This window comes from Miscanthus floridulus, chromosome 8, assembly GCF_019320115.1.
Source record: "Miscanthus floridulus cultivar M001 chromosome 8, ASM1932011v1, whole genome shotgun sequence".
In the NCBI taxonomy this organism is placed as follows: Eukaryota; Viridiplantae; Streptophyta; class Magnoliopsida; order Poales; family Poaceae; genus Miscanthus; species Miscanthus floridulus.
The window spans coordinates 100,436,461-100,508,549 of record NC_089587.1 but is presented as its reverse complement, the minus strand read 5'-3'; the positions used below and the strand labels follow the sequence as shown (position 1 = coordinate 100,508,549).

Sequence of the window (72,089 nt, the reverse complement as noted above, 5' to 3'; positions counted from 1 at the left end):
AAAATTGTATCGGTCTATGATTGGAAGCCTACTCTATATGACCGCATCAAGGCTGGATGTCATGTTTAGTGTATGCATGTGTCCAAGATTTCAAGCCTCACCAAGAGAGTCATTTGACGGTTACAAAGAGAATATTAAGGTACTTGAGGCATACACAAAATATTGATTTATGGTATCCTAAAGGAGCAAAGTTTGAGCTAGTTGGTTACTCCAACTTGGATTATGCGGGATGTAAGGTTAAAAGGAAAAGCACCTCGGGCACATGTCAATTGTTGGGAAAATCACTTATTTCATGATCATGAAAGAAGCAAAATAGTATTGTATTATCAACCGTCGAAGCTGAATACATATCCACCGGTAGTTGTTGTGCACAAATACTTTGGATGAAGGCCACCTTGAATGACTTTGGAATCAAGTTCAAGAAAGTGCCATTGCTATGTGACAATAAGAGTGTAATCAAGCTAACCAACAATCTAGTAAAACATGCAAGAACAAAGCACATTGATGTCCGCCACCATTTCATAAGAGATCACTAACAAAAAGGGGATATTTGCATGGAGAGTGTAGGCACTGAAGATCAACTTGCCGATATATTCACCAAGCCATTGGATGAGAAAAGGTTTTGCAAGCTAAGGAATGAGTTGAACATATTGGATTTCTCAAATATGTGTTGATGCACCCCCACTTATATGACATACCTCTCCTTCGAGCAATCCAAGGTAAAAGTTGATTGACATGTCATACATCCTTGCTAAGTGTAGGATCTACAGGAAGATAAAGAAGGCCTAGAGGGGGGTGAATAGGCCTATAAAAAATTCAACTCAAAGTTCTATGAGAACAGAGGGCAGCACTACCGGTCTTTTAGGGTGGCACTGCCGCTCTATGAAAATAAATCTAACACAGCTGAGATTTTATAGAGATGAACCTAACCCCACTAGCTGCTTAATCCTACAATAGAAAGACAAGATCTAGTTTGAAGACTGAATACCATAGAAACTCCACACAAGCATGGATCGAGCAACCAAACCCTAATAACAGCTAGCAATGAGCTAAACCAGCAAGTAAACAATATGAAGCACGTGAGACACAAGATTTATCCTGTGGTTTAGCTCACCACAAAGGTTTGCCTAAGTCCATGTTGTTGAGGAAGCCACAAAAGGCTTGCGCTTGCCACAAAGGCTTGCCTTACCCTCATTCTCAAATCAAGAGAGCGAACTCTTGAGGTGAGAGGTGATTTTTTAGCTTTTGAATGAGGTTACAAACCTCCCAAGGCTGCCACACAGGTTGGCAAGCACAAGGGCGACGCCTAGCTGGCTAGGAGCAAGCTCCAAGAGTAACAAACCCTAGAACCACTGACCAAACATGAACCAAATGCTCTTAGACTTTGGGAAGCAGTGGATCTGCTCTTCAATCGAGTTTTGCTGCCTTTTCTCTCAAGTTTTGATGGTTGGAATCAATGATTTGCTTAAGGGATGGTGGAGCAACAATGGAGAAGAGAAGTGAGCTTTGGTTCTATCTTATTTCGAGCAGAATGACTTAGTGAAGAAGATGACCGTTGTGGGTCAGGCCTAAAGGGTATAAATACCCCTCGAGCCCAATGGTCAGTTAAGGGCGGCACTGCCGCTCTTAACAGGGTGGCACTGCCGCTCTTAACAGGGTGGCACTGCCACCCCAGCCAAAACAGGTAAGATGATATGAAATTTGGCTGGCTGTTTTAACTAGGTGAGAGGATGTAAATCTGTAAATTTGAGCATCTTGTTCAACAGTTGACCAACTGTCCTAAAATTCCTCTTAATAGTATGGCTTTCCCTAAACTCAATTTCAAAACATAAAAGAGTCTAAACTTCCTTTGAGCTAGGTCTAGCCACCTTTTGTAATTAGGACACCTGCAACCTGTACATCATCCTCATTTTTCGATTCCCTGCTTGTCATCTCGATAAATCTCATTAGTCCTCTAATTTGGTGGTCATTAATGCCAAAACCCATAATAGGGCTTGATTGCACTTACAATCTCCCCCTTTTTGGTAATTGATGACAACCCAATTAGAGCTTACAAATGATATGAAATCTAAACTGAGATTTTTGAACCATGGGTGTAGGAGCCTCCCCCTAAATATGTGAATAGAGATTTGAATTCTCAATTTGGCATGAAAGGCCATGATTCACATTTTAGGTGTGATAGGAACCTCCCCCTACATCCATGCCTACTGTGGGGTGCTGAACAAAGTGTCACAGGAATAAGAGTGATGCATATGATAGGTCATATCAGTTCAAGCACACAAGACTCTAGCCGATACAGCATAGGGCGGCACTACCGGCCATAGAGGGCGGCACTGCCGTCCTGACTATTAGTCAGGTAGCAATCAGATTCCTACAGCAGATCATATGAATATAAAACAATCTAAACTTAGAATATGACAAGCTAAAACAGTAACCATGAATACATGTCCATATCTGAAGCAAATTAAGTCACAAAGTAGCATATTTCATAAAATAGAGTTTTGAGCGACTCTCAAACTCACAACTTAACAACTACTCTCAATGGATCTGGACATAAGGCGCAGCTGCAGATAACTCATGGCATCAAAAATCTATTGACCCCTCTAATTTTCTCCCCCTTTGGCATCAAGTACCAAAAAGAAAAGAAAAAGAAGAAAAGTCACTCGTCACTGTTGGAGTCAACGCGGGCATGTTCGGTGATGTGGGTGTGTGAAGTGAAGCGTGCTGATCATCACGGAGGTGCTGCCCCAGCTGAAGTAGAAGGCCCTGGCTGATCTATCGAAGGATGCGGTCTCCTGGAATATGTGTGAAACAAAGCTGCCTGAACCTATGGATCGGCCTCTGTAGGGTGAATCTCTGCACCAAGGTCCTGCTGCCTTGAGTGCTCCTTAAAATGCTACCCCTGTAGATACCCATAGTACTGACTGAATGGCTCATAAAAGTGCCCATACTATTGATCATCTAGCTATTCATCATGATGCTCATGTGGCTGATCCTGCTCCTCGTCAGAAGAAGAAAGGCGAGGCAAGTTAGGAAACTGATGAGGACATCGCCACGCTGGACACACCGACGCCATGGTCTTCCCCAAGTTCCAATTCGTTTCCAACTCAGCTGCCACGTCGCCCTCGGATTCAGCAGACACGTCGTCACTGTTTCGGTCATAACTTCCTCATACGACATCGAAATGGGCCGTTCTTGGATGCGTTGGAAAGGGGACGACGATGCCGTCGTTTTGGATCTAGTCCCAGCTCCACGCCATGGTCTTCCCCAAGTTTCAATTCGTTCCCAACTCAGCTGCCACGTCGCCCTCGGATTCAGCAGACACGTCGTCACTGTTTCGGTCATAACTTCCTCATACGACATCGAAACGGGCCATTCTTGGATGCGTTGAAAAGGGGACGACGACGCCGTCATTTTGGATCTGGTCCCAGCTCTAGAAGGTCCGTGGATCATTCTGTGTGACCACGGCAAGGTGCTGCGTCACCTATTTGGGCCAACTTGGCCATGTATCGTGTCGGGCCTTAAGCCCAAGTTGTGGGCACCCAACCCCTGGCCGTCCCCAACCCTAGGTCGAGTCTTAGACTATAAACACAGCCGCCGCCGCTGCTACACAATTGGGTTTTGTTTAGAGTTTAGTTTTCCATCGAGGAACTGAATCGTTCATTGTAACTATGGTGACAAATCCTTTTACAGTGATCCAGGGCCCCGTTCTTGATCTCCTCCACTGTGTCGATTAGTCCTTTGGAATCGAGTTCTTGAATCCTTTATTGATATTCGCGTCATTCATATTTGCAATTTCAGATTGCGTGTTTTACCTTCTTGCTGGTGCTCTTCGATTCGCTTGCAGGAAAAGCCTTCTTGGCGAGGTCAATCAAGTTGTGCTTGGTTGATAACCAATGGAGCAGTGGTGTAACGGTTGCAGGATTCAAATCGTGTCTGATTTGAAGCCGGATCGCCAACGTCGAGATCTCCACAAATCGAACTTACCGGCTACCTCTCGAAAGATCGGGCCTATACTCATCAATTGGTATCAGATATTTCAGGTTTACCGCGAGGTATAATCTCGTTTGCCTTAGATTCATATTTGTTCATTACCTAGAGTCCACAAAAAGCCCAAAAATATTTCAATTTCCACTGTCCTATCGCCCTTTGTGCCTTTACAATTTCGTTTCAGATTCGTGTTGTTGAGTTTGTGTCCGTGGTCAAGTCTTGTTGCTGGTTTAGGATTGTGTTCGTAGTCATAGTTCAATCGCCCGTTGCTGTGATTTTGTTTTCCGCTGCTATCCCATCCACCATTCCCAAACAAGTCGAAGCCACCACATTACTCGACTTGTCCCGCTAGCCGCCTTGTGTAACTTCTCGCCGCCGCGCAAACCCTAGATAGGTTGCCAGCCGCTCTTATTTTGCCTGCATCACAGCCCTCCTTACATCATCAGGCGAATACCTACTACTGTGATCGGTGTTAGAGTTTAGGGATGCTTTGCCCTAACTGCCACCGCCGTGTTGTGCCTCTCGGAAAACACACCTTGAGATACCTTCGGTAAAACAGGCATAACTTTTCGCTCGTTTATCAGAAAAATTTGAAATTTTTTCAGTAGCTTCTTGACACCATTTGGACCCGACCCAAACTGGGCTTTGCCCTGTTTGGTTTCATCAGAATTACCAAAAAAATTCGGGAAAATATAAAAAAAATTGTCAAAGTTTTTGCACGCTTTTTAGAGAACGTGCTGAATTTCTGTAGACCACATCCCACCTCAGTTGTAGGTGCCAATTTTTGTGGTTGCATCTTTTGTGATCCTTGTTCGGAAAAAAGTATAAAAAAATAGTGAAAAAAAAGTTTGTTTCCTACTAGTGCCTTTTGGTAAAATCCGGGAAAAATTCAGGAAAAAGAAGAAATCCAGGCTATTTGCTTGTTCTGTGAGTTCTTTCGATCGTCCTTTGTTTTCACCTTGTTGCGCTACGTCTCGACACGTCTTAGCCAGCACCTGTGATTTATACTTTGGATCCAGATTGAACAATCGCTACTCTGCACTCGTTAATTGCTAATCCTTGCTGTCATATTGTGTGCCTACCCATAGCTCCACATATTCTTCTGTCAGCACAGGTTCATCTTACAACTGTTACCCACGCTCAACAATAGATTGCTTCGCCACTTTGATTTTGCTCCTGTTTGGCGTTGGTAAGAATACAGGCAAGACGGTGGTAAGCCGCTTGTGATTTTGCATTCCACTTTCACCACCATCACCACCACTTGTTTCCTTTTAGTTGATAGGGATAATACTTTGGTGTTGTCTTTTTCTATCTTCTAACCATGGCAGGAACTCCGACGGACTTCAATGAGTGCGTGTCCAAGGGCGAGCTTGCAATGTTCATGACTGAACAACGCAATCTTATGACCGAGCTGACGCGCAATGTGAACAATCTGGTCACCCGCATTGAACAGCTTGAGCAACGCCCTCCACCTTATCATGCTGATGATGAAGATGCGGATGCTTTTGGTGATGAAGATGCGTATGCTGACAGTGGTGCCCGTCGCCGCCTCAACTTCAATCGTCGCGGTATGGCAGGTAATAATCATGGTAATAATGATCCTTTTGCTAAAATTAAATTTAGTCTACCTCCTTTTGCTGGTAATGTTGATCTAGAGGCATATTTAGATTGGGAGCTTGCTGTTCAACAAAAATTTGATTCTCATAATGTTCCTGCTGAGCATAGAGTTAGACTTGCTACTAGTGAGTTTACTAATTTTGCTTTGTTCTGGTGGAGTGATCTTTGCAATGCCAATAATGCTACTGCTGTGCCTCAAACTTGGAATGTTTTAAAGCAACGTATGACATCTCATTTTGTTCCTCCTTATTACCAACGTGATTTATGTTTGAAACTAAAAACTTTAAAATAAGGTGATAAAGGAGTAGAAGCATACTATCAAGAATTGCTTATTGGTTTAGCACGTTGTGGTATACATGAAGATGATCATGATGCTAGTGCTAGATTTTTTTGGTGGTTTAAACCATGATATACAGAACATACTTGATTACAAAGAATGGCGCAATTTTTCCCAATTGTATCATCTTGCTATTAAGACCAAACGAGAAGTACAGGGACGCAAACAACACCAGCCTTTCAGGTCTAACAATGGGAGGAATTTTCAGCAGCATTCTGAACCGGAGACGCCCAAGCTTCCTGTTGCACCACAGCCATCTACACCTCCATTTTCTTTTGGGGTAAGTAAATTGTCTAATGTGCAGTTTCCACAGCTGAAGAAAGGTGGCACTCCGGGTGCTTCTACTAGCTCCTCCTCGTCCAGCTCTAAAATCATTTGCCATCGATGCAAAGGCATGGGACATGTCATGAAGGAATGCCCCAGTCGTCGCGCTTTCATTGCTACCGAGGATGGATATGTAAGTGCTAGTGATGTTGAAGATGATTTAGCCCTTGCTGCTAACATTGATGCAGATCCCACCGAGGGCGATCAAGATAAGGAGGCCATCACCATTGACTCCATGGCTGTTGCCGCGGACTACCCTAGCCTTCTTGTGTAGCATGTGTTGAGTACACGTGTGGGTCATGAAGAAGAGATGAAGATCCAATGCCACAATTTGTTCCACATGTATCTCATTGTGCAGGGTTGTCGTGTTCTCACTATCATTGATAGCGGGAGTTGCAACAACTTGGTGAGTTCAGATTTAGTTGACAAGCTTGGCTTGACCACACGACAACATTCGTATCCATATAAACTTCAATGGTTCAATAATAGTGGTAAGACTAAGGTAACTAAATCAGCACGCATTAGCTTTTTCACAGGCTCTTATCATGATACTGCTGATTTTGATGTTGTCCCTATGCAAGCTTGTTCCATTTTGTTAGGTCACCCATGGGAATTTGATAATGATGCTTTACACCATGGTAGAACTAATACATACACTATCATACATAAGGACAAGAAAATTACATTGCTGCCTTTATCTCCTATGGATATTATTAAACATGCTAATGAGATCAAAAATAAACCTCCAACAGACATTGCTAAAAATAATGGGATTAAGTTAAAAGGAGGTGCTTTTCTTGCTACAACTCCTACTACTGCTGAGTTATGTGATAATCCTGATGCATCATGTTATACTATGTTTTGTCAACCTTTTATGTCTGGTGCATTGCCTGCTGTCACTAACCTTTTGCAGGAGTTCGCTGATGATGGGATGGAGTCGAGGACGACTCCAATTCTACAAGGAGGGGATGATGAGGACATCGCCAAGATGGAGTCGAGGACGACTCCAATTCGAGAAGGGGAGGATGATGAGGACATCGCCATGCTGGACACACCGACGCCATGGTCTTTCCCAAGTTCCAATTCGTTCCCAACTCAGCTGCCATGTCGCCCTCGGATTTAGCAGACACGTCATCACTGTTTCGGTCATAACTTCCTCATACGACATTGAAATGGGCTGTTCTTGGATGTGTTGGAAAGGGGACGACGACGCCGTCATTTTGGATCTAGTCCCAGCTCCAGAAGGTCTGTGGATCATTCTGTGTGACCACGGCAAGGTGCTGCATCACCTATTTGGGCCAACTTGGCCATGTATCGTGTTGGGCCTTAAGCCCAAGTTGTGGGCGCCCAACCCCTAGCCGTCCCCAACCCTAGGTCGAGTCTTAGACTATAAACACAGCCACCGCCACTGCTACACAATTGGGTTTTGTTTAGAGTTTAGTTTTCCATCGAGGAACTGAATCGTTCATTGTAACTGTGGTGACAAATCTTTTTACAGTGATCCAGGGCCCCCGTTCTTGATCTCCTCCACTGTGTCGATTAGTCCTTTGGAACTGAGTTCTTGAATCCTTTATTGATATTCGTGTCATTCATATTTGCAATTTCAGATTGCGTGTTTTACCTTCTTGCTGGTGCTCTTCGATTTGCTTGCAGGAAAAGCCTTCTTGGTGAGGTCAATCAAGTTGTGCTTGGTTGATAACCAACAGAGCAGTGGTGTAACGGTTGCAGGGTTCAAATCGTGTCTGATTTGAAGCCGGATCGCCAACGTCGAGATCTCCACAAATCGAACTTACCGGCTACCTCTCGAAAGATCAGGCCTATACTCATCAGAAACTGAGGTGGTGACTGCACTAGTGGAAGTGGTGGTAGCCCTGCCATCTCCCTAGCATGCCTCACAGCTTCCCTGTTTTCCATTCTATCCTCATAAACAGTCTGTGAAGCATATGCACAATGAGCAAAGATTGCCTTCATCCATGCACTCATCTTCCCCCACTTTGACTTCTTATTTGGTTCCCTAGCCTTGGACGGCTCAGGAATATCTCTATGTGCAGCTCTAGAAGAGTGAAAGCCTACTGCCCCACTATCTCCAAGTCCTCTAGAACCAGTGTGCTGAGTAGCTGAGCTAAGTCCCCCTAAGCCACCATGGGTCTTTTTGATCTTGTAAACAGTGTGCTCACAATCCTTAGGGAACCACATGCCAGTCACTCTCTCAATTATAAACATGAGGTAAGGAGCATAGGGCAAAGATCTCCTCCCATCATCCAAGGCATATGCTAGCTCAACCCAAATAAATCTTGGAACATTAAACTTTTCACAGCTGGGAAACCTAGACAACACATTAGTGATATAGCCATTCAAATCTGTTGCATTGTATTTGGGGTTAAGAGTGATCCTGAAAAGATTGTTCATGATGTAATAGAAGCTCTTGAGCTTGGTCCTTGACCAATCAGGAACTACAAGATTTTGATCCTCCCACATGAAGCTTACTTCCATTGGCTCAAGACGACGCTCATTATGAATCCTCTCATATCCCCTGTGGATGTGTCCAAAATCAAGAATACGACAGAAGGTGACAAAATCAATGTGATAATGTCGCCCATTAGTCATCCAATGAAGCTCATCCACTTTCCTATTCCAATAGTAAGTGGCATGGAACTGTGCAAGAATTTCCCTGTTCCAATCATACCTAAAACTCATGATATCTATCATCTCAAAGCGGTCATAGGTCTTGATGGCTATAGCAAACTGATGATCATCTCTGCTCCCCAAGTCACCAAAATCAATATACTGCATCTTGCTGATCTTGCTTTTTGACTTGGATAGGATGGCTATGGCATAAAAATCAGATTGGAAAGCATTCCAAAATCTATAATCAATGCCATTGGATCTGTTAGAGGAGTAAGGATCAATCTCTCTAGCTTCACCAGTCTTCTTCCAACTCATAGAATAATCAATGACCTTATGATTGTCACTATTTTGGGGAGGATTGAGGTTGAACACATCAGTGTTATCTCTCATGTAGCTGCTATCAAACTCTAAAATGTGTAGAGAAGAATCAGGCCACACACGAATGGTCATTCCCATCTTCTAAATTCTTTCTTCTTCAGCAAGGTCTTCATCAAGATTTCTGTCACTGGGAATATAGGTTGCCTGTCCCCTACCTCTCTTGACCTTTTGCTTAGTTGTCATCACCTTTCTTTTTGCTCGGTCCATCTATGCAATTAAATGAGACTTGATAAGAAACTGTAAAAGATGATGAGTTAGAGACAGCTGCAAGCAGGTTTTAACAAGAAAAAGAATTTTGAAAATGATACAAGAAGCTTTGCTAGATTTGAAATCAGCATGGTAGGGTGGCACTGCCGCCCTTAGTTGCTTCACTAGTTCATTTTCACCTTTCTCGTTTTGGCTAAATCCTACTTCCAATAGTGTCTATCCATCATCACAATTTCATAATCACAATCTAAACGAAAATATATGAAACCCTAGCCATGGATTTGAAAGATTGAATATGAAAAACTTTAGAAACAATTTTGATAAATGAATCCAATCCATTCTGAACTTCATTGATTTTATGAGATTGAGTATAGCAGTTAGAATCTGCTAGAGGTGCCATTAATGGTCCCATGGGTGGCATTGCCGCTCTCCCCAAAATCATCCAACCGATGAAATTCAAAATCAATCCGATTCAACCATCAAAAACCTTTCTAAACCCTTCATATTCCCCCTAGAAACAAGAATCCATGACTAAAAGTTTCACATTGCATAGATCGAATGGGGTTAAGGTTTCACCTTGCTTCCAAAATGTTGGAGTGGAGGGAGAAGAGGAGAAAGGGCTCAGCTAGGAGCTTCCTGCAGGGACCAGCAATGAGGAGCCTTGGCCGGCTGTAGGGGCGGCACTGCCGAGGTGGCAGGCCACAAGGAACGGCGGTGGCACATGCTTGAGAGAGAAGAAGAGAGGAGCACAGGCATCGGTGTCGGCTGGGTGAGAAGGGAAGAGTTGAGTCAGGGGCCAGAGAAAGAAATATATAGAACAAAATGGGCCCCGCAACCTAGCCAAAATTGGCAGAAAACGGCCCAGTTTTCCAAGAGCGGCACTGCCGGCCATTAAGAGCGGCACTGCCGCCCTGCCAATTTTGCAGGGATTACGCTAAAACTCTATGACCTTCTTTACCTCAGGTATGGATATATATTATCTAAATATCATGACCAGTAAGCAATCAATAATATAGACAATGGTCATGACACTTAGTTGACCTTTTGAAATGGTTTTGAAACACAATATAGTATCCTTTTAAATCATTTTCCTATGTTGCTAGGTTGTCAAATAGAGGTGTGCCATATTTCAAACCATGTTACAAGAATCAAGTATATTTAGCTCACTACGCAAAGCATAAAACCTTGACTCATCGAGAGGCTTAGTGAAGATATCGGCTAGTTGTTTTTCGGTGCTCACATGACAAATTTCGATATCTTCTTTGATTTCGTGGTCTCTCAAGAAGTGATGTCTGATGTCTATATGTTTGGTTCTTGAGTGGCTTATGGGATTGTTTGTAAGCTTTATGGCACTTTCATTGTCACACAAGAGTGGGATTTTGGTGAATTGACATCCAAAATCACAAAGGGTTTGCCTCATCCAAAGTAGTTGAGCACAACAAGCACCGGCTACAACATACTCGGCCTCGGCGGTGGAAAGGGCTACACAATTTTGCTTCTTTGAACTCCAAGACACTAGGGACCATCCAAGGAATTGACACATCCCTGAAGAGCTTTTTCTATCTATCTTGCAACCGACATAATCGGAATCCAAATAGCCAAGTAGATTGAACTTGGAGCCCTTGGGATACCACAAGCCAAGGTTAGGAGTGTGTACTAAATATCTCAAGATTCTTTTAATAGCCACTAAATGGCACTCTTTCGGGTTGGCTTAAAATCTAGCACACATGCACACACTAAGCATTATGTCCGGCCTAGATGCACATAAGTAAAGTAGAGAGCCGATCATGGATCGATATACCTTGATGTCCATGGCTTTCCCTTCTTCATTTAGATCAAGATGTCCATTGGTTGGCATGGGAGTTTTGATAGGCTTGGCATTCACCATGTCAAACTTTTTAAGCATATCATGGGTGTACTTGGTTTGGCTAATGAATGTCCCTTCCTTCATTTGCTTGATTTGAAATCCAAGGAAGAACTTCAGCTCACCCATCATGGACATCTCAAATCTCTTAGTCATGATCCTACTAAACTCATCACAATACATATGGTTAGTACTACCAAATATTATGTCATCGACATATATTTGGCACACAAATATATCATTTCCAACTTTGTGAGTAAAGAGTGTAGGGTCAGCTTTGCCTATTTCAAAGCCTTGTTTGAGCAAAAATTCCTTAAGGCATTTATACCATGCTCTTGGTGCTTGCTTAAGCCCATAGAGCGCCTTTTGGAGTTTATAGACATGATTTGGGAACTTGGGATCTTTAAATCCTAGTGGCTGCTCCACATATACCAACTCTTGTATTGGGCCATTGAGGAATGCACTCTTGACATCCATTTGGTACAGCTTGAAGTCATGATGGGCAGCAAAGGCTAGAAGCATTCGAATCGCTTCAAGTCTTGCCACCAGTGCATATGTTTCTTCAAAGTCTAAGCCCTTTACTTGAGTGAAGCCTTGGGCCACCAATCTTGCCTTGTTCCTTGTCACCATGCCATTTTCATCTTGCTTGTTGCGGAAGACCCACTTGGTACCAATGACATTGGTATTGGGCCTTTCCACCAAGTTCCACACTTGATTTCTCTCAAAGTTGTTGAGCTCTTCTTGCATGGCCATGACCCAATCTAGATCTCCAAGTGCTTGTTCTACCTTGAGAGGTTCCAAAGAGGAAACAAACGAGTAATATTGACAAAAATTTATTAAATGTGAATGAGTTGTTAGCTCCTTTCGAATGCTCCCAAGGATGTTGTCAATGGGGTGATCCCGTTGTATAGTGTGACCTAGCCTTGGATGCTCAACACCTCCTTGTTCTTCTTCTGGACCCTCAGCCTCTTCTTGTTCAAGGATAGGCTCTAGGTTGAGCCCTTGAAGTGGTGGAGTAGGAGTTGAAGGAGCTACTGCTGAGGTGGATGGGGTGGCACTGCCGCCCTGCTAATTTTCAGTAGGTGAGTGCTGCCCTTGTCGATGGAGTACGTCAATGGAAATTTGTGCAGCAACATCCTGTGGATCCTCATCATCAGTGGCTCGATCTTCTTATGGCCTAATGTCGCCTATAGCCATTTGCTTGATTGCTTCACATGGTGGATCCTCCTTTCGTACAACACTTGAATCAACTTGCTCCACTTGAGAGCCATTAGATTCATCAAATCACATCTATCGTGACTTCAACTCTACCCATGGTTTTGTTGAAGACACGATAGACATGCTCATTTGATCCATAACCAAGAAGAATGCCTTCATCAACTTTAGGTGCAAATTTAGAGGTTTTGGGTCTTTTGTTAAGTATAAAGCACTTGCACCCAAATACTCTAAAGTATGACACCTTTGGTTTGTTACCGGTTAGAAGCTCATATGAAGTCTTCTTGAGTTTCTTGTGTAAGTAGAGGCAGTTGATGGCATGTCAAGCGGTGTTGACGGCATCACTCCAAAAGAGGTCTGACATCTTGTACTCATCTACATTGTCCTTGCCATATCAAGAAGTGTACGGTTCTTCCACTCTACTACACTATTTTGTTGAGGGGTGTAAGGAGTTGAAAACTCATGCTTGATGCCCTCATCATCAAGAAACTCTTCAACTAGAGTGTTCTTGAATTTGGTCCCATTATCACTTCTTATCTTCTTGATAGGAAGACTGAACTCCCTTTGTGCCCTTCTCACAAATATCTTGACTTTCTCTTGCACCTAGGACTTATCATAAACAAAGAACACCCAAGTGAAATGGAAATAATCATCAACAATAACTAGACCATATTTGTTACCCCTAATGCTTAGGTAGGCGACCGGTCCAAAGAGATCCATGTGAATCAACTCCAACGGTTGTGTGGTGGTCATGATGCTCTTTGGTGGGTGAGGTACACCTACTTGCTTTCTGGCTTGGCAAGCACTACAAATCCTGTCTTTCTCAAATTGAATATTGGTTAGTCCAAGGATGTGGTTGTCTTTTAGGAGTTTGGCCAAGTTCCTCATCCCATCATGAGCTAGTCGGCGATGCCATAACCAACCCATGCTAGATTTTGCCACTAAACTAGTCTCAAGCTTAGCTTTACTTTTGTTGAAATCAACTAGGTAAAGCTTGTTTTTGAGGCGACCCGTAAAGACAATAGAGGAATCCTCCCTCTTAGAGACTTCCACACCCTTATCCTTGAAGAGACAATTATAGCCCATCTCACATAATTGAGAGACGGATAGCAGATTATACTTCAAGGAATCAACATGTAAGACATTTGTAATTGAATGATCAAGTGTAATAGCTACTTTATCAAGTCCAATCACACCCCCTTTTAATTGCCACCAAATATAATATTCTCATCTGAATTTGTAGTTGGGGAGTATGATGAGAACATACTCTTTTCTCTGGTCATATGATTTGTACAGCCGCTGTTAAGCACCCAACTTGACCCACCGGAGGAGTATGCCTGCAACACAAGTTTAGTTCCTAGTTTTAGGTCTCTAAACATTCTTGGGGCCTTGCATCTTAGTCACAAGAACTTTAGGAACCCAAATGAAAGCATTATAATAAATATTTCGACCATTGCCAACAAACTTGGCAAACACTTCCCCCTTGCTGTTGTGCTACAAAACAAAGTTAGAATTCAAACATTGTTGAGGTGCTTTTGCCTTTGGTTGATAAGCATATCTATTTAGAGTGGCCCAGATAGATTTCTTTGGTTTTTGGACAACCTGCTTAGGATGAAACACCTTCTTCTTGGGCTTGACATGAGCAGAGGAGGAGAAGGTGGTCTTCCCTTTTTTGGGGGGGGGGCACTGCCGTCCATAGGCTGCGGTGCTGCTCTGGGCTAGCCTTGTGCCACCATCCATGCAGACCTATCTATACCTTCCTGCCCTTTGCTCACGAACTGAACACACTCATATCCATTGATTACCTTTCTCCCATTGATTTTACCTCCATGAGTGTGCCCAAGCCCATCCTTGATGCGTGGATTTCTTCCACCTTTGTATTGCAGCCTTTTTGGTTTTTCAACTTTGCCACCAGTAGGTTTCTTACCTTCCATGCACCTTTTGCCTAACATAGCATTGAGCCTAGCAATCTCCTTTTTCATAACCTCCAAGTTTGTAAGGTTAGTGGAATAAACATTTAAGTCAAGATTATAGCATTTTCCACATCCTTGGCTAGTGGAGGGAATAGAAGTGTCATTTGTGTTAGAGGGGAGTGGGGTGCTCTCACATAGAAGATTATATTGCTTCTCAAGTTTGTTGTGCTTTTCAACTAAGACACAATACTTGTCATTGAGTGCAATATTTGTCTTCTTTGTGAGAGCATGTTCTCTTTGCTCTTCAGCCAAGGCCTTGTTCAAAGAGTTCACCTCACTTCTCTCTAACTCAAAAGCTTCCTTATAGCCAATATACATCTTTTTGGTTTCCTCAAGATATTCATCTCTATTGGATAGCTCGGCTTTGACACTTTCTAATTCCTCCATTAGATTTATGATGAAGAGCTTGGTCTTAGGATCCAACTTTTTAGTCAATTTAGCATATTTCTCAACATCACTAGTATCATCATCACTAGAATCACAAAGTTCACTACTAGAGATGTCACTAGGAGGTGGAGGAGATTTGGCTCTTCGTTTTACCTTCTCACCCTTTGCCATAAGACAAACATGAGTGGAGCGGTGGTCATCATCATCGGACATATTGTTGAAGAGCCATGGTGTAGAGGATGGCTTTTGAATGGCCACGGTTGCAACCTTCACATCCTCATCACTTGACTCCTTAGTTGAGTCCCACTCATGCCCGTTATGTGCCTCTCCCATTTGCTTGTATCTCTTTTTGTGTTCATGCTTGCCTTCATTGTTGTCCCTCTTGTATTTGTTTTCTTTCTTGTCATAGGGACACTTAGCAATGAAGTGCTCCGTGCTGCCACAATTGTAGCAAGTTCTCTTCTTCTTGTTTGAGAACCTTCTTTGCACTATTTTATACCCATTCTTTTTTAGCCCCTTGTGATAGCTCTTCATGAACAAAGCCATGTCATCAATCTTCATGTAATCAGCCCCATCATCTTCATCTTCACTTGAGGATGAACTTGGATCATCATTTTGTGGAGTTGGCTTGATTTCCTTGGGTTGACTTGTTGATGCTTGCTTGCTACCCTTTGCCTTGTTGGAGGTGCCTTGATTGCTTGATTTATTAGCCTTGAGAGCTACTTCCTTGATTTTCATGCCTTCTAGCTTGGCTTGCAACTCACCAAGTCTTCTCCTCTCATCGGCTTCTTCTCTTTGCATGTCAAATGTCAACAATCTTCCAAGCACATCATTAGGTGTGAAGTGCTCAAACTTCTTCTTATCTCTAATCAAGGTAACTACGGTCTCATTTCTTGGTGAGTAGGCTTACAACATAACCTTCACCACTTTGTGATCATCAAGCTCATCACATCCATAGCCTCTAATCTTGCCCACCAAGGTCATCAATCTATCAAACATCTCTTATGGCCCCTCTCCATCAACAATCACGAACCTATTGAGCTTAGCCATCAACAAATCAATTTTTGTTTTTCTCACTTTATCAACACCTTCATGTGCTAAATGCAAAGTGTCCCAAATCTATTTTGCAACATTGACATTCATCACTCGGTTGTACTCATCCAAGGCACTAAGAAGAATACTTGTGGCTTGGCCATTGAGATGGACAGTAGCTAGCTCCTCATTTGTTGGCACTTCGGGATCTTTCGGTGGCTGCAATCCATTCACCACAATCCCCTAAAGACCGAGGTGAAGACCTACAAGATAGGCACTCATCAAGTGCTTCCACTTGGCAAAGTTTGTCCCATCAAAATGAGGCAACTTGCCCGCGCGTACATTGATAAAGGACCTTTTGTTATGGTTAGACAAATAAGAATAATTAAAGGATACGGCGACATATTTGTTCTTGTTGTTGATGCTGCCCTTATTATCGCTATCCTTCTTCTTGTCCTTGCTCTTCACCTTCTTGCTATCTTTCAAAGCATGGTATGACACATCATCATCTCCATCATCTGAGCTACTAGAGAGCTCACTAGATGATGCATCATACTCATTCTTCTCTTGCTCTTGAGCTCTTGCTGCCCTTCTCTTGGCTCTTGCCTCTCTTGTGATTCTTCTAGCTTCTTTTCTTTTCTTCTTGTCTTTGAGCCGCTGCTCTTCCTTCTTCTTTTCTCTTATTGCGATCTTGGTGGCTTTTCTTTCTTTTCTTGCCTTTCTTCTTTCGGCATCGGTGGTCTTAGGTTCTTTGATGGTGGTATCACTTGCTGTCAACATGGATAGCTCGCTGTTGTTGCTGACATCCTCGACGTGCACACCACTTGCGTCTGCATCATGAACGGTCCTCGAACCTCCTCCTTCTTCCATACTTCACGCGATGAAGCGTATATGAAGCAACCTCTCTCTGATACCACTTATAGGATCTACAGGAAGATAAAGAAGGCTTAGAGGGGGGTGAATAGGCCTATAAAAAATTCAACTCAAAACTCTGTTAGAACAGAGGGTGGCACTACCGGTCTTTCAGGACAGCACTGTCGCTCTATGAAAATAAATCTAACATAGCTAAGATTTTACAGAGATGAACCTGACCCCACTAGCTGCTTAATCCTACAATAGAAAGATAAGATCCAGTTCGAAGACTGAATACCATAGAAACTCCACACAAGCGTGGATCAAGCAACCAAACCCTAATAATAGCTAGCAATGAGCTAAACTAGCAAGTAAACAATATGAAGCACGCAAGATACAAGATTTATCCTGTGGTTCAGCTCACCACAAAGGTTTGCCTAAGTCCACGTTGTTGAGGAAGCCACAAAAGGCTTGGGCTTGCCACAAAGGCTTGCCTTACCCTCGTTCTCCAATCAAGAGAGCGAACTCTTGAGGTGAGAGGTGATTTCTTAGCTTTTGAATGAGGTTACAAACCTCCCAAGGTTGCCACATGGGTTGGCAAGCACAAGGGCGACGCCTAGCCAGCTAGGAGCAAGCTCCAAGAGTAACAAACCCTAGAACCGCTGGTCAAACATGAACTAAATGCTCTTAGACTTTGGGAATCAGTGGATCTGCTCTCCAATCGAGTTTTGCTACCTTTTCTCTCAAGTTTTGATGGTTGGAATCAAGGATTTGCTTGAGGGATGGTGGAGCAACAATGGAGGAGAGAAGTGAGCTTTAGTTCTATCTTATTTTGAGCAGAATGACTTAGTGAAGAAGATGACCATTGTGGGCCAGGCCTGAAGGGTATAAATACCCCTTGAGCCCAACGGTCAGTTAAGGGCGGCACTGCCACTCTTAACAGGGTGGCACTGCCGCCCCAGCCAAAATAGGTAAGATGATATGAAATTTGGCTGGTTGTTTTGACTAGGTGATAGGATGTAAATCTATGAATTTGAGCATCTGGTTCAACAGTTGACCAACTGTCCTAAAATCCCTCTTAATAGTATGGCTTTCCCTAAACTCAATTTCAAAACATAGAAGAGTCTAAACTTCCTTTGAGCTAGGTCTAGCCACCTTTTGTAATTAGGACACCTGCAACCTGTACATCATTCTCATTTTTTGATTCCCTGCTTGTCATCTCGATAAATCTCATTAGTCCTCTAATTTGGTGGTCATCAATGCCAAAACCCACAATAGGGCTTGATTGCACTTACACTAAGGACATTTTTAGTGCATCTATACATTTTTCACATTTAATAGGCTCATTCATAAAAATCAAATGAATTTGATGTTTGTATGGTACCACTATTGCTTCTATACTTATTTTGATCTAGTGGTAGCATATGACATGTTTGTGGGCTTGTAAACCTAGTGTTTAATCTAGAAAATGAGCTCTAAGTGTTTAACTCAACATGGTACAAGATAACCCTTATTTGGAGGTGTGAAGAAGCTTGTCCTTAGATCAAACCAAGTTAAAAATCTTTGGCAAGTATTCTAGTTTGAACCAAATTTGGGAAAATAATCCTCACCCCATTGATTGACATTGATAATCTCAACCTATCTACTTTTTGAACCTTTGTGGTCATTGATGACAAAGGGGGAGAAATAGTGTACAAAGATAGTGAAAAGGCGACAAAGAAAAGGATCAATTAAAATTTTGAGCACACAAGTAGGGGGAGCAAGCTCATGAACTTGTATGGTGCATTTGAATGTGAATTTCATATGTTTGCTTGCATGGCACAAGTTTTAAATTTCAATATCCATGCTTGTGTGGTATATGCTAGTTGTAGGCTTGAATGATGAAATAAAAAATTAGCATGCATAGGTTATCTAGTGATTTCATTTTCAAGTGGTATAGAGCTAACCATAATGCTAAGGATGGTATATTGGTGTACTTCGATTGGTATCACGCTTCAAAGATCCATCTTTTATACCTTAGCATCATTTGGTAGACATTATCTTCTATATTTCCTATCTAAGCATATGTGCAAGCTTCAATCCAAACTCTTAGCACATATGTAGGGGGAGCAATTGCTACCATATGCAGTTCATGAAATCTTTCCATATCCTTTTACACTTGGTAAATATGCTTGGACAAGCAACATGGATTTAATTGAATTTGAATTCATATCTTTGTGAAAGGGTTGTCATCAATTACCAAAAAGGGAGGAGATTGAAAGCTCTAGTTTGGTTTTGATGAATTAATGAAACCCTAAGTGCTAACCTAGTTTATCAAGTGATCATGAGATAGGTAGCACATTCCAAGTGGTGAAGCAAATGAAGATCATGACATGTTGATGGTGATGTCATGGTGATGATCAAGTGCTTGCACTTGAAAAGAAGAAAGAGAAAAATAAAAGGCTCAAGGAAAATGTATAAATGGTAGGAGCTATTTTGTTTTGGTGATCAAGACACTTAGAGAGTGTGATCATACTTAGTTTCGATAGCTGTACTATTAAAAGGGGTGAAACTCGTATCGAAATACGGTTATCAAAGTGCCACTAGATGCTCTAACTCATTGCATATGCATTTAGGATCTAGTGGAGTGCTAACACCCTTGAAAATGTTTGTGAAAATATGCTAACACAAGTGCACAAGGTGATACACTTGGTGATTGGCACATTTGAGCAAGGGTTAGGAACTTCACCGGCAGAGTGTCTGCTCGTGGAGTGCGGATAGTCCAACAGTGCTACCGGTGCCCTATACAGAAAAGATGGAGGTCATCATAAGTGACTAAAGGCTAGTCTCGGAAGGACCAGCGCGTCTGGTTTGTAGAAGCAACGAAGACACTAGCATCGGTCTCTGACCGGATGCTAGGTCACTTTGTGACCTGACGCTGGAAGGTTGCGTCCGGTCCTACTGACGTGGCAGCACACAGAGGAGACACAGAGTGATTGGACGCTGGGTGAGTTTGGCTGAGCATGACCGAACACGTCCGGTCATGATTTCTTGCTTCGAGGTGCATACTGGAAATGATCGGACAATGAGGTCCAGCGTCCGGTCACATCGTAGCAGCGCATCTAGTCATCTCTTGACCATTGGGATCGGGCGCTCAGTATTCGAAGAGAGGGACACGTGGCGTGCATCGTACGACTGGACACTGGGGTCCTATGTTCGGTCAATATGACCAGAGCGTCTGGACATCCCATGTTGTGCCAAGTGAAGGGGTACAACGGCTCTATTTCATGGGGGCTTCTATTTAAGCCCCATGGCTAGCTCAAGCTCACTCTCTTGGCCATTTGCATTGACATAGCAACCTTGTGAGCTTAGCCAAAGCCCTTCCACTCATCTCCATCATTGATTCATTATCTTAGTGAGATTGGGAGAGAATCCAAGTGTATTGCTTGAGTGTTTGTATCTAGAGGCACTTGGTGTTCGTGTTTCGCTATGGGATTCACTTGTTACTCTTGGTGGTTGTTGCCACCTAGATGGCTTGGAGCAACAAGGATCGTCGAGCGGAGGGTGGTGATTGTCTCTGGCTCCGATCATGGTGATTGTGAGGGGTTCTTGACCTTTCCCTGACGGAGAGCTAAAAGGTACTCTAGTAAATTGTTCGTGGCTTGTGTGATCCTTATCTTGTGTTGGTTGTGCGGCACCCTACTGAGGGTTTGGCGTGTGATGCCAATTAGCGCGTGAACCTCCAAGTGAGTGAATCGCCCCAACAAGGACTAGCTTGCCAGCAAGTGAACCTCAGTAAAAAATCATTGTGTTATCATTTGATTTCGAGGTGATTGGTCTTCATTGGTATTTATTCTTGTGATTGATTGGCTCATTCCTTGACACAGTGGTATAACCATCTTGCTCACTCTCTACATTACCACAAACTAGTTATCAAGCTCTTTAGTGTAGCTAGTTGTGAGAGCTTGTTAGTTTGGTTAGTGTGGCTCTTTAGTTAGCCTTTGAGAGCACACTAACTTAGTGTAGTGACATAGTTATTATGTGGATAGAAACTACATAAACTAGAATTGTGGTAGGTGGCTTGCATTTTTAGTAGGCTAGCGCAACACTCGCTTCGCCTCATAATTATCTAACCGGTTTGTTAAGTGTTGTTATAGAAATTTTTAATAGGCTATTCACCCCCCTCTAGCCATTAGGACCTTTCAACCGTGTGCAAAGCCACCATTCTTTTCCTCTTCCTAATTAGTAGCTTGGGCTTTGCAGCGCAATTCCCTGCATCTATGGGTGGCATAGGTAGTCAGCTATGCACCCTGTTTTCCTCAAGCCTGTCCGATCACTACCAACCGGCAATTTGGTGTTTTGCTCCTCGCTGGCCGTGGGCACTACCGAATCAGTAGGTTGGGAGGTAAGGCTTGTAGGAGTGGTAGCAATTCGATTGCTCGTAACCCTGAGCTCACCTTGACTCCCTCCATTCGGTGCTCACGCTACTTTGGCCAGGGTGCTTGTCAACGGAGGGTGGACGCATCGGTGCCACACTCGGAGCGCCACCGCGCAGTGTGGGCGCACATGGCCAGACCGTTGTAGCGCTCCCCTACTTCAACCGTCAGTAGGGCGTACACCATGGTGAGCTACTGATGCTTCTTAGCCATCTCTACCTTCTGTGAGGGTGTAGGCTCGCCGAAATAGTCATGCTGTCACCGTGGATAGCCGCTCACCGCTGCAACCCGCGATAGTGCGCCTTCGAGTCCCTAAGCGCCACCCATCCTTGTGCATTTAGCTAAAGATAGTGGTTGGCCCCTTCCATCATAGTACGCCTAGGTTGCTCGGCGTAACCACCTTATGTCGTCGGCTGCTGCGCTGGCATGCGCGAGGATTCCAGGGATCTCCCTGTGGTAAAGGTGAAAACATCTGAGGGTTTGGTTGCAAGATTACTGATGATAGGAATAGTGCACATAAAAGTCAAGTTATTATCTAAAAGCATGGGGGCTTTTCTGCAAAGTAGCGGGCGCCCCCAGCCTTGGGTAGTGCTGGGCCACCGCGATGTGCACGCAGCCGCGCCACGCTGGGCTGCCAGGCCTGAGGGGGTTGCCGCCAACCTTTTTCTTTTTCTAATACATTTTTAATTTAGTTTCTAAGGTAAACTTGTAAATTCAGTAAAAAAATTTGTGTAGTTAACCAAAAATTGTGAAACCAATTTTGTTAGGTTTATAAAATCATGATCTATCTGCTAGTATATTTTGTTCACATAGTTTTGTAATATTTTTAGGAGTTATCTAATTAATTTGAGATGCTTAATATTGTAAGGTATAAACTTATAGGAATTTTTGTGATAAATTGGTGATAGTGTTGGCTCTGAAACTTTCACAGTAAATTTCTAACATTATGAGGCGCTCACTGTAATTTTTGTAGCTCCATAGTAATTAGTTTGCTAAGGTAGCTAAATGGACCCTTGTTCAAAAATATATGTTTAATCAATAAAATGTCAAAACACCTTGGGATTTTAGAACTAAAACATTTTTCCGAAGCAAAGCCTTACTTGACGACGTGGATACATAGACCAGTACGTCAGTCATTAAAGCTAGCTCGTTAGCTTGTGGAGTGTAATCATATATTTAAGAGTTGCGATTACCGTTGATTAATTGCGTGTCTGCGTTGCATCCACGTTTATCATAATAGGAACAATGATGGATCAGGGAGTCGACTGAAGTAGCGGAAAAGATGGTGCCTTGATGATCATGTCACTATGATGGAATGCTAACTTTTGGTTATATCTTACCCAGGCAAGCCCCAGTGCATAACCCATATTATTCTGCACTTTATATTTATGCCTGTGCATTAAGTTTTAAGGAGTTGAATGAAAACCCACTTGCATATATATATTCTTATCCTATGACTCCTAGTATGTCAGGATCATGTAAATTACTATGCTATAGGGCCCAGTAGAAGTCAAGTGATTACCTGTCACTCACGAGAGATAGGAAATATATTATTATTGTTATTATATTACTATCACCTGAAATATATATGAATGATAATTGGAGACCGGACGGAATGGTACTTAGATTTAGACTTGGTTAGGCATTCGAGCGAGGCTCGGATTGCACTTGTTCTGCCTGTGTTGATTGAGGACCGTCCGTTGTTGTGGATGGTAGTCAGATCATAAACTTATTATCCTGGGCACATACTTGCTTATGGGAGTGGAAAGGATCGTTACACTCTTGTCATGGGTTCCGACTCTTTCTAGACCGACTGATTGGATATGGGGAAAGATGGAGGTCTAAGCACCATACTAAGATCAGGTCTTAAGTGTGGGGGCTTAGAGTCTAAGTTTGGACGTGGACCTAGACCCCTTGATAGGAGTGGAGCAGGTTGGTCTTGTTTGTGCCTGGGGTACAAGCGAGGCATATGTTTTGGGGTACCCAGCTATGATACATTGGTTCATGAATCGCCGTTTTTGTGAGACGGTACGACTTGGCTATAGTCTAGCACCATAGTAAGAACTAGAATATGAAAGATGGTAAAATAGTTCTGATTGCTTACCACCTACTTGAAAGTAGCATATGTGCTTACATAGAATGGTTAATTAATGAACTAATGATGACTGCAATAAAATTGAATATAAGGACGCACGTTTAGTAATGCTTCCGCAGATACAATAACCCATAAGCCAAATAAGCCTTGCATATCCTTGGAGTCTTTTATTTTTTCTCCTATCGGGTAAGTCTTGCTGAGTACAATCGAGTACTTAGGATTTTATTCCCCCTATTGCAGGTGATCGGAGGATATTTAGAGCTGACTCTTATGTGTGGAAACCTCCTGATGGGCTCAGAGAGGATTCCTTTCACACTACGCCCGTAGTATTTATTTATAACCTTTACTAAAGGTTTTTATAAGAAAAGATATAAAATATGTTGGCATCACTTGTATATAAATGTCCACTACGTTAATGCTTCACCATGTCATTAAATTAATCTTTGCTTCCTCTATAACTGTAATAACATTGTTATATTCCGCTGTTATAATCAATTGAGATAATATTATGTTACTATAATAAAGTGATGTAAGAAGTGACTTAAGAATGTTGTAAGCTTTATTCTCTTATTTATGACCCTAATGAAAAATGTGGATTTTGGGTTCTCCCTTAGGGTGTGCTCGATGGAATTGCATAGTTTAGTGTCCTCTCTTGAGTACTTAGTGTCTAATGGAAGACAGGTACTCCTGGGAGGCATTAGATTAGGTGGTTCTGCCACAACGATGAATGCTTTCATATCCATGTTAATGCTTCATGGGCATTTTCCTTTCACAATCTTGTGTAAAAGTGGTGTCTAAACTTGATTGCAGACCATCATCATCCAGTTCTATAAACCTTGCTAGCTATTTTATTTTCACATGACATTGGTTGATTTATAAGCTTTGCAATGCACTTTATTTTTCTTATGTGCTATAAAGAGTTAATAGCCTTAGGATAAGCATGGTGTTTTGATCTTCATTAATAAGTCTTTATGGCATAGAGAAATTCAATAACCTAGTTGTAAACATGGCATTTAGAACTAGGTGCAAACATTGTCTTTGCTTATATGCCTTCCTCTCATATGCATATACACCTTGCACTCACGTGCACCCATTAGGTTTTTATCTTTCTTTTAACTAGGATTTGTTTCACTGAAATTTGGCTTATGCTGCTGCTTATGCTGATTTGTTGTGAGAGAAAAACAATTTGTTCCTTCGCTGAAAAGTATTGCTAAAGAACAGGGCATAGGCTAACTATGCCACAAGTTGAGAATCTTAGGATGTGTTGTTGGTTTGTTGGCGATTGTTTCTATTCCCAATTGTCACCCTAGGGTAGTATGTCGCTTGGTGGCTTCCTTAGCATCATGGACATAGGCAAGTCTTAGTGGCGAGCTAAACCACGAGATAAACACCCTGTCTCTTGTATTCTTGCTATTTGTGCTGCGCTCTACTTGTTTGTCGGTGATTTCAGGGTTTGCTCCCAATCTACTTGTGCATAAGCTTATGACCTCATTCAAGTGGTGAAATAGGTTCAACACGACTCCAGAAGCATTAGTAATTTACTCGATCTAAGTTTCATTTGGTAGCTTTTGAATTGTGCCTTCGAGGTGCTCTGATACACGACACCACCGTAGTTTTGCTCGACGCGTAAAAGTGCAGTAGTGCCGCACCTGTTACTGACCGCGGCGAAGGAGTTTTGTTTTAACAGGCCTAGTCACCCCGCATGCTAGATCCTTTTCAACAGTGAATCTAAAAATATCAGTATTGTGTTATGAACCATATATTTTTTGAACCGGTGGTCAAAGATACAAATATCTAATTTAGGACAAAGCTAATACGACATGTAAAAATAATTAGAGAAAATAGATATAGATAGGTATAGATATAGATAATATAGATGATGAAATGGGCTAATATTGGGGCCCATGAGCCTTGACTTGCTCACTTTTATTATTGCCGAGACGCCCACAGAAAGGGAGAAGATGGCGCATCCAGCATCCTGAATCCTTTTTTGGCGAAATAGCCATTTGGGCCCCTGAACTTTCGCGCAAGGCTCAAATTGGCCCCTGAACTATCAAAACATCCACTTTAGCCCTTAATCTTCTGATTTACAACTCAATCTCGTCCATTCTGCATGACTGCTAGACATGTGGACAGCTGCACATGGAAAATGTCTAACCTGTCCCTCCCTAATTCCTTTACCTAGCATGGATGGTCACGGCATTTTCCTATCTGTCTCTTTTCCTTCCTCTCGGCCTCGCCCTGTCTCTCTTTTCTCCATGGCGGCTACACAAGTAGGTTAGGGTTTTGGCTTGGGGAGGACAGTAATGGGCGCACCCTTTTCTTGGTGGAGGTGCACCCCTTCTCTTGGTGGACGCACGCCCATCGACCTTGGGCAGGCGGACTCTAGCTCATCTATAGCCACGAGGTAGGAAGAGGAGTGGAATTGCTGCAACAGGTGAGATGAAGTGGCACTTCACTAATTTTGCGATTGGATTTGATTTCCTTGTAGAATGTTTGAATTTGACCATATAGTTGATCTGTAGGGCTGCAAAACAATGTCTGAATTTGAGGTACTGGAAGTTTGATTTCATTTTAATGGGACTTTGTTCTTGATGGGTTAAAGATGTTGTATTGCAATGGGGATTATGGAGTGTCTCACATAGAGAAGGACAAGATATCTATCCCAGAACTTGAAGGACACCTGTTGGATCACACAACTTTTCCTAGATCTGTTAGAATGCATTGGTTGCCATATGGTGCTGAATTGAATAGTGGAATGAGGTTACTTGTAGATGACAAGTCATGTTTGGACATGATTAATGAGTTGGGAACTGCTAGAGCTATAGATATATACATTGACTCATTTGACATGGGTGGGAATGAAGAATCTAGAACATAGTATGAAGATGAGGAAGTATTTGCCCTATTTCGAGATGAAAATATCATGCCATTAGATCATGTAGAACCTGTTGCTGAGGATCAAACTATCAAAAATAGGGACAAATTTGTTCAGGGTGGTAACATGCTATTGTTGGAAGGTCCAACTCATGGTCAGGATGGTCTGAATGTAGAAGAAGAAGAAGAAGATTCAGAATCAGAGAGTGGCTGTGATGCTACAGGTTTCACAACTGATGAATATGATGAAGTTAGGGAGATAAGAGCCAACTATAAAGACTTTATGTCAGAAGTAAAGAAGAGAGAAGATATTCCAATGGACAACCCAATTGAGGTTGATGGCATACAAGGTGGAGATATTCCATTAGACAATAATAATCAGGTCTTAGAAGGTGGAGATGGTGTTGAATACTTTGATTCAAATGGTGATGCATCATATGATGAGGACAGTGATGGTGCCTTTACAAGAAGGAAGTGCAGGTTCCCAATATTTGACAGTTCTGTTGATACTCCACAGTTTGTAGTTGACATGTGCTTTAGAGGAAAGGATCAATTAAAGGATGCTATAGAGAGGTATGCACTAAAGATGAAGATAAATATCAGATATGTGAAGAATGAGCAGAAAAGGATTAGGGCTTTTTGTAGGTGGAAAGGTTGTCCTTGGCTTATATATGCTTCCCATAACTCAAGATCTGATTGGTTTCAGATTGTAACTTATAATCCCAACCATGCTTGTTGTCCTCAGCTTAAAAATAAAAGGTTATCTACAAGTAGGATATGTGAGAGTACTATCAAGGCTAATCCATCTTGGAAGGCTAGAGCAATGAAGGAGATAGTACAAGAGGACATAGGAGTGGATGTGTCAATCACAATGATTAAGAGAGCAAAGGCACGTGTAATGAAGAAAATAATGGATACTCAGACTGGTGAGTACTCCAAGTTGTTTGACTATGCTCTAGAGTTGCAGTGTAGTAATCCTGGAACTAGTGTGCATGTTGCCCTTGACCTAGAGGAAGAAGACCATGTGTTTCAGAGGTTTTACGTATGTTTTGATGCATGTAGAAGAGGATTCTTAGAAGGATGCAGGAGGATAATTGGGCTTGATGGTTGTTTCCTTAAGGGGCCATTGAAAGGTGAGTTGCTATCAGCTATTGCCAGGGATGCAAATAATCAGATTTATCCAATTGCATGGGCTGTCGTGGAATATGAGAATAAAGACTCATGGAATTGGTTTCTTGGGCATCTTCAGAAAGACATCAACATACCTGTTGGAGCAGCAAGCTAGGTGTTTATAATAGACCAACAGAAGGTAAATTTCTGTCTATCTATGTCAATTTTATGCAGGGGCTGTTTTAATCATTAAAACAAAAGGTTTAAATCATTTGTATCCATTTTATGTAGGGGCTGCTAAGCATAGTATCTACATTGTTTCCATTTGCTGAGCACAGGATGTGTGCACGCCACATCTATGCCAACTGGAGAAAGAAACATAGGCTGCAAGAGTACCAAAAGAGGTTTTGGAAGATTGCAAAGGCACCTAATGAGCAGTTGTTTAAGCATTACAAGAGTAAGCTTGCTGCAAAAAACCCTCGGGGATGGCAGGATTTGGAGAAAACAAATCCTATTCATTGGTCTCGAGCTTGGTTCAGACTTGGATCCAATTGTGAATCAGTTGACAACAACATGAGTGAATCATTCAATAGTTAGATTATAGAATCAAGGTTCAAGCCTATTATTACTATGTTGGAGGACATCAGGATCTAGGTGACTAGAAGAATCCAAGAAAATAGGAGTAATAGTGAGAGGTGGACAATGGCAGTGTGTCCTAACATTATCAGGAAATTCAACAAGATTAGGCATAGGACACAGTTTTATCATGTCTTGTGGAATGGTGAGGCTGGATTTAAAGTGTGAGACAAAAAAAATAGGTTCATAGTAGACCTGAGAAGCAAGACATGCTCATGTAGGTACTAGCAAATCTTTGGGATTCCATGCCAACATGCTTGTGCTGCCCTATTCAAAATGGCACAAGAGCCTAACAATTACATACATGAGTGCTTCTCACTTAAGACATACAAGAAGACATACCAACATGTACTGCAGCTAGTGGAACATGAGTCGGCTTGGCCTGTGTCTCCAAATCCCAAACCATTGCCTCCTAGAGTAAAAAAGATGCCAGGCCGACCAAAGAAAAATAGGAGAAAAGACCCTTCAGAGCCAGTGAAATCTGGAACTAATTCATCAAAAGTTGGCACTAAAATTAGATGTCGTCACTGTGGAATCTATAGTCACAACTCGAGGACATGCTCTGTGAAAATGGTGTTTACTGAATTTACTATTTTCCCTTGCTGCACTATATTCATTCCTTACTCATTTTACTAACTTGGTCCTTACTCATCTTATAACAGCAAGAACAAGCCGGGCCATATAATCCTCCTGCCACCAATGCAAGTCACTCAAGCCCATTGCAAATTGAACCTGCACAGTCGAAGCAAACTAAAGGAAAATCCATAGTGGCATCATCAAGTAAGAGAAGACTGTCCATGCCTGATGGTTCATCATTTATACAGGTTAGTAATAATTCCGACATGTCCATGCTACAACCTAAGTAAATTGTATATTTGCCTAAATTGGCTTTACTGTTTACAGTCTGGCCATAAGAGAAGACTGATATCTTTTGAAGAGAGTGCTCAAGCATCTGCAAAGTCAAGTGCTCAAGCATCGGCGAAGGCATCTGTTGGAGGGAGTGCTTCTGTTGTCATTGGAACCAATGCTGGGATTGTTGGCTCATTTGCAAAGGCAACAATCAATGTAAAAGGTGGACGTGCCTCTGCAAAAATCCATTCGACTTCACTTGGCCATGGATCAGCATTAGGCCAAAGCAGCTCGTCCCAGAAAAAAACAACAGAGCTGGTGAATTCAAAGAATAAGATGATGTAGCTTGCCAATGTAGTTTCAAAGCAGCAATGCTTTGTATCACTTAGTCATAATGTTGTGAACACTTGCATTTGTTATGTCAAAACCATGAGCATGAGACATGTAGTTTCAAAGCAGCAATGCTTTTGTATCACTTAGTCATAATGTCGTGAACACTTGCATTTGTTATATCAAAACCATGAGCATGAGACATGTTAAATTTGTTTTTGCATTCATTTCTCATTGCCTCAAACAGTGGTTACACAATGAGCCATATGCCACAAGCAATTACAATGCTAAAACAAATTAAGATTACAATGCACTCTCGTTGTTCTCTAATAGTACATTTCAGTTCACAAATTTCTTGTTTCGCTCTCTGTCGATCAGCATATATACCATCCCATTGTCCAGCTGAATGTTCGTACAGCTCCCACATGCTGTGCCTCATGGAAACTAGGTCCTGAATCACCCTTTTTGCTCTACCTTCAAAGTGTTCATCGATCCAATACTTGAAATCACAAGGCTGCTCAACTTGTGAGCACGCCAGGAACCTTCTTTCTGTGCCTGGACTAGACCAACAACAACACAAAATTGGGGAGAATCCATGCCGACATGTAAGCCCTGTCCTCACCAGCATGCCCTCTGAATGTTGTTCAAGCAGTGTTTCAAGCTACACCAAATCGACGAATTTTTATCAAAAATCAAATCAATCCCCGATTCAAATCAACCCTAGCCTAAACGCCAACAGCTCTGTACTCACCTCCACTGCGCGCGCAGCTTCATGAGCGCCAGAACTCGATGCTCCAGGAAATGGCGCTACTCCCCTTATTGGTGTCGACCTTCTCCCTCTCCCTCTCCCCTCCCTGGATCCATGCTCCATGGGGATACAGGCACAGCGGTCGCCACCTCCACAATGGAGCGAGCAGATGGGGGAGCGATGGAGCTAGCAGATGGGGGAGACGGGGGAGATGAATCGAATGAAGCAGACGAGGGAGAGGGAACTGGGGACCCGGTGGCCAGTGAGTCTTCCTCTCCGGCGGCGACCGCTGTCCTCCCCAAGCCAAAACCCTAACCTACCTGTGCAGCCGCCATGGAGAAAAGAGAGACAGGGCGAGGCCGAGAGGAAGGAAAACAGACGGACAGGAAAACGCCGTGACCGTCCACGCCAGATAAAGGAATTAGGGAGGGACAGGTTAGACATTTTCCATGTGCAGCTGTCCACGTGTCCAGCAATCATGCTGAATGGACGAGATTGAGTTGTAAATCAGAAGATTAAGGACTAAAGTGGACGTTTTGATAGTTCAGGGGCCAATTTGAGCCTTGCGCGAAAGTTTAGGGGCCCAAATGGCTATTTTGCCTTTTTTTAGATAAATCCAGCATCCTAATTCGCGAGTCGTGACGTGTTGGCTTTCCTCAATTCCTTCTTGGTCGCTCCTTCGCCCCTGTCCCTCGCTACAATCGATTTTGTCGTCGCCGCTACCTCGGTTGCTCCCCTCTTGCTTATCAGTAGGGATGAAAATGGATAGGATATGGACGGATATCACCGATATTACATTTGTTTTCATATTTCTGTCCGGATTCGAATTCGAATACGGATAGTGTCAACTATGTCGGATAGGATACGATTAGATATCGACATCATAAATATATGATTTGAGTATTCGGATATGGATACGGTATCGAATGTTGAATATCCAAACTTAGATACAGACAGATCTCAACCCCTCTAAACGGATTCGATTTCGAATAGGGTAAAAAAAAAAAATATCCGTACCGTTTTCATCCTCGTAGGGGAGCTGGGGAAAGTGCTCCCTCCAGCGTCGCCCAGCAGATCGATCGAAGCCACCAAACAAATCAGAAAGAGCAAGAGAGGCGCCCGAGTCCCTAGGGCGGAAAACCATGGACGGCGCCGCCAACTGGCGCCCCACGCAGGGCGCCGACCCTGCCGCCGTCGCTGCCGCCGGCGGCGTCGACCCTAACGCGGCTGCCCCCGCCGGAAGCGACTGGCGCACCCAGCTTCAGCCCGAGGCGCGCCACAGGATCGTCAATAAGATGTACGTCCTCTCCATCTTCCTTCCCTCCCTCCTCCCCCTAATGGGAATTGTCAAGCAACTGCAATCTTTTCCTTCCGCCGTGGCGGATCCATGTGGCTTCTTTTACGATTCGATCGATTCGATCCGTGTACACCTGCTTCCCTCTTTACTTTATTTAGATTAGATAGACAGTATCATGCTTGCTGGGTAGGGTTTGCTGATGCATCCATGCACTTAGACCTGCTGAACCATGCTTGCACTTGGACCTAACAATTCACACTTGGACCTAACAATTCGTCTACCTCTCTTGTTTGTTTACCCACGAATCACCTACTCGTTTGTTCGTGACATATGATCCATACAGTCGTGTTTGTTCGTGACATATGGATCTATACAGTCGCATTAATGCCATCCAATCCAATACATCATACTTTCTAAGATTATATATCTTTATTTAAACCAAATTTAATCATCAAAATTATCAGCAGAAACTACTTGACTACCTGTTTGCTTGCTATAAGATTAAAAAAAAAATCTTTATAAAGCCATCTTTGCACAATAAACACACATAGAAACATATGCAACTGCATATCGCAACATTTCAGTTTGAGTATGGGTGTAGAATGCGACAACTCATAATGTGATTTTTTTTTTCTTTCCAAACACTTCTCTATCCCCTAGTGGAGGGTAGGCATGGCGTAGCGGTAGGCTGCTGACTTTCTCCAATTTGTCAACCTCCTTGCAAAATAAGAAAGGGTAAAACCATATTCTTCCTAGACCCTCATCTTGTGTAGGACCTTTTAGCATTGGTTATGCGGTATGACCCGAGTCTTTTTCTGCCAACCAATTATTAACTCATGTATATGCCTGCCCATGGAATGTGTCCATTTTACCCTTGCCAGCACTTAAATTTTACCCTAGTTGCCACTTGAATGTGTCCATTTTTACCCTAGTTGTTCGTTCGGTTCAAAAATATGTATGTGCATTAGCGGTCCACAAATTCCATGCCCACTGTTTCCACTAGTGAACTATTATTTTTGTACATGTACTGGGGCTTCTGGTTTACTGGACTAATTAAATGGTAATCAAACACATTTATCAGTGTATCTCTCAATATATCACTTCTTGCATTATATATGTATAGAATGGAGACTCTGAAGAAGCACCTGCCAGTATCAATACCAGAAGGACTGACTGAGCTTCACAAAATTGCCGTGCGATTTGAAGAGAAAATCTATACTGCAGCCACCAACCAGGTACATTTAACCTAACTCTAGTACGCTCCCGTACAGAGTCAGAATGTTTAGTCATGGGGTGGGTCAATGATATGGACATTTGATCTATGACAATCTTAAAGGCTTTTAGGTAAATTTTAGATGCTTATAGATCTTTTTATCATGGTAAAATACATGATGGTGCAATGCTTGGATACTCTGCTAATCATATTTAGGAGGCGTGGTATCAAAATATCATGGGCCCATGCAACTTGCACATGTAAATTGTATTAATGCAAAAACCACAACGTAAATCCTTTTGTTTTGTATCACTCAGACTGATTATTTGCGGAAGATTTCTCTGAAAATGCTGTCCATGGAAAGCCAGACAAAGACCCAACAGAACCCTGGAAATGCTCAAGTGATTCCAAATCAGAACCCTCCTGGTCCAGGTACCATACACATCAAATGCAACATCACACCTTTTTTTGTGCTATCAATGTATTTGCTTCTCAAAAAAAAAAAAAAAGAATGCAGGCAAGATATTCAGGGCATAGTTAAGTTTTCCACATTAAGAGAGTTTACTTCTCACTGGTGGAATGCATGCTTTTTATTTTCACTTGCTTCCTAATATGTTCATATTTGCATCTTACGATTTTTTTGTCGCTTTATTGTTTTAAAGGGCAAATTTGTTATTGCTAAAGTTTATTGGCTATCATAATATAGTGCCTGTTTGGATGCCGTAGTTTTAGAAAAACTATGGTATGAAGTAACTGTAGTTTTATAAGATAAAAGTGTGCAAAACTGTCGTTTACAGAGGTTATCACTGCATCGTCCACTATGTATGTCGAGTTGTAGAATGTTATGAGGCCACGGGGCAGCTGAACTGGCTAAAGAATTTTATGCCCGGGTTAAAAGTGGTCGACGACATTCATAGACCACTCAAGTTGTACTGCTTCAATGAGCTAGCAGTATGTTATGCTCACAACAATAAATCACGTGGTGCTGCCAAACACGTTGACATAAAGTTTCATATTGTGAAAGACAAAGTCCGGGATCATTCTATTAGTCTCGAGCATATAAGTACAAAGAAAATGCTTGCAGATACGCTTACTAAAGGCTTACCGCCCAATGTGTTCATAGAACACTTAGCCGGCATGGGTTTACGGGAAAGCCTATGATCCCTGGACAATAAGGGGCCTAGCTGAGAATCTGTTTCAAAACAGAGAGGTGTATTGTAGCTGTTAATCCATTGGTACTAACTGTTGTGACGAGGCACGCTCTATGCGCTAATCTGTGATGGAATGGGACAAGAGATAAGTATTTTAAGTTTAAGACAAAAGGTGAGATCAAGGAGGAGAATGTTAGGTTGATCTCCGCCGAGTCGGCCCAACGGCCGACTCGGGCCTTAATCCCGTGCCCTGATTGGGGGCGCCCAGACCCACATATGACTGGTGGGTCCCCATCGCGCAGCGCTATATAAAGGAGGTGGGGGCCAGGGCTCGCGACACGAGGTTCACCGACGCCGCCACAACCCCACCTACAACCCTAATCTGATATAGAGAGGGTGCGCTGTGAGCGACGGGAAGCTTCACCGCCGCCCCTGCACCAACCCTGATGTCCACACCGCCGTTGGACGCCACTGCCACCCTTCACCGACACTTCGGGCCACCATGGCTTCCTGCCAAGCCCACCGATGATCGGTAACACCTCCCCTCTCTCATCCTTTCTTCTCTCTCTTTCTCCAGTACATGTTCTAGGTTGCTTTATCCCAAATGCAAGTAAAATCACCCGCTAGATCTACTCTAGTGATCCTAAGAGTCTAACACAAAACTCTCACGAAGAGAAAGATGAAAGTGAGTTCCTATAGAGAGAAATTGCGGGACTAGCAATTAATTAATTAATTTATACGCAAGTATTAGCAGTTTATACTGAACAGTGGGACCGCAGTCGCAGTGGAAGGGCAAGCTCGACTCAACAGCTGCGTCGTCGACGGTCGACACGTAGAGAGAGGTCCACTGCGGCAATCCAACGCCAACGCAGCGCGCACGAGTCAGAGGACAGGACAGTGGACAGGAGTCGTTGGGAGGTGCTGCCCGCAGTTGCCTTGCTGCTTCCTCTTCCTCGTCTCGCCTAGCACGAACAGATCCATCCAATACTCCAATCCAAGCACGCCGATCCAACCACGAAGCACGAAGCCATGGACGCCGGCGATGACTGGCGCGCCCAGCTCCAGCCCGCGGCGCGCGGCAGGATCGTGAACAAGATGTACGCCCACTCCCCTTTCTTCATGCCTCCTTCCTCCTTCCTCGCCACCCTCACACTTTAATTAGACGCATGTCTTGCATTCAGAGTACTGACTCTGAGGAGTATCAGTGCCAGAGGGGCTGGTTGAGCTTCAAAGAATTGCCGTGCGATTTGAAGACAAGGTGTATGCCGCAGCCACTAGCCAGGTACCTTAACCTAACTCTGCTCACTAACTCTGCTTCTACTTTCCGCTTAGCGCTCAGCACTGAGTGGGTGGGTGGGTGCGTCAATCATAGTTTCTACATTCTCGCACAAAAAAAAAAAGGAAAAAAATGCAAACCTAGAAAAAAACATGGAAAACAGCCATCTATGAACAATCTGCTACCAGGATTTTAGGCCAATTTTTACATGCCTGTAGCATTTCCTTTTCTCATCATGTTAGCATAAGTCGATAATATGCATGCTTACTGTGCTAATCACACTAGGGCATGCAGGAGGAAAATATTGACCCTGCACTTAAAAAAAAACTTATCAATGTGAAACTACAACTCCAATCCTTGTTTTTGTATCATTCAGAGTGATTACTTACGGAAGATTTCTCTCAAATTGCTGTCAATGGAGAGTTACGCAAATACACAACAGAACCCTGGTCCAGGTACCATACACAATAAATCCAATATTACACTTTGTGCTATCTATATATTTATTTTTATTTTTTCAATAAAAATAGACCGAAGGGCGGGCCTGGTGCAAGCGGTAGAGTCTTACCGCCTGTGACCGGAAGGTCCCGGGTTCGAGTCGCGGTCTCCTCGCATTGCACAGGCGAGGGTAAGGCTTGCCACTAACACCCTTCCCCAGACCCTGCACAGAGCGGGAGCTCTCTGCACTGGGTACGCCCTTTATAAAAAATAGACTATGAGTAAGATATTTGGGCCACTAGGGGAACGCGAGGGATGCATTTTTCTTTAAAATTTACATGTTATCTAGGTTGTTCCCACCTTTCATAATCTGAGCATCTAACTTCCTTCGATTTTAAAATGGGCTTGTGGGGGCAGTTTTTTTCCTAATCCTAAGAATGATGCCGTGAAATGGCAGTGTTCAGCCCATTCGCTTGGTTGAGGCAATGGGTACCATTCTCAGCCTTGGATGAGACATTGTCTTTTCACAGCTGCCGCCCAAAATTTTCCTCAACACAAGCCTTTGTTCAACTTGAAGCCCTAAATTCCAAATTAATCGATGTGTGAAATTTACAAACGAAATGCCTGTGCATGAAATTCAAGTCATGCTCTGTAGCAAACTAGATCAACTTAGGAGGAATCATAGGTATCCAGATTCTCCTTGATGATGACTCTAGATTAGGTGGGTTAGGTGTGCCTCCATATCATCAATGAACTTTGATAGGCTCAGTTCCTATGTCCAAGTCATGATCTCGTAGGTTTTCGGGAATCTGGATTGGGTGGACACTGAACTGATGAGAAAACATGAGGTTGCTGTGAATGTCCAGTAGAATGACAATTTTATGGACTCTGTGAACAGGTCACATCCGGCAGGGGTAAGTGATCGCCGTGATTCCACTGTCAAAGGGGCATTGGGTACAGGTTGGCTCCAGAGGCGGACCTAGAATTGCAAAGCATTGATGTCACTACCATTGGTGTCATGTCTATGTCAATCGTTGCCTCTTATGTGTACAATAACTTACCATTGATTTTATATAAGCCATTGCTGTCATATGACAACAATACTAACACTCTGAATTCGCCCACATCCCTAACGTCCTGCTCAGGATTCAAAGTAACTTCCTTGCATGCTTAATTATGAAACTCTAGTACTCTGTGTGCCTAATTAAGAAAAATCTTTAAGTTGTTTGTATCTAAATCTTTACCGTTTATTCATTGTCACTGTATCTCTATTGGGATTAATTTGCTGTTGCTAATTTCACAGACTCACAATTAAATGTTATTTGATGGTGTGTAAAGTGATGCACATGAACTGTAAATGGTTATACATAGCAATCAATTTTCATGGTGGATAATGGTGCCAGCAGGTAGTAGCAGCAAAGGGAAGAAGCAAAAGAAGTTGAGATGCCATTTCTGCAAAAAAGGTGGCCATTTTAAGAAGGATTGCTTGAAGAGAAAAATATGGTTTGAAAAAAAAGGTGTATACAATATTTTTCTGCATGCTTGGAAGTTAGAATCTACTCATTATAGGTCCTAGTAATACCTACCCGTTAGATTCTAGTGCTATTACTCATGTGTCAAATGTTATGCAGGAGTTGCTTATGATCCAACCCATTAGCGGACTAAAGCACATGAGAATAAAAATGAAGGCACTGTATTGAAGGGATCAGGACTCGCAGAGTAATCCATGTATATGTCTGTATGTCTGTGATTTGTACTTAAAGAGTGTATGTATGTTTTTCGAATGTAGCAGAAATCTTGTGTTTATGAGAAAGTTGGATGTACTAAGTTTTAAGGTTATGCATGTAGACGAGAGAATACATATACATATTATTGTGGTCCCAGTACTTTAATTGATCAGTTATGCCATTTCAACCTTCATGATGTTTTTTCTAAAGCCATGCTGAACAAGTTACGAAAATAAGTGTGATGCACACAATGATATGCATTCTTTTGGCACAAGAGACTAGGTAATGACATAACAAAATGAAGATTTTGTTGGCGGTCATATATGTGGACTCACATTAAGGGCAAATAAGACCTCACGAATATCGAAGCAACCATCTGCGAGGAGTTAATACAAGGTTCACATAAACTGTAAGGGCATGTACAGTCTACAGACAGCTGCCGTAAGTTTTTGGGATTTATAACACAGACATCTAAATAGACAACTGGTATGACCCACAGACAACTGTTGTCTATTTAGCTATCAATAAGTTATTTAATGCTTGAATATAATCATGATCAATTATAAATATTATTCTTATATAACATTGTGGTGCTAGTTGATACAAAATAGATTATTCATCATTACAAAATAGACTAAACAAAAAGTAAAATGATTATCATTACACCTTTTTTAAACCATCAAATATTTATATTTATATATATATAATGTGAAAGGTGTGTGTTCCCCTAGAAAGGAACCAGATTGCATAAATTAACAAACAAAAGATACGATTTCTGCAACATGCATCCCAGTAGAGCGAGGATCTTAGACAGTGCAAATTGCAAAGAATAAGATACGCTAGTGTATACTTCTAGGATTTTTTTAATCATTTTTTATTTAACGTTTTAATAATAATAGTTTCTAATTTTTTTTTTGTGAATCTAAGTCTTTTGGCTGTCGTGACCGAATAACGTTGTCACGCCACATACAATGGTGTGGCAACATCCGCCATGTTAGACGGCGTTTCCGACGTAGAAAACGCTGTCACGCCACTTCCGCTGGCGTGACAGTACTGTTCTGTCATGCCACCGGGAGTGGCGTGACAAGATAAAATCTTTAAAAAATCATAACTCTTTGATACGACATCGGATGAAGATGAAATTTATATGAAAATTGTAGCTCTCAATGAGATCTACAACTTTGTTTTTTTGTGTTTTTTCATTTGAGAATGTTAAGAAGCTAAAAAAATAATATAAAATTTCAGGAGCATAATAACCGCGTACTAGTACTTGTCGTATTAGAAAAATAATATCATTTTTGTATGTTGTCAAATGAAGATACTTTATGCATGAAAGTTGTAGCTCTCAATGAAATCTACAACTTTATAGTTTTGAGTTTTAATATCTAGAGTCATTATGATGCTCAAAAAAATAATATAAAATTTTAGGAGTATAATAACCACGCACTAGTACTTGTCGTATTAGAAAAATAATTTTTTTTTGTATGTTGTCAAATAAAGATACTTTTTGCACGAAAGTTGTAACCCTCAATAAAATCTATAACTTTATAGGTTTGGGTTTTAATATTTGGAGTTGTTAAGATGCTCAAAAAAATATTACAAAATTTCAGTAGCATAATAATCACGTACTAGTGCCTGTCGCATTAGAAAAATAATATCGTTTTTGTATCGTATCAAAAGAAGGTACATTTTATATCAAATTTAGAGCTCGTAACGAGGTCTACAACTTTCATTTAAAAAGTATTTTTATGTGACATCCAATAATAAATATATGATTTTTCTAAAAGATAAGCTTTGATACAAAATTAATATGTTGCTAAAACTTTATATTAATTATTAGAGTAGGTTAACGATCTCAACTATGAAAACTCAAAACTATAAAACTTGTATATCTCAATGAGGACTACAATTTTGATATAAAATGTATCTTCATTTGACACCATACAAAAATGATATTATTTTTTAAATGCGGCGAGCGCTGGTACGCGATTATTATGGTGCTGAAATTTTATATTGTTTTTTTGAGCATCTTAACATTCTCAAACGAAAAAAACTCAAAACTTGAAAGTTGTAGATCTCATCGAGGTCTACAATTTTCATATAAAATCATCTTCATCCGATGTCGTATCGAAGAGTTATGATTTTTCGAAAATTCAGTCTTGCCACGCCACTCTTGGTGGCACGACAAAACAATACTGTGATGCCACCGTGGCGTGACAAGACTTTTTCATGTCAGAAACGTCGTCGAACATGGCAGATGATGCCACGCCACATGCGTTGATGTGACAGCGTTGTTTGATCACGCCAGCATGAGGGTGCGACAAAGGGGTCAGATCTGATTTTTTTTGGAATGGGTGTTATTAAAATGTTGAATAAAAAATGATTAAAAAATAAAAATTCTCCATACTTCTATAGAGCGCCGGATGGCCAACCCAAGCACGCCGGAGCAGGGCGGCGCCGTCGGCCCTCGGGACCGACGGCCCGGCGACCCCCACGTGTGGTGGCCTGACAACACCCGCGGCTACCCGGCGGCGCTCGCGTGTGGCGGCCAGTGGCGCTCGAGACCGACGACCCAACGACTCCCTGCAAGCTCTAGTTTGGTTTTGGTTAATTGATAAAACCCTAAGTGCTAACCTAGTTTATCAAAGTGATTATGAGATAGGTAGCACTACTCCAAGTGATGAAGCAATGGCGAAGATCATGACGATGGTGATGGCATGGTGATGATCAAATGCTTGAACTTAAAAAGAAAAAAGAGAAAAACAAAAGGCTCAAGGCAAAGGTATAAATAGTAGGAGCCATTTTGTTTCGGTGATCAAGACATTGAGCGAGTGTGATCACATTTAGGTTAGATAGCCGTACTATTAAGAGGGGTAAAACTCATATTGAAATGCGGTTATCAAAGTGCCACTAGATGCTCTAACTCATTGCATATGCATTTAGGATTTAGTGGAGTGCTAACACCCTTGAAAATGTTTATGAAAATATGCCAACACATGTGCACAAGGTGATACACTTGGTGGTTGGCACATTTGAGCAAGGGTTAGAAACTTCACCGGTGCCCTAGATAGAAAAGACAGGGGTTCACAGAGTGATCGAACACTGGTGGTGTAGTGACCAGACGCTGGGTTCAGAGTTCGGTCAGTAGCAGCAGTGAGCACGTGTCTCGGTCTTGTGACCGGATGCTGGTGCGAAGAGTGACCAGACGCTGGCAGGGTGTGTCCGGTCAGTGCTGACGTATGTTGATGTGAGGCGCATAGAAAAAACGTTGAGTGACCGGACGCCGGGTGAGTCCAGTCAAGCATGACCGAACGCGTCTAGTCATGAAATTTCGCGTTTGGAACCTTACTGGAAATGACCAGACGCTGGGGTCCTGCGTCCGATCACTTTCTAACTAACGCGTCCGGTCATCACTTGACCGTTAAGATTGGGCGATCGACGTTTGAAGCCAATGACACATGGCAAGCATCGGGCGACCGGACGCTGGGGTCCTGTGTCCGGTCGAACTAACCGAAGCGTCCGGTCACCCTGAGTTGTGCCTAGTGAAGGGGTACAACGGTTTTATTTCATTAGGGCTTCTATTTAAGCCCCATGGCTGGCTCAAGCTCACCCTCTTGGCCATTTGCATTGACATAGCAACCTTGTGAGCTTAGCAAAAGCCCTCCCACTCATCTCCATCATTGTTTCATCATCATTGTGAGATTGGGAGAGAATCCAAGTGCATTGCTTGAGTGATTGCATCTAGTGGCACTTGGCATTCGTATTTTGCTATGGGATTCACTTGTTACTCTTGGTGGTTGCCGTCACTTAGATGGCTTGGAGCAGCGAGGATCGTTGAGCGGAGGTTGGTGATTGTCTTTGGCTTCGATCGTGGTGATTGTGAGGGGTCTTGTGCCTTCCCCGGCGGAGAGCCAAAAGGTAACTCTAGTAGATTGCTCGTGTTATTGGGTTACCTCACTTGTGGGTAGGTTCTTGTGGTGTTCAATTGTGTGGATGAGGTTCATGCAACACCTCTTAGCCGCCGAACCACCAAGTGTTGGTCGACACAACGGGGACTATTGTGCCGGCAAGCACATGAACCTCGGGAGAAAAATTGGTTGTCCCTTGCCCCTTGGTATTCTCCTAATGATTGATTTAGTATTTATCTTATGATTGATTCACTCCTCTACACTGTGGTATAATCACCCTACTCACTCATTTATATTCTTGCAAACTAGTTGTGGCAAGCTCTTTAGTGTAATTAGAATTGAGAGCTTGCTTTATTATTTTAAGTTCATCTAGTGGAGCTCTTTAGAGTAGCAAGATTGAGAGCTCTTAGTGAGTAGTACCATTGTAAGTTGTGTGCCTAGTAATCATTGCAACTAGAATTGTTGGATAGGTGGCTTGCAACCCTTGTAGAGCTAGAGCAAGTTTGCATTTCGCTATTTGTCATACTAATCAAATTGCTCTAGTTGATTTGTAGATTTTTAAATAGGCTATTCACCCCCCTCTAGCCATGTTAGTACCTTTCAAGTGGTATCAGAGCCGTGGTCACCGTTTGATTGAAGGCTTAACAACCTCGGTGTTAAATTATGGCTCAAGTTGTGTTCAACCATGTGGGGGGCAAACCACTGTTCTTTGATGGCACGTGCTATGATTATTGGAAGAGAAAGATGAGGATGTATCTTGGTTCAATCAATGATCAAGTATGGGAGGTGACTGAGAATGACTATGCTATCATTGTTCCCGATGACCCCACCAACCAAGACAAGACCAACAAGCAATACAACACAATGGCTCTCAACACCATATACAATGCCATTGATTTCAAGGTGTTTGAGCAAATCAAGGGTTGTGAAAGAGCAAATGAGGCGTGGAGGAGATTGGAGGAAACATATGAGGGCACACCGATGGTGAAGAGTGCTAAGTTGTATATTCTCAAGGATAAGTTGACAAGCTTTAAGATGAAGGAAGATGAGAGCATTCCATAAATGTTCCATCGGTTGCAAGTGATTGTAAATGACTTGAAGGCCTTGGGAGAGAAGATCAAGGATGATGATGTCTCTCATCGGTTCTTGATGTGCTTACCTCCAAGATTTGAGATGTTGAGATTGCTTATCATAAGAGGAGGATTGAAGGAGATTACCCCTAACAAGTACTAGGTGATGTCATGACCCAACAGACATACCGTGTGGAAAGGGAGGGGGACGACAAGAAGGAAGAAGAAGAAAAGAAGAAGAAGAGTATAGCATTCAAGGCTAGCTCATCATCATCCAAGAACAAGGGCAAGTCCAAGAAAGAATCAAGTGATGATGATGATCTTAGTAATATTGATGATGAAGATATGGCCCTCTTTGTACGCAAGATGAGAAAATTCATGAAGAAGAAGGACTATGGTGCAAGAAAGAGAAGAGATCACACCAAAAGCAAAGAATATGTGAGAAGATGCTACAATTGCAAGAGTCCCGATCATGTTGTAGCAAATTGTTCCTACAATAGTGACAATGATGAGGATGAGAAGAAGAAGCACAAGAAGGAAAAGAAAGAAAAGAAGGAGAAGAAGGAGAAGAGAATGACCTTCCAAAAGAAGAAGAAGGGTGGAGGCTATGTGGTCACTTGGGATAGTGATGGCTCTTCGGATAGCGATGACTCTAGTGATGATGGCAAGAAATCTATCAAGAAAGCACTAGCAAGCATCGCCATCAACAACAAGCCCTCCATCTTCGACACTCCTTCGACATGCCTCATGGCAAAACCTACTAAGGTAAAATATGATGTGAGTGATGATGATGAATGTGAAAATGATGCTTATAGGAGTGATGATGATGACGAGGAGTACTCCAAGGAGGAGCTCATGGACATGTGTGAGCAAGTGCATACTTGCTTTGAGATGAAGAGAAAGGAGTGCAAGGAATTAAACAAGAAAGTCAAATTTCTTGAGCAATCCCTTGATGAGCTCAATGCCACTCATGAGAGACTAATGGAAGCCCATGAGAAGCGTGGCAAAGCTCACTCTAAGCTTGAGAAAGCTCACTCCTCTCTCATCGAGCAAGTCAAAGAGGAAGCTAAGAAGGAGCAAGTGATTGTATCATGTGATGTGGGACTAACATGTGATCTTATTGATGAATCTTTTTATAAACCCATTATAGTTGCTCCCACTAACACTTCTTGTAGCACTACTACTTCTACTTCACCTTTGAGTGATGGTCTCACTTGTGATGCCTCATTAATGGTGGAAAATGAGACCCTCAAGAAGGAGGTGAATGAGCTCACTCGTGCCTTAGGCAATGCCTATGGTGGAGATGTCTGTTTGCTAAAGTGCTTGGGTAGCCAAAGGTTTTCTCTCAACAAAGAGGGATTAGGCTATACCCCCAAGAAAGGCAAGGCGACCTTTGTCACTTCCAAAGTTAACTTTGTGAAGGGCAATGGTCGATTTTGCAATAGATGCAAGCAAGTTGGGCATGTAGAGCAATATTGTAAGATTAACAAGAACAAGCTACCTATTATATCCTTAATTAAATTTGATTCTTGTTACATGCTTGTTAAGGGTGCCAATGGTGTGAAGGCTAAGTTCATTGGTACACCAATTGTAGGCCCAAAGAAGAAGGTCATTTGGGTACCAAAGACCTTGGTAACTAACCTTCAAGGACCCAAGCAAGTTTGGGTACCTAAAAAGAATTGATCTTCTTTTGTAGGTCAATTATAAAGCCAGAGGAAGGCATTGTGTGCTTGATAGTGGGTGCACACAACACATGACCAGTGATCCAAGAATGTTCAATTCAATCAATGAAAACAAGAGCAATGGGATTGATAGTATGACATTTGGTGATAATGGCAAAGGCAAGGTCAAAGGGCTTGGTAAGATTGCAATATCTAATGACTTGAGCATTTCCAATGTGCTACTAGTAGAGAGTTTAAACTTCAACCTTTTGTCGGTAGCTCAATTGTATGATCTTGGTTTCAAGTGCATATTTGGTGTGGATGATGTAGAGATTATAAGTGTAGATGGCTCTAACTTGATATTCAAAGGATTTAGATATGAAAATCTATACTTGGTTGATTTCAATGCTAGAGAAGCTCAACTGACAACATGTTTGATCACTAAGTCTAGCATGGGTTGGTTATAGCATAGAAGGCTTGGCCATGTTGGAATGAAACAATTGAACAAGTTGATTAAGCATGACTTAGTTAGAGGCTTGAAAGATGTCACATTTGAGAAGGATAAGCTATGTAGTGCATGTCAAGCCAGAAAACAAGTTGGTAACACATATCCTAAGAAGAGCATGATGAGCACATCTAAGGCATTTGAGTTAATGCACATGGACTTGTTTGGACCAACCACATACACAAGCATTGGTGGAAACAAATATGGATTTGTGATTGTGGATGATTTCACTAGATACACATGGGTATTCTTTCTTGTTGACAAGAGTGATGTGTTTGCAATATTCAAATCATTTGTCAAGGGCATTCACAATGAGTTTGAAACAACCATCAAGAAAGTTAGAAGTGACAATAGTAGTGAATTCAAGAACACTAGAATTGATGAGTTGTGTGATAAATTTGGAATTAGACATCAATTCTTGGCCAAGCACACTCCTCAATCAAATGGCTTAGTTAAAAGGAAGAATAGAACTTTGATTGACATGGCAAGATCAATATTGAGTGAGTACAATGTGAGTCATTCATTTTGGGCCGAAGCAATCAACATGGCTTGCTATTATAGCAACCGACTCTATTGTCACCCCATGATGGAGAAGACACCTTATGAGCTTTTGAATGGAAGAAAGCCCAACATAGCATACTTTTGGGTTTTTGGTTGTTAATGCTACATATTGAAGAAAGGCACTAGATTGAGCAAGTTTGAAAAGAAATGTGATGAAGGTTTCTTGCTTGGTTACTCCACTACTAGCAAGGCTTATAGAGTTTAGAATTTGGCTAGTGGTACTCGTGAGGAGGTTCATGATGTGGAGTTTGATGAAACAAATGGTTCCCAAGAGGAAGATTAGAATCTAGATGATGTAAGAGGCACTCAATTGGTCAATGCAATGAAGAACATGGACATTAGTGATATAAGGCCTAGAGAGGTGATTGATGTTGAAGATGACAAGAATCAAGTGTTCTCTAACTCAAATGTGCAAGCTAGAGGTTCTCATGATCAAGTTTAAGCAAGAACTAGTGATGACAAAGTGCAAGATCAACAACAAGTGGCTAGTTCATCATCTCAACCAAGTGATCTATCAAATGCAAGCAATCAAGTGCAAGTGCTTCAACCAACCAATGTTGTAAGAAATCATCCCTTGGACACTATCATTGGTGATATTTCAAGAGGTGTGCAAACTAAATCAAGATTGGCTTCATTTTGTGGGCATTTCTTATTTGTGTCATCCATTGAACCTAAGAAGATACATGAAGCTTTGAAGGATGTTGGTTGGGTCAATGCTATGCATGAAGAGCTAAACAACTTTATAAGAAACCAAGTATGGGAGTTAGTTGAGAGGCCTAAGGATCATAATGTGATTGGAACCAAGTGGGTCTTTCGGAACAAGCAAGATCAAGATGGGATAGTAATAAGGAACAAAGCAAGATTAATGGCTCAAGGTTACACTCAAGTTGAAGGTCTTGACTCTGGAGAAACATATGCCCCAGTTGCAAGATTGGAAGCAATTAGGATCTTGTTAGCCTCTGCTTGTGCCCACAACATCAAGTTGTACCAAATGGATGTGAAGAGTGCATTTCTCAATGGGTACATCAATGAGCTTGTGTATGTTGAGCAACCTCCCAGTTTTGAAGATGAGAAGAAACCCAACCATGTTTACAAGTTGAGAAATGTTTTGTATGGATTAAAACAAGCACCTAGAGCATGGTATGAGAGATTGAGAAATTTCCTACTCTCTAAGGGACTCAAGATAGGAAAGGTTGACACCACTCTCTTCACCAAGAAGCTTAAAAATGACTTGTTTGTAATGCAAATCTATGTTGATGATATCATTTTTGGGTCAACAAATCAAGATTTTTGTGAGGAGTTTGGCAAGATGATGGCAAGTGAGTTTGAGATGTCCATGATTGGAGAGCTTAGCTACTTCCTTGGTCTTCAAATCAAGCAAATGAAGAATGGCACATTTGTGAGTCAAGGCAAGTATATCAAGGACATGCTCAAGAAGTTTGGAATGGATGATAGTAAAGCTATTAGTACACCAATGGGGACAAGTGGAAGCTTGGATAGTGATGCAAGTGGCAACATGGTGGATCAAAAGATGTATCGGTCTATGATTGGAATCCTACTCTATGTGACCGCATCAAAGCTGGATGTGATGTTTAGTGTATGCATGTGTGCTAGATTCCAAGCCTCACCAAGAGAAAGTCATTTGAAAGCAATAAAGAGAATATTGAGGTACTTAAAGCATACATAAAATGTTGGATTGTGGTATCTCAAAGAAGCTAGATTTGAGTTGATTGGATATTCAGACTCTGATTATGCAGGATGCAAAGTTGAGAGAAAGAGCACATCGGGCACATGTCAACTATTAGGAAGATCACTTGTGTCTTGGTCATCAAAGAAGCAAAATAGTGTAGCACTTTCAACCATCAAAGTGGAGTACATTTCGGCCGGTAGTTGTTGTGCTCAATTACTTTAGATGAAGGCTACTTTGAGTGACTTTAGAATTAAATTCAAGCAAGTGCCATTGCTATGTGACAATGAGAGTGCCGTAAAGCTCACCAACAACCCGGTTCAACATTCAAGAACAAAGCATATTGATGCCCGCCATCATTTCATAAGAGATCACCAACAAAAAGGGGACATTTGCATTGAGAGTGTGGGCACCGAAGATCGACTTGCCGATATCTTCACCAAGCCACTTGATGAAAAGAGGTTTTGTAAGCTAAGGAATAAATTGAACATACTTGACTTCTCCAATATGTGTTGATGCACCCCCACTTATATGACATGACTCTCCTTCGAGCAATCCAAGGTAAAAGTTGATTGCCATGGCATACATCCTTGCTAAGGACATGTTTAGTGCATCTAGACATTTTTCACATTTGAATAGGCTCATTCATGAAAATCAAATGAATTTGATGCTTGTATGGTACCACTATTGCTTGTATGCTTGAAATGATCTAGTGGTAGCATATGACATGTTTGTGGACTTGTAAACCTAGTGTTTGATCTAGAAAATAAGCTATAAGTGTTTAACTCAACATGGTACAAGATAACCCTTATTTGGAGGTGTGAAGAAGCTTGTCCTTGGATCAAACCGAGTTAAATATCTTTTGTAAGTAATCTAGATTGAACCAAATTGGGAAAATGATCCTCATTTCACATGGTTTTACCTCAACCTATCTATAATTTGAGCTCACCTTTTGTGCTAATTGTTGACAAAGGGGTAGAGAAATTCACAAAGATAGTAAGATAGGAGAACCAAACAAATGAAATGGCATTGTAAGGGGAAAAATAAAAAATGCACACAAGTAGGGGGAGCAAGCTCATAAACTTGTATGTTGCATTTTGATGTGCATTTCATATATTTGCTTGCATAGCACAAGTTCTAAATTTCAATATCCATGCTTGTGTGGTGTATGCTAGTTATATGCTTGAATGGTGAAATGAAAAACTAGCATGCATAGGCTAAAGTAACTAGACTTATGTTCATTTTATGGAAACTAGACCTTTGCTTGTAATGTTGATCTCATAGGGTATTCTAGTTTTTGTGTATATATAGTTACTAATGGTGCTAAGGATGGTATATTGGTGCACTCCAATTGGTATCATGCTTCAAAGGTCCATCTCTTATATCTTAGCATCATACGGTAGAAATTGTCTCCTATATTTCCTATCTAAGCATATGTGCAAGCTACAATCCAAACTCTTAGCACATATGTAGGGGGAGCAATTGCTACCATTTGGGATTCATGAAACTTGTCCATATCCTTTACACATGGTAAATATGCTTGGGCAAGCAACAAGGATTCAATTAAGTTTCAACTCATGTCTTTGTGAAAGGGTTGTCATCAATTACCAAAAAGGGGGAGATTGAAAGCTCTAGTTTGGTTTTGGTCAATTGATGAAACCCTAAGTGCTAACCTAGTTTATCAAAGTAATTATGAGATAGGTAGCACTACTCCAAGTGATGAGGCAATGGCGAAGATCATGACGATGGTGATGGCATGGTGATGATCAAATGCTTGAACTTGGAAAAGAAGAAAGAGAAAAACAAAATGCTTAAGGCAAAGGTATAAATAGTAGGAGCCATTTTGTTTCTGTGATCAAGACACTTAGCGAGTGTGATCACATTTAGGTTAGATAGCCATTCTATTAAGAGGGGTGAAACTCATATTGAAATGCGGTTATCAAAGTGCCACTAGATACTCTAACTCCTTGCATATACATTTAGGATCTAGTGGAGTGCTAACACCCTTGAAAGTATTTGTGAAAATTTGCTAACACATGTTCACAAGGTGATACACTTGGTGGTTGGCATATTTGAGCAAGGGTTAGAAACTTTATCGGCGCCCTATATAGAAAAGACAGGGGTTCACAGAGTGACCGGATGCTAGTGGTGCAGTGACCGAACGCTAGGTTCAAAGTTCAGTCAGTGACAGCAGTAAGCACACTATCTCAGTCTTATAACTAGACACTGGCATGTAAACTGACCAGACGCTCATGGTCTGAGTCCAGTTAGTGCTGACGTACGCTGACATGAGGCGCACAGATGAAACGTTGAGTGACCAGACATCGGGTGAGTCCGGTCGTGAAATTTTGCGTTTGGAACCTTAATGGAAACAACCGGACGCTAGGGTCCTATGTTCGGTCACTTTCTAACTGACATGTTCAGTCATCACTTGACCATTGAGATCAGGTGATCGGTGTTTGAAGCTGATGACACGTGGCAAGCATCGGGTGACCGGACGCTGGGGTCCTACGTTCGGTCGAACTGACTGGAGCGTCCGGTCACCCCGTGTTGTGCCCAGTGAAGGGGTATAATGGCTCTATTTCATGGGGGCTTCTATTTAAGCCCCATGGCCGGCTCAAGCTCACCCTCTTGGCCATTTGCATTGAAATAGCAACCTTGTGAGCTTAGCAAAAGCCCTCCCACTCATCTCCATCATTGTTTCATCATCATTGTGAGATTGGGAGAGAATCCAAATGCATTGCTTGAGTGATTGCATCTAGTGGCACTTGGCATTCGTGTTTCACTGTGGGATTCACTTGTTACTCTTGGTGATTGCCGTCACCTAGTTGGCTTGGAGTAGTGAGGATCATTAAGCGGAGGATGGTGATTGTCTCCGGCTCTGATCGTGGTGATTGTGTGGGGTCTTGTGCCTTCCCTGGTGGAGAGTCGAAAGGTAACTCTAGTGGATTACTTGTGTCATTGAGTTACCTCACTAGTGGGTAGGTTCTTGTGGTGTCCAATTGTGTGGACGAGGTTCGTGCAACACCTCTTAGCCATTGAACCACCAAGTGTTGGTCGACACAACGGGGACTAGCGTGCTGGCAAGCACGTGAACCTCGGGAGAAAAATTGGTTGTCTCTTGCCCTTTGGTATTCTCCCAATGTTGTATTTAGTATTCATCTTGTGATTGGTTCACTCCTCTACACGGCGGTATAATCACCCTACTCACACATTTTATTCTTGCAAACTAGTTGTGACAAGCTCTTTAGTGTAATTAGAATTGAGAGCTTGCTTTGTTATTTTAAGTTCATCTAGTGGAGCTCTTTAGAGTAGCAAGATTGAGAGCACTTAGTGAGTAGTAACATTGCAAGTTGTGTCCCTAGTAATCATTGCAACTAGAATTGTTGGATAGGTGGCTTGCAACCCTTGTAGAGCTAGAGCAAGTTTGTGTTTCACTATTTGTCATACTAATCAAATTGCTCTAGTTGATTTGTAGATTTTTAAATAGGCTATTCACCCCCCTCTAGCCATATAAGGACCTTTCAATGTGTTCGGTCAGTGTTGACTAGACGCTGTCTAGCGTCCAATCACAACTTAAACACCGGAGATCAGAGAGAACTGACCGGAGCATCCGGTCAACATGACCAGAGCGTCCAGTCACCCCGCAGAGGCACATAATAGTTCATTTTTCAACCAAGGTTATAAATACTTCCTCCATTCGTGTGAGAGGGTACTTTTGCTCATTCCAACAGCTGAGAAACACCTTTGAGAGTGCCAAGAAGAGTAAGGTCCTAGTGAGGTGATTGAGATTTGAGAATCTCAAAGAGTGCCCTCATTAGTGAAAGCAAGAGTAGCAAAGTGTGCATCCACCCTTCTCATTAGGCTTGTTGTGGTCAAGTGAGAGTTTGTGCTTGTTACTCTTGATGATCGCCATCACCTAGATGGCTTGGTGGTGATTGGGAGCTTGGTGATCATCCGGCGGAGCTTATGGATGACTCAACTCAAGTTGTGAGCGGTTGTGGGTGATTCACCACGACGGAGTGTCAAAGAATCAACCCGTAGAGAGCACTTGATCCTTGCGCGGATCAAGGGGAGGCTACACCCTTGCATGGGTGCTCCAACAAGGACTAGTGGGGAGTGACGACTCTCCGATACCTCAGCAAAACATCATCGTGTTCCTCCTTCTCTCTTTACATTGAGCATTTACTTTGAGCAATTCAATTCTTATCATTTACTTTCATAGAATTGCCATGCTAGAGTAGGATTGGAACATATGTTGCTAAACTTTTGTGCGGTAGATCAATAGAAACACTTTCTAGGCACAAGGAGTTAATTGAGCTAACCGTAGGACTTAATTATTGCAAAGAAATTTAGAATTAGCCCAATTCACCCCCCTCTTGGGCATCTTGATCCTTTCAGATTGCAAACTAAAGATATAGATCTCTACATACTTACATAATGAAATGACATAGCTGTGCTCCTCCTATGTGGTACTCTTGCTTGTTAGGTAAAAATGAATATAATTAGTGCATCCTTTGAATTGGTAGGCAATGCACCATGGAACCTCTCTTCTTTCTCCTAGCCAACGCAGGAAAATTGTTCAAAAGCACTCAGACTCCACCTGCACAAAGCATCATAGTTAATAATATTCAACACACCATTCCTTTAGTTACGAAGCCCAAATTGACCTATATATAGAATCAAAACAACTATCTACCTAAACAAAGGCATGATGTAATTATAACAAAATACAGCATATGCACCTTTACTGCTCTGCTAATGACTCCATGAACAAGGGAACATAAGAAAGATAGTGAGGTCTACCGCTCATACATAATAGTTTCTAGGTACTTCTAGGATAGCCGATGGCCTGAGCAGGGAGGACATTAACTTTACTATGGTTTATGCCATATGCAAGTAGTGATTTGTCCTCCCCAACAAGGAAAATCAAATTCCATTCTAGATGAACTGCAATCACTCTGTAGGCCGCATCACAAACCTCAGTACCAATTTCAATATTCTTCTTTCCAAATAGCTCCAACGAGGTCACCTTATGCTTCAATGCCCATTTACTAGTACCATAGCCTTCAAACATCTAGATTGAAAGCTCATACCTATTCAAAGTATCAGTAGTACATAAACACAACTGACCCTAAGCTTCATGGATGGAGCTTGCATCACTAGTTGGCCTACGAATTTTCCTCCATGTCTTTCCCTCCATATCAACAACAACTATTTGAGTGAACTTCAGCATGTGCATAAAACCATTAACAAACACACCTTTCCATATGTGGATACTACAACGCCCTTGTCCCATTCAGATTCTTTAAAGATCCATGCTCTAGTTTTAGATGAGTAGATGTTGACACCTAAGGAGTCATCATCGTTGATCCCATATTCAAACACATGGAAGTGTGAGGAGACTGTCAGATTGAAGCTCAAGCAAGCTGAACCACAAGAATGGTTGCTACCCGGTAGTAGCAACCATTTCTTAGTCACCGAATTACAGACAACATAGCGAAACCCAGAGTACCAGAAGAGGATGAGGCCCTAGGAGCAATCTAAGATCATGACATCCTGAATGGGGTAGGGCAAGAAGGACAAGGAGGGGTATTCACCGTTGACGCTGGTGAAGTTGCGTTTGCATTTCCAGCTATGGTAGAAGAATCTGGTGAGAATTTGGGGTAGCTCCTTACGATACTTGGATCTCGAGATGAGGCTATTCCAGGAGTGACAAACACACTTGCAACTGCATAAGGAGCGGGCGGTGAGGTGGCTAAGGATGAGGACCAAGAAATGGTCTGTGAGGATGGCCACTTCATTCCTCTTGTTGGGGGCCTCCTCCATCTTGACGAGTATCTAGTGGAGCGGGGACAATGATGGAAGCGGCGGCGCTGTCACCTAAATCAAAGAAGGAGTGACTGCAGAGATGTGTTCGCGAGCTCGTTAATAATTAGATACTAGCTTCATTCGTACTTAGATGAGTGAAGAAGGGAATAAAAATCCAAGAACAATGCAAAAGGGAAGTGCAAAAGTATTACCATTGCCTTTGGATCTTGCGGCATTGAGCTCGAGCGGCGATGATGGTGATGAGTACCAGCCTGGTTATTGGTGGATCTATGTTGTCTACCTACCAGTGAGGCATACTGGTGTGGAGCACTAGCTTGTCGACGGTGACTGGTGGCTTGCACGCTGCTGAGTAGGGGTGGTCACGCAGTTCGGTACTGGGGAGCAGGGGTGGTGATGAGGAAGAGCAGCACTAAGGAGGAGAAAGATATGGTGGGGAGCGTCCTTTGTAAGCAACTATATTAGACGCGGGAATGCAAATTTTTGCAAAACTTTGTAACTACGCATGGAAGTGACACGTAGGACTCATGCGCGGACTTGGAAATTGACGAAAGCGGCGGTGAAGGCTACCGATGGTGATGATTGGGAGATGTTAGCACCTACTAACGATGGACATGTCATACGGTCTACGAACTCTAAGCCACACAAATGGAACGTTCAAGTCACAGCAAACATATATGAACTCAAAGTAATAACTACTAAATGTTATGAACATTTTTATTCAGAATGAAGAGGAATGTTACAATCGAACTACTCGTGGGGAGCGTTATGAATGATGTCCTCTACATCCACCGCAACCAAAATGCCATCTCCCACAGTGGAGAACTCATCGATCAGGTTCTTGCACTGCTGATAGCTCGCCTCTCCCAAGAACCCTGACTCCACCATGGTTAGGTCCTCACCAAGCCAAAACTAGGCAGCGGCCATGGCCAAAGCGGCCCCTACGCGAATGCAGTACATGGCCACCTCCATAACCCATGGTGGCACGGTGCGGAGGCGGTCTGCTAGGGTCATCCCCATAGGCGTAGGAGGTGAAAGCATGTGGACGGCGTTGCCTGCTGCGGTGTGGAGGTCCTGGTAGCGCCTGTTGCTCTTGGCTGCCATCCGAGAGGAGACACGGGCGTTGTCCAATGCTACCTAGCGAAGGTGGATTACCTCCACCACCTCGCCATGCGCAGCGATCAGCTGCTCCTAGACAGCTAAAAAGGAGAAGAAAACACTACAACTGAAGAAACGACATCGCACATAGTGAAAAAGCAAGATCATATCTTGACGAATGCCTTACCAGTGAGACACGCCTAGGTCTCGGTGAAGGCAAGCTCCATCGCGGATGTTTCCCGCTTCGCGATAGCAATGGAGAGGCACAGCTGGTTGGCCTCCCGGCTCTCCTCACAAAGGGTGAAGGTGGCCATGTCTAGCTGCTCCACCAACTCAGCGAAATCATCCCCCCGTCGTCGTCAAAGGAGATAGATGAAAGCGGGGATAGGCTCTCTGGTGGTGGCACCGTCGAGCTGCCCTCCCTATTCCATCATAGCATCGCACGAATGTGAGGACGAGCAGGGACAACCTCCGGTGACTCTTCCATTGGTCGCTTCATTGCCCGATCCGCCATTGGATGAGATCTACAAGATGGGGTATCAAGGCGGATGAAAGGTCCTCCTGGCTATAGGAGGGTGAATAGCCTATAAAAATTTCTACAACAACACTTAAGCCAAGTGGTTAGACAATTATGAAGTGAAGTGAGTGTTGCTCTAGCCTACTCAAAATGCAAGCCGCCTATCCACAATTATAGTTATCTATGATCTCTAAATCACACAAGAGGCCAAGTCACTACCACTAAGTTAGTGAGCTCTCAAAGACTAACTAAAGAGCCTCACTAACTGCTAGACAAGACACAAGCTAGCTCTCAAAACTAATTACACTAAAGAGCTTAGCTACACTAGGAATGTAAAAACAAGAGTGAGGTAGTGAAGTTATACCACCGTGGCAAGAGACAATCAATCAATCATAATGAATACCAATGAAATCCTCAGAGATAAGATGATAATGATTTCTCACCGAGATTCACTTGCTTGCTGGCAAGCTAGTCCCCGTTGTGGCGATTCACTCACTTGGAGGTTCACACGCTTATAGGCATCACACGCCTAACCCACAATCGGGTGCCACACAACCAACACAAGATGAGGATCACATAAGTCACGAGCAATCCACTAGAGTACATTTTGGCTCTCCACCGGGGAAAGGTCAAGAACCCCTCACAATCACCATGATCGGAGCCAAAGGCAAGCACCATCCTCCACCCGATGATCCTCGCTGCAACAAGCCATCTAGGTGGCAGCAACCACCAAGAGTAACAAGCGAATCCCACAGCGAAACACAATCACCAAGTGTGTCTAGATGCAATCACTCAAGCAATGCACTTGGATTCACTTCCAATCTCACAAAGATGATGAATCAATGATGGAGTTGAGTGGGAGGGCTTTGGCTTAGCTCACTAGGTTGCTATGTCAATGCAAATAGCCAAGAGAGTGAGCAAGAGCTAGCCATAGGACTTAAATAGAAGCCCCCATGAAATAGAGTCATTGGGCTCACACTGCATAGATTCTCGGGGCGACCAGACTCGACGATCAAAGTGACTACACGCATGCCATCGAGCATCCAGTTGCTGGATCTATGCCATGTGTCCTCCGTGTTTGACCACGGCCGCCCGATTCCAACAGTCGAGTCGATCATGCGCACCAGTCAAGTTGAGATCGGATGCACAAAGAAATGACCGGACGTGCCATAGCAGCGTCAGTTCCTTGCATGCCCGTGCACCACAACACCATGACTAGACGCGCCGCTCCCCTTGGTCACCAAGTGTCAGGTCACATCCAGAGAGGTTCCAAAGCCAAAAAATAGCGACCAGACACGTCCGTTCCACCAAGATCGGACACAGGCAGAGTTAGGTCACTGTTGTCCTCATGCCAAAGCTCACGTTAGTGTACGTCAGCTCTGCCTAGACGTAGGCCCTATGTGTCCGGTCCTCCCCTCTCGCCAGCATCTGGTCACACACCGAAACCGAGCCCTTCACTGCAATAAATGACCAGATGCACCCCTCCGAGTTTGGTTACTTCGAGACCAGAGTTCGGTCAGTGAAAACAACACATCTTCTCTAACTTCGCCACCCTTGATCAAATGTGCTAACTACCAAGTGTTTCACCTTGTGCACGTGTGTTAGCAAGTTTTCAAGGGTGTTAGCACTCACTATAATCTAAATGCATATGCAATGAGTTAGAACATCTAGTAGCACTTTGATAACCGCATTTCAATATGAGTTTCCCCCTCTTAATAGTATGACTATCTATCCTAAATGTGATCACACTCGCTAAGTGTCTTGATCACCAAAACAAGGAGCTCCTATCAATTATACCTTTGCTTTGTGCTTTTTATTTTTCTCTTTCTTCTTTTCCAAGCCCAAGCACTTGATCAACACCAGGGCCATCACTACCATCATGATCTTCATCCATTTACTCCACCACTTGGAATGTACTTAACCTATCTCATATTCACTTAGAGCACATAGGTTAGTACCTAGGGTTTCATCAATTCACCAAAACCAAACTAGAGCTTTTAGCGGAGCACCGGACGAAGAAGATAGAATGAGAAGATAGGTAAGTGTAACGAGTTTAGAAAAGGAATCATGTACTTGCTTCCCTGCCTTAGCCTCCGCTTTTATAGAAGGATGGACGAGATAGGCACTGTTGGAGTTCCCTTCGATTGCACTGAGCACGAGCAAGAGTTAAAGCGAGGCCATGTCTCGCATGATCTTAGTGGATGTCGCACCCAATTTTGCAAAACAAAACCAGGTACTCATATATGTGTGCCCAGGATGTCCAAACACACACATATATCACAAATTGCAGTAGTATCAAAGTAAAGTACTTATTACATCGCATATCTCATCATAAAGTTAAATACAAAGTTTGCTCGAAGGCAATATTATTACAAACACAGCGGAAAAACTAGCCCAACTGCCACAGGGACTCCAACTGGTGAACATCTTCCTAGTAGTCCTGGACATCCTCTGGAAACTCTTCATATCCATTATCTGTTACCCATCCGGGATTTTCATTTGATGTAAAGCAAGTGTAAGCTCACCATGCTTAGCAAGTATAACAAAGGGATCTATGAGGCTCAAATAGGCTTGACACTATTTGACTGCGGTTCGCAATTTTAGTTGATTAATTTTTAGCAACCTGAATTACTACTTAAATGAACAGTCCCAAATCCCAAGTGGTATTAAAGTATCATCCAGCTTTGTCTCAATTCCCAACCATCCATCATCCACAGTAACCACTAATCTCGAAGGATCTAGACCGCTCGTATCCATGAGCACGGCTGTTATAACAGGTTAATTATTTCTGCAGAAATTGTACATCTTTACCCACCGAGCCATGATTCCCAATGCCGGGGTTCATGAGACCCACTACACCTCTTCCTAGGAAGTGTGGCAGAGTTTCACTATGAAACCCTTAGCTAGTTGCACTAACAAGTTGTGGCTACAAAGGAATGGCACACGTGGGCATCGCAGCATAGTGCACACCCTAACAGAAAAAGGAAAGATACCCTCTTACCCCTTACTGGAGCTACAGATGAGCTAGTACAAACTAGATAATAGGTTAAAGTCAGAGCCATTTGACACTCGAGGTTGTACGGTCCCTCCTGGGTTGCCGCTTTAGGATAAAGTCCTTATGGAGAGGCACTAGAGTACTCAACCCCGTACTCCAGCCCCCTATCTGTTGCTAAAAAGCTCCATTTTATCACATTGCATATAGTCTTTAAATATGTTTAACAATTACTTCATGTTAAGCGCTGCAGCATCTATCCAAAATGCCTACCCAATAAACCCAGGTATCAAGGATATGTGGTATAATGAATCATCTAGGTAAAGTCCTTAAAGGCAATTCAAATTAAACTCATGCATGAATGTAAGTGGTAGTAGTTTATAGGTAACAAGGGGTCTTTGGTACACTTGCCTTCCTCAAAGTCATCCTGGGAGTACTACTGATCCTGCTGGGGGTCCTCAGTCACCTCGAATGGCTCACCCTCTAATCGTGATCCAATCATCAATCAAGCATCATTCCAATCATTACATGCATACAAGATAGAACTCTATTAGAACAGTACACTAGACAGTGAAAACATATGTTGAAAGGCTTACAGATCTGTTCTACGCATTTCTACGAACACATGAGCAAAAGAATCACTCAAATCGGACTTAAAACATGAAAGTTATGCATGAAATAAGATGTAATGGCAATTCTGTAAATAAACTAACCTATTTTCGAATTAAAATAATTAAAAATCTGAATTTAAATGAAATCTGGACCGGGCTTACTATTTCTGGAAACTTCAGGGACTTGAATGAATAAAAACAGGACTAAATAAAAATTAGTTTGAACTGGACTGGACCACGGGTTGATTTCTGGAAAAAGCGGGGGCTTTTCTTCAAAATGTGCACGGCTGACCGGATGTTGACTGCGGGTTGACTGGGGATGCTGACGGGTCGACATGTGGCGGCACAGGATTGGTGCGGTGTGCCACGTGGCTCTGTGGACCGGCTGACGCGGTGGTGTGGACCGGGTCTACGGCCCACGGTGGACCGGTCACTTAACCTGAAGGGGTATCTAATCGTGGCCGTTCAAAATAGATCCAATGGCGCAGGGCGCGTGCGGGTGATACCGGTGGCTGCACTTCGTCTCCGGCGAGGGCGCCATGGCCGGCGGCGTCGGGCACTCGCGGATGCGGCGTTCTAGCGCACGAAGCAGCGAAAGGAAGGCATAGGAAGACGGAGGAGCTCACCGTGAGGCTTCTGGAGGTGGTTGCGGCGTTCGGGATGAGCTCTAGACGCGGTGTCGATGGCGGCGGGGCTCTGGAGAGAGAAAGAGAGCGCGGGTGAGGGCGTAGCCGGGCAAAACAGCGCCAAAATGCGAAATGGGATATACCTACGGGCGCGGGAAGATCCGGCGATGCTTCGGGTGGCCTTGGCGTCGGCGTTCGCGCTCGGAAGGGGGAGGCTCTCACCGGCGGCGGTGGCTCTCGGTAGCGGGCAAAGGTGGGGAGAGAAGGCGGGGTCGGCTCGGGGTTTTATAGGCCGGGAGTGCGCGGAAATAAGGAAGGGAAGCAGGGAGGGGCTCGGCACCTTCCAAACAGCGCCGGTGACTTTCCATCGGGGACGCGCCATGGCCGGGCAAAAGAAGGAAGCTCGGGGAAGAAGAAAGGAAAGAGGAAAGGCGCTGACCGGTGGGGCCAGAGCGCAGCGAGAGAGAAAGAGAGAGGGCGAGCGACGCGGTGGCTGTGGGAAAAACTGAGCAGGCCGGGGCGCCAAACTGGGCCACGCGCGGTGTGGGCCGGTGCGGGAAAAGAGCAGTGGGCCCAAGCGAGCAGGTCGCGCGGTGCAGTCGTGGGCAGGCCGCTGGGACATGCCAGCGGGAGGAGGAGGGGGAAGAGGGCCGGGCTAGCTAGGCCAAAAAGTGTCTTTCTCCCCTTTTTTCAAATCAAATGTTTATAAAATTCTATTTTCTCCATTTTCATTTTTAAGCCAAATTCAAATAAGTTTTGAATACAAATTTCAATTCATCTAGCCCTACACTCAATCAAAACCCATATGACTTAGCATGAATGCAACAAACAAGTTTCTAAACTTATAGTTTGTTTTATTTATTCAATATTTATTATTTGGCCTAAGTTAAAAATACCTAGAAAATGTAATAAATGCTAAGAATTAATTACTAATTTGTGGTAAAAATTTTGGGTGTTACAAACCTACCCCCCTTAGAATGAATCTCGTCCTCGAGATTCGGATGGTTCAAAGAGATTGGGATAGTCAGTTCTTAGATCTTCCTCTCTTTCCCACGTTGCCTCATCCACTGAGTGTCTGTTCCACTGAACCTTGCACATTCTTATTATTTTGCTCCTTGTGATTCTCTCCGCTGTTTCCAGGATTTTCACTGGATACTCTTTGTATGATAGATCCCCCCGGATATCCAGTTCTTCCAAAGGTAGTTGTTCCTCAGGTACTCTCAAACATTTCTTAAGTTGCGACACATGGAAGACATCATGAACACCTGAGAGCTGCTCTGGTAATTCTAGCTGGTAAGCAACTTCTCCTCTCCTATTAATGATCTTGAATGGTCCCACATACCTAGGTGATAACTTTCCCTTGGTATGAAACCTCTTTACTCCTTTCATGGGTGAAACTTTGAGATAGACAAAGTCACCAATTTCAAATGCCAAATCTCTTCTTCTCGTGTCCACATAGCTTTTCTGTCGGGACTGTGCAACCTTTAGGTTTTGCCTTATTGTTTGCACTTGTTTTTTTGCCAGTTGCAAAACATCTGGTCCAAAGACTTGGCTTTCCCCCGTTTGATTCCAAAATAATGGTGTTCTGCACTTTCTACCATACAATGCCTCAAACGGTGCCATTTTAAGACTCTTTTGGTAGCTATTATTGTAGGAGAATTCAGCATAAGGTAAACTCTTATCCCAACTTGTCCCATACTGTAGAGCACAAGCTCTTAGCATATCCTCTAAGATCTGATTTGTCCTTTCGGTCTGTCCATCTGTTTGAGGATGGTAAGCTGAGCTGAAGTTCAACTTCGTATCCATTGACTCATGCAATTTCTGCCAAAAATGTGATGTGAACTGTGTACCCCTATCCGAAACAATCTTCTTTGGTACACCATGTAAACATACAATCCTTTCCATATACAACTCTGCTAACTTTGCACTCGAATAAGTTACCTTGACCGGAATGAAATGGGCCACTTTTGTCAGTCGGTCAACAATCACCCAGATAGAGTCAAATCCTCTCTGTGTACGGGGTAATCCAACTATAAAGTCCATTCCAACTTCTTCCTATTTCCACTCGGGTATCTTCATAGGCTGTAGTAAACCTGCTGGCCTCTGATGTTCTGCTTTCACTCTTTGGCACGTGTCACATATAGCCACATGTTCTGCTACGTCTCTCTTTAGTCCATACCACCAATACCTCTCTTTAAGATCAAGATACATTTTAGTACTTCCTGGGTGTATGGAATAGGCTGAGTCATGAGCTTCCCTCAAGATAGACTCCCTAATAGATTTTACTTCTGGCACACAAATCCTTTTACCGAACCATACTGTCCCTTGATCATCCATATGGAACCCTGGGGCTTTACCAATCACTATACGCTCTGCAATATCCTTGATCCTCTCATCACCCATCTATCCTTTACGAATCTCTTGTTCCAGAGTGGATTCTACCTCTAACTCCATGGTGTTGGCCACAATACCCAAATTCAAATATTTGAACTCCTCACACAACTCTTTAGGTAGTTGAGTCATATAGGCCATGTTCACATAACTCCTTCTACTCAAGGCATCTGCTACAACGTTAGCCTTTCCCAGGTGATAGTGAATATCCAAATCATAATCCTTAATTAACTCGAGCCATCTTCGCTGCCTCAGATTCAGATCTGACTGTGTGAATATATACTTTAGACTCTTATGGTCCGTATAAATCTCACACTTATGACCAATCAGGTAGTGCCTCCATATCTTAAGAGCATGCACCACAGCTGCCAATTCCAGATCATGAGTCGGATAATTTAGCTCATGTTTTCTCAGCTGTCTAGATGTGTAGGCAACAACTCTGCCTTCTTGCATAAGAACACCTCCTAGACCTTGCCGTGAGGCATCACAGTAGATAGAGAAACTTTTGGTGAGATCAGGTAAGATGAGCACTGGAGCAGAAGTCAGTCTCTTCTTCAACTCCTCAAAACTATCCTGGCATTGTTTAGTCCATACAAATTTGGCATTCTTCTCCAACAATGTAGTCATGGGCTTGGCTAACTTAGAGAATCCCTCGATGAACCTCCTATAATACCCAGCCATACCTAGAAAACTCCGAATCTCACTAACATCCTTAGGTGGCTTCCAACTCAACACATCTCTAACCTTCTTAGGATCTACTGCTACTCCTCCATTAGAGATTATGTGACCAAGGAAAGGTACTTCTTTTAACCAGAACTCACATTTGCTGAACTTGGCATAAAGTTGATGTTCTCTAAGCTTTTGCAACACCAATCTCAAATGCCCTTCATGTTCTTCTTCATTCTTAGAGTACACTAGTATGTCATCAATGAACACGACGACAAACTTATCAAGGTACTCCATGAATACTTTGTTCATCAAATACATGAAGTAGGCAGGTGCATTAGTCAGACCAAAAGACATGACTGTGAACTCATACAGTCCATAGCGGGTCACAAAGGCGGTCTTGGGGATGTCAGTACGCCTTATCCTCAACTGATGGTATCCAGATCGAAGATCAATCTTGGAAAACACACAAGCCCCTTTCAATTGGTCAAATAGGTCATCAATTCTAGGCAATGGGTACTTGTTCTTAATTGTGACCTCATTAAGTGACCTGTAGTCTATGCACATCCTTTGTGTACCATCCTTCTTTTCTACAAATAGTACTGGTGCACCCCATGGTGATGAACTAGGTTGAACATAACCCTTATCTAGCAATTCCCTTAGTTGTTTCTTAAGTTCTGCTAATTCATTCACTCCCATTCTAAAGGGTCTCTTAGCTATGGGTGCAGTGCTAGGTAAAAGTTCAATTATAAACTTAATGTCTCGGTCAGGTGGCATACCTAGCAATTCCTCAGGAAAGACATCTGGGTACTCATTTGCTATCCTTATATCTTCTAAGGTTGTGCCCTCCAACTGATTAACCCGATAGATTTTTGTAGCAGACTGAGTTGCCACAAACACCACTTCTTCTCCAGATGAAGTGATAAGATTCACCAAGCTATTACCACAATTAATAACTGCTTTCTACAACCTTAGCCAATCCATACCCAAGATGACATCGATACCGGTGGAATTTATGACTACAAGATTTGCTTGAAATTCTACCCCCCTTATGCTGAGACTAGCAGCTAAGCATATCCACTCTGCTTTCATTACCCCACCAGGTGAGCTTACTAACATGTGTTTCTTCATAACACTTACTAGAATACCATGCTTCTTTATGAATGTATACGTTATGAAGGAATGCGAAGCACCAGAATCAAAAAGTACTGTAGTTGAGTTTGAGTTGATCGGAAACGTACCGATCACCACATCCGGTGCCTCCTGAGCTGTTTCAGCAGTAACATGGTTCACCTTTCCCCAAACGTAGTTTTGCTGTGAGTTAGTCTTCTTGGGGCATCTATTAGAGTAATGTCCCGGCTCTCCACAATTGAAGCACTTATTGTCATTAACTGCATTTGGCGCTTTTGGTGCGCCATTCCTCTGCGGAGCATTGGGGGCATTATTCCTCACTGGTACATTGTTGGGTTGCTGCTGGCGCTGAGCTGGTGCCTTGTACTACTGTTGCTGCTGCTGTGCATGCTGCTGCTGCTGGTTGTGGTTGAGACCTGTCTGACCTTGATAGCGCTGCTGAGGTTGAGTTTGTTGAGGGTTGGTACGGAAGCGAGAGTTGCTCCCAGATTGCTGTCCTTGAAATTTTCTCTTCTTGTCCTCCATCTGGCGGCATTTGTTCTCAATCACTAAAGCTTTGTCCACCAGCTGCTGGAAGTTAGCAAAGGTATGGGACAACAGCTGGTACTGGAGACCATCATTCAAGCCCTCCATAAACAGCTCCTGCCTCTTTCCATCCTCGTCTACCTCAGTAGGTGCATACCGTGACAATTGTATAAACTTGTCACGATATTCAGCAACAGTCATGCCCCCTACTTGAGAGCCAAGAACTCCTTCTTCTTCAGCTTCATCAGTCCTGCAGGCACGTGATGAGTGCGAAAGGCGCTGCGGAACTCAGCCCAAGTGATGGGATTAGCTTCGGTGCGGCCGAAGCGGAATGAGTCCCACCAATCCTGTGCAGCTCCCTGCAACTGTCCAGAAGAATATAAAACTTTCTCCCTATCATCACATTGGGCAATCTCCAGTTGCCTCTCTATGGCACGTAGCCAGTCATCAGCTTGGAGTGGATCGGCAGAGTGCTTGAATACAGGTGGGTGTCCGTTCAGAAACTCTCCCCTCTTATCCCTGACATGAGGGGGTGCATTTCCATTCCCTTGCCCCATGTTCTGCATGTTCTGGGCCATTTGCTGAAGCAATTGGGTCTGCATCATCATCAGCTGCTCCATGGAGACTGGGGGTGGTGGTGGCGGTTCCTCGCCTCCCTGGTTGTTCCTCCTGGTGTTCACCATCTGTAGAGGCATCATATAAGTCTCACATGTCCAAGCATATAACTCTTACAAGATACTGGTGTAACAAGAGTAGGTGTAGACAAGAGATATATGTAGGGTATGCAAGAAGATATTTGTTCTGAATTTTTCCAGCGAGTTGGATAGCAGCAGTGCTGTAAAACGAGCATATCTCAGTCTCTATTTATCATATGATTGCGTAGCATACCTTTCTAGAAATCTTATGAAATTCTCTACAACTTTCGTTTAGAATACTTTTTCAGATTCCAACGTTTACTTAGTCAAATTCAGATGATAAGAAGTACTGTTCCGGAATCCTGACAGCACAGAAACCTTGACTTACAACAGTTGTATCTCACAATTTGTAATAGCTATTGAGATGATTCCAGAGCCAAAAGAAAGATGTTGAAGTCTACTTATCTCCATAAAAATTTCATGACCTTTGAGTATACAGATTATGAGATATGAACTGATAAAGACAGACTGTTCCGAAAGATACAGAATGGACAGCATGATAAAACGAAACCCAACTATTTATTCATAATATTCCTAAACCTTAACCTTAACTAAATGACCGTGGACATGCCCACAAGTCATCATAATCATATCAAAGATCCAAATCAAACATTATTCATAATGATAAACATCCAACCATGCAACTAACACTTGTCCAACCATTAAAAGAAAGAAACTAAATACTCTCTCGCGTAGCTACGCGTGCTTATTACATATTTTTAAGACTCTCCTATAGGTACGGGTCGATGGTGGTGCTGGTGCTGGGGTCCCCAGACTCTCCTCTGGTCCTCGGGGGTGATTGAGCGGGTACTCCTGAATCTTCCACATCTGGACCTCCTAGCTGCTGCTTCAGTGTAGCGTTCTCACGAGCCAGTTGCATGTAGGCCCTCCCCATGACATCGAGCTCATCCAGGGCCTGATCCAAGTCAGTGTGGGTCTCAGCCAAGCACAACAGGGTAGGCCTCAGCCTTAGGTTTGCCTCTCCAAGTGGTGTAGCAATGTTGCACGTAGACTGTCTGCTCCGACGGCGGGGAAGATAGCGGTCATCCTCCCAGGCGATGTCGTCGAAGTGACGGTCACGGTTGACCATCAACGCCTGTCGAGCTACATCCCTGATGACGGCCGCACGTGTGAGCCGTGCAGTTGTGGCATGGTGGATGTAGCGCACCCGAGTCCCCTCTCGGATGTACACTTCTGTCTCCCAGAAGCCGGTGTAGTCGGGGTGGGTCCAATGCTCCGTCCTATACTGAACAGTGCCTCCAGGGTGGTAGCGATGCACAAGTGCGAGAAGCCTAGGGTGGTAGTAGCCATCACCCTCCAAGTCGTAGTGGATCTCTGCAGTCCATCCCTGAGCCAATGGTGCATTGTGATCATCATCATTGTCATCATCCCCATCGTCTCCACCGTCTCCACCGTCTCCACCGTCTCCACCATTACCATCCTCACCTCCTTCAGCATCAGATTCATCAGAACCATCTCCATCGTCGGGGTCACCAGCTCCCTCCTGGCCACCTTGTTCATGCTCCTCCATAGGATCCTCCTCAGAATCCTCGATCTCGATGGGCTCCTCAAACATAGGCACCTCTTCTGTTTCTTCATCCATTGGATCCTCCAGCAAGTCCTCCAGAGGTTCCCCCACGGGCACCTCCACAGGTGGTTCCTCCTCCTGGTTCCTCAGAGCTTCCACCAGATGTGCCGGGACACGCTTGCCCAAAGTGAACCTGGTCCTCCTGGTGGGCATCGAAATGGTCCTCTTGCGCGCGGTCAGCTTGGTACGGGCCATCTATAAGAATGAAAAGGTTGAGTATTAGAACAAAATAATTTTTGGCAATAGATAAAGAACAGAATATAAGCAAAAATTTTATAGCAAATTAAAGTAGTAAAATAAAGATAATGTGATCCTAGAAACGTCCATTTCTAACTAGGTTGTTCATCCTACAGTCAGTTATAGCTTTGATACCAATTTGTCGCACCTAATTTTGCAAAACAAAACCAGGTACTCATATATGTGCGCCCAGGATGTCCAAACACACACATATATCACAAATTGCAGTAGTATCAAAGTAAAGTACTTATTACATCGCATATCTCATCATAAAGTTAAATACAAAGTTTGCTCGAAGGCAATATTATTACAAACACAGCGGAAAAACTAGCCCAACTGCCACAGGGACTCCAACTGGTGAACGTCTTCCTAGTAGTCCTGGACATCCTCTGGAAACTCTTCATATCCATTATCTGTTACCCATCCGGGATTTTCATTTGATGTAAAGCAAGTGTAAGCTCACCATGCTTAGCAAGTATAACAAAGGGATCTATGAGGCTCAAATAGGCTTGACACTGTTTGACTGCGGTTCGCAATTTTAGTTGATTAATTTTTAGCAACCTGAATTACTACTTAAATGAACAGTCCCAAATCCCAAGTGGTATTAAAGTATCATCCAGCTTTGTCTCAATTCCCAACCATCCATCATCCACAGTAACCACTAATCTCGAAGGATCCAGACTGCTCGTATCCGTGAGCATGGCTGTTATAACAGGTTAATTATTTCTGCAGAAATTGTACATCTTTACCCACCGAGCCGTGATTCCCAATGCCGGGGTTCGCGAGACCCACTACACCTCTTCCCAGGAAGTGTGGCAGAGTTTCACTATGAAACCCTTAGCTAGTTGCACTAACAAGTTGTGGCTACAAAGGAATGGCACACGTGGGCATCGCAGCACGGTGCACACCCTAACAGAAAAAGGAAAGATACCCTCTTACCCCTTACTGGAGCTATAGATGAGCTAGTACAAACTAGATAATAGGTTAAAGTCAGAGCCATTTGACACTCAGGGTTGTACGGTCCCTCCTGGGTTGCCGCTTTAGGATAAAGTCCTTATGGAGAGGCACTAGAGTACTCAACCCCGTACTCCAGCCCCCTATCTGTTGCTAAAAAGCTCCATTTTATCACATTGCATATAGTCTTTAAATATGTTTAACAATTACTTCATGTTAAGCGCTGCAGCATCTATCCAAAATGCCTACCCAATAAACCTAGGTATCAAGGATATGTGGTATAATGAATCATCTAGGTAAAGTCCTTAAAGGCAATTCAAATTAAACTCATGCATGAATGTAAGTGGTAGTAGTTTATAGGTAACAAGGGGCCTTTGGTACACTTGCCTTCCTCAAAGTCGTCCTGGGAGTACTGCTGATCCTGCTGGGGGTCCTCAGTCACCTCGAATGGCTCACCCTCTAATCGTGATCTAATCATCAATCAAGCATCATTCCAATCATTACATGCATACAAGATAGAACTCTATTAGAACAGTACACCAGACAGTGACAACATATGTTGAAAGGCTTACAGATCTGTTCTACGCATTTCTACGAACACATGAGCAAAAGAATCACTCAAATCGGACTTAAAACGTGAAAGTTATGCATGAAATAAGATGTAATGGAAATTTTGTAAATAAACTAACCTATTTTCGAATTAAAATAATTAAAAATCTGAATTTAAATGAAATCTGGACCGGGCTTACTATTTCTGGAAACTTCAGGGACTTGAATGAATAAAAACAGGACTAAATAAAAATTAGTTTGAACTGGACTGGACCGCGGGTTGATTTCTGGAAAAAGTGGGGGCTTTTTCTGCAAAACGTGCATGGCTGACCGGATGTTGACTGCGGGTTGACTGGGGATGCTGACGGGTCGACACGTGGCGGCACAGGATTGGTGCGGTGTGCCACGTGGCTCTGTGGACCGGCTGACGCGGTGGTGTGGACCGGGTCTACGACCCACGGTGGACCGGTCACTTAACCTGAAGGGGTATCTAATCGTGGCCGTTCAAAATAGATCCGATGGCGCAGGGCGCGTGCGGGTGATACCGGCGGCTGCACTTCATCTCCGGCGAGGGCGCCATGGCCGGCGGCGTTGGGCGCTCGCGGATGCGGCGTTCTAGCGCACGAAGCAGCGAAAGGAAGGCATAGGAAGACGGAGGAGCTCACCGTGAGGCTTCTGGAGGTGGTTGCGGCGTTCGGGACGAGCTCCAGATGCGGTGTCGATGGAGGCGGGGCTCTGGAGAGAGAAAGAGAGCGCGGGTGAGGGCATAGCCGGGCAAAACAGCGCCAAAATGCGAAATGGGATATACCTACGGGCGCGGGAAGATCCGGCGATGCTTCGGGTGGCCTTGGCGTCGGCGTTCGCGCTCGGAAGGGGGAGGCTCTCACCGGCGGCGGTGGCTCTCGGTAGCGGGCAAAGGTGGGGAGAGAAGGCGGGGTCGGCTCGGGGTTTTATAGGCTGGGAGTGCACGGAAATAAGGAAGGGAAGCAGGGAGGGGCTCGGCACCTTCCAAATGGCGCTGGTGACTTTCCATCGGGGACGCGCCATGGCCGGGCAAAAGAAGGAAGCTCGGGGAAGAAGAAAGGAAAGAGGAAAGGCGCAGACCGGTGGGGCCAGAGCGTAGCGAGAGAGAAAGAGAGAGGGCGAGCGACGCGGTGGCTGCGGGAAAAACTGAGCAGGCCGGGGCGCCAAACTAGGCCACTCGCGGTGCGGGCCGGTGCGGGAAAAGAGCAGCGGGCCCAAGCGAGCAGGCCGCGCGGTGCAGTCACGGGCAGGCCGCCGGGACAGGCCAATGGGAGGAGGAGGGGGAAGAGGGCCGGGCTAGCTAGGCCAGAAAGTGTCTTTCTCCCCTTTTTTTTCAAATCAAATGTTTATAAAATTCTATTTTCTCCATTTTCATTTTTAAGCCAAATTCAAATAAGTTTTGAATACAAATTTCAATTCATCTAGCCCTACACTCAATCAAAACCCATATGACTCGGCATGAATGCAACAAACAAGTTTCTAAACTTATAGTTTGTTTTATTTATTCAATATTTATTATTTGGCCTAAGTTAAAAATACCTAGAAAATGTAATAAATGCTAATAATTAATTGTTAATTTGTGGTAAAAATTTTGGGTGTTACAGTGGAGCTCAATTCTCCCGGTGGAAGTAATGGTGATGGAACGGTGTTGGAAGTTGGACAGAGAAAATTGACTCGACCACGTAGCTCGGCCCCTCTAGCGCTAACCACGTGATTTGGGGGAGATGAAGTGACGAACTGCTAGCCTATTTTATTCTTATCGACTGCTTTGAATTATCTTTTGTAATGCCAGAGGTGGGTAATTTACATGCAAAATTAGGGGGTTCACACGGTTTAAATACACGATTTATGTGGTTCACACGGTTTACAGCGTTGGGGCCTCTAATTAGTAATCGTAACAAGATAGTAAGATAAGATTCTTTCATTCTAAATTTTTGTCATATTTTCATACACGGTTTATGCGATTCACATGGTTTGAAGGATGACGATTGACTTTCCTAAGACGTTCGACATCCCCACACCATGGAACCTTGAATAACGGAGTGATCATAAAATCCCAAGAGGGGTTTTTGGAACTCACCTTGCTCCACTCCGATCCCCCTCATCCCCCAGTGCTCCACTCTACCATGATGTTGTTCCCTGACTCGAGGATCCATCTTTTGTTGTCGCTATGCGTGTCCTCATTCCATGGAGAAGCTCCTGACGGATGTAACTGTTGAGATTGCTAGCCGCGTCGCTACAGTTGCAGTGGATCCCAAGGAAGATCTTGGCAGCCTGTGGGCAACCTATTTGTAGATGCGTAGGGTGTGCAGTGACACCATAGTGGGATGGAGCATACCGCTGTGGTGGGTGCTGCTGCATGGGATCCAACGTGGGAACTGGAACCGGTTCTACGACCATGAGTACCACGCTAAGCTCATCTCTAGGCTTGCTAGCATTGGTAACCTAGAGGCCTGCTTCTATGCTAGGATGCACGCCATCTTTGTGGAAGACCGTAGCACGCTCATGCCATGTCTCGACATGCTTGAGCGCTCCACCACGGTAGGCCATGATGTTGCTGTATTTGTTCTCTCGCTTGTGCTTCATAGGTCCAATAGCGGTGTCAGAAATGACAACATTGCCCGACGGTGGTTGAGGAAGGTCAAAGGTGATGAAGTGGGCCTGAAGGCGAATGTGATGTGGAAGAATGAGAAATCTGCATGGCGCCTCTAATAGGCCATGTTCATGTTGTAGGACTTGGCTGGGCGGGCAGCGCTGGGTGAGTCTAGTCCTCTGCCTCCTATGGCCATGCCGATGCATCGCTAGGACGGACATCAGTGCGGAGGCGGAGGCTACGGCAACCACGTGGGATGGGAAGGTTGGGAGGAGTGGGCCATGTTCTGCAGTGAGGAGTGTAGACTCCGCAAAGAGTGTGATAAGTTCCTCATAAGTATGTGGTAGATTCTGGATAGATCAATGTTGATATGTATATATTTGGATGACGGGGATTTGTATGATAAACTCTTCATTCTCCTCAATACAATGATACACAAGTATGATTTTTTTCTAAACTTGTTATAATTACCTTCCTTCTCGTATGATGCGGTTCAGATTCCCTTGCACATGTTTCCAATTTCTTAATACAAGTTATTCAAGTCATATCCACTAATAAACACGAGCGGGGAAGACAACAGTCAAGGTCCATGACATCCATGGCCACCCATGCGAGTCATGGGCGATGGAGCAAGGAAGGCGACATGGACCATTTGATTCCCTACACTTTGCAATCTAACACTAATGATGAATCACCATATGAAACAGCGATGGGAGCTGCAACAATGATAATTTGCAAACACAGCAAACCAATTTGCAAATAAACCAAGGCAAATACTTCCACCCCAGCACCATCTTAGTGAGGTGTTTTATCTCACGTCTATGTAGGCAAGGCAAATACTATGACATTTAAAAAATGGAGTAACAAGCATCACCATTTGTAATAGAACAGATCAATTATACGAGATTAAGTAAGGAAAATCTTCCACCGAAGCAGATAATTTAGCAAACTTAAGCCTGTATAACCCGGTAGTCCGTGAAACCATGAAGGATTTCAATTCAATCGACATACAAACCAAGATCATACAAGTTTAGCAGTCACCGTCACATGTTACATAAAGTTCGCAATGACAGTGGATACATCAGAGTTTAGAACATAAAGTTATTACAAACCAAGTTAAATCTGAAATAGCGGAAGCAAATAGTTTTACAACCACACACACACTTTTGGTTTAGATACAGTGCCAGTAGGTAGTCATCTCCAACAAAAGCATCAGATGAGAGATACAGAGTGACCATTTGCCCTTGGTCCTAGTTGTCACCCATCGCCGGGTACAGGCAGTTAATGCAATAGCCGTAGTACATTTGACCATCTATAGCAACAATGGGAACAATGCCCTGAGTACGAGAAGGTACTCAGCTAGACTTACCCATCTTAAACCAAAATAAAGCAACACAAAGGATTATGCAAGACTTTCTTTAGTGGGCTAGCTGACTTGTTTGCGAAAAACATAAGCTATCATGAAGAAACCATTTTAAGTACTTTGCATCATCTTTATTATGACCTATCCATCTAGGTAAGCACCTGTACTATAGCAATCACTTGATTAACCAATAACATCCAGTTACCAACTTAGATTTAGCATATCTCATACCATCCAGATAACCATTAATGTTCCATCATAATTACTACGATGTCGTAGCTCGAGTCAAGTGCTCACTATGCAGGAGCGATGGCGATTCGAATCGATTCCTAACCAGCTGGTGATTTATTCCTCACACAAACCACACTCACCGATCAAGTAAGCTATAGATCACCAATGACACTTTCCAAGTAGCCGCAGGATAACAGTCCAGGACCACACTACCTAGGGACCACCTGACTGCCAGGACGCACCTTGGGCTCACTCTTTGCATCCCCGTCATACCCCCTTCAGTACCAGTTTGCCAATCCAAGTTTATCCCGGCTCGAATAGTGTCACTAGCTTCACGGTCAAAAGGTACTTTATTCAGCCAGCTAAATGTGAGGCATGCGTACAACATGATAAGAGGGATGAGCAATGATCGGTCCTTAATCGACACAGACGAAAACTAATAGCACCCCAGAACCCTATCTGGTTGCCTCCAACTTTTTCGTCCGGTCTCCAATTATCCATCACACATAGTTAATTCCAGGATATCATTCTTTCCATAGCTAAATTCTTCCAGTAACCACCTATAATGTAGGTGACCAGATATCACCAATCGCTACCAGTCTAAACAAGGCTAAGCAGTTATTTGATCCTGACCTAATAGGGTAATAAGGTAATAAGGTAGGCAAGAATAGTAATAAATGCATCAACGTTTCAATCAACTCCTACAACTTAATTCAACAATATATAAACTCATATATATAGAAAGAGTTGCTTTTATAAAGTAGGAGACTTAGAATGCTCCGGGGCTTGCCTCGTTCGAACGAACTAGGGTGATGATCCACGCACTCGGGCAAGTCCTCTCCTTGCTCCTCTTCCTCTGGCACCTCCTGTGTCTGGACTTCTTATGGATCTGTCCCGGTCTGCTCTTCCTAAACTACTACTAGCAACTCCTCCTATGATCCTGTATGATGCAGATGTATGAGTGCTAATGCATAGGTGCATCAAAGAGATGACATGTAATGATCATGATGCATGAAATGTAGATGAACATGTTTAACTTTATTGGACATAGTAGAAGTAAAGCTCTTCTACAAGGTAGCCAACATCATCCAAGAACATGTACTACTATACT

At 43.2% G+C, this 72,089-nt stretch overlaps 1 protein-coding gene and 1 pseudogene across 2 annotated transcripts; both read left to right on the top strand.

Annotated features, from left to right (window-relative positions):
• The first annotated feature begins 25,851 nt into the window (after positions 1-25,851).
• On the top strand, positions 25,852-29,131 carry LOC136473096 (uncharacterized; annotated as a pseudogene).
• Positions 29,132-30,921: 1,790 nt separating this feature from the next.
• Positions 30,922-37,155, top strand: LOC136477078 (mediator of RNA polymerase II transcription subunit 15a-like). 2 transcript variants are annotated; one of them, XM_066475094.1, is made up of 5 exons: positions 30,922-31,161; positions 32,285-32,396; positions 32,692-32,806; positions 36,643-36,756; positions 36,871-37,155. In XM_066475094.1, the coding sequence occupies exons 1-5, from the start codon at positions 31,007-31,009 to the stop codon at positions 36,894-36,896; spliced, it is 522 nt and encodes a 173-aa protein (XP_066331191.1). In that variant the 5' UTR covers positions 30,922-31,006; the 3' UTR covers positions 36,897-37,155. The 2 variants fall into 2 exon arrangements, with proteins under 2 accessions (XP_066331191.1, XP_066331192.1); XM_066475095.1 differs by having other exon boundaries at positions 30,925-31,161; positions 36,646-36,756.
• The last annotated feature ends 34,934 nt before the right edge of the window (positions 37,156-72,089 follow it).

Bases quoted from the DNA above. Each gene is read 5' to 3' on its own strand.
- LOC136477078 (XM_066475094.1), top strand. From the start codon at position 31,007: ATGGACGGCGCCGCCAACTGGCGCCCCACGCAGGGCGCCGACCCTGCC. The intron at 31,162-32,284 runs GTACGTCCTCTC...ATATATGTATAG, and splicing joins CACAGGATCGTCAATAAGAT to AATGGAGACTCTGAAGAAGC. The intron at 36,757-36,870 runs GTGTATACAATA...AATGTTATGCAG, and splicing joins AATATGGTTTGAAAAAAAAG to GAGTTGCTTATGATCCAACC.